This window comes from Myotis daubentonii, chromosome 1, assembly GCF_963259705.1.
Source record: "Myotis daubentonii chromosome 1, mMyoDau2.1, whole genome shotgun sequence".
Classification (NCBI taxonomy): domain Eukaryota; kingdom Metazoa; phylum Chordata; class Mammalia; order Chiroptera; family Vespertilionidae; genus Myotis; species Myotis daubentonii.
In genome coordinates this window covers 16,710,348-16,766,404 of record NC_081840.1, presented here as the reverse complement: position 1 = coordinate 16,766,404, position 56,057 = coordinate 16,710,348, and the positions used below count along the sequence as shown (strand labels likewise).

General features: G+C 39.8%; 1 protein-coding gene, 1 long non-coding RNA gene and 1 other non-coding gene across 3 annotated transcripts; 1 reads left to right on the top strand and 2 right to left on the bottom strand.

Annotated features, from left to right (window-relative positions):
* Window positions 1-3,512: 3,512 nt before the first annotated feature.
* GTF2A1 (general transcription factor IIA subunit 1) lies at window positions 3,513-52,808 on the bottom strand. Its single transcript, XM_059688941.1, has 9 exons — window positions 52,393-52,808; window positions 49,051-49,152; window positions 31,639-31,843; window positions 29,585-29,649; window positions 24,658-24,733; window positions 21,221-21,354; window positions 17,797-18,117; window positions 13,994-14,083; window positions 3,513-7,795 (listed from the first exon to the last, which is right to left on the bottom strand). The coding sequence occupies exons 1-9, from the start codon at window positions 52,420-52,422 to the stop codon at window positions 7,688-7,690; spliced, it is 1,131 nt and encodes a 376-aa protein (XP_059544924.1). The 5' UTR covers window positions 52,423-52,808; the 3' UTR covers window positions 3,513-7,687.
* On the bottom strand, window positions 30,218-30,361 carry LOC132225149 (small nucleolar RNA SNORA79). The gene has a single exon (XR_009450800.1). It is a non-coding gene; the product is annotated as a small nucleolar RNA SNORA79 (small nucleolar RNA).
* A 145-nt stretch (window positions 52,809-52,953) lies between the features above and the next one.
* On the top strand, window positions 52,954-55,791 carry LOC132230855 (uncharacterized). The gene is made up of 2 exons (XR_009451947.1): window positions 52,954-54,703; window positions 54,948-55,791. It is a non-coding gene; the product is annotated as an uncharacterized LOC132230855 (long non-coding RNA).
* Window positions 55,792-56,057: the final 266 nt, after the last annotated feature.

The following is a 56,057-nucleotide window of genomic DNA, read 5'->3' as shown; positions in this document are numbered from 1 at the left end:
ATTCAAATCTGAGAAAGATCTTTTGTCTGAGCATTTCAAGCAAGAGTCCTGAATTCACCGAGTAAGACTTCTTAGGTCACACTCTCTTGAATCAGTGACTATAGCTAGGGAAGTGGCTTAAGCCAACCAGGACCTGATCCTTGTTATAGTCCTCTTTGCCCTGGCTGGTTCCTCAGTGGTTAGAGCATCAGCCCACAGACTGAAGGGTTGTGGATTTGATTCCATCAAGGTCACATACCTGGGTTGCAGGCTCAATCCCTGGCTGGTTGGGATGCATGCAGGAGGCAACCAATTGATGTGTCTCTCTCACATCATGTTTTTTCTCCTTGTCTCTCCCCTCCCTTCTCTAAAAAACAAAAAAATTGACATATACTCACTGGCCTTGCTTCTCATTCTCCCTTACTGAGTCCCAAGAGCAGCTTCAAGGGTGTATGACAAGTGCATTCACACAGGGCTCTACTGTTTAATGCCCTGCTGTCACCATCTTGAAATTTTTAAGCATTGAACACTGGGCCCCACATTTTTCATTTTGCATTAGGGTCTACAAATTATGTAGCCAGTCCTGTTAGAGTGGGTCCTGGATGCTCTTCTTTCTCTCTTATCTGTGTTCTTGCTTAGGTGAGTCACTTCTATGGCTTTAAATGCTTTCCCGATGATAATAAACTCTGAAGATACTTTTCAGCTCAGACATTTCCCACAGAGCTCCAACCACTCATACTCTTCATGTCATCTTAATACCTCAACTTGGATATCTAATGGGCACCACAAACTTAATATATCAAATATGGGTCTTTTTAACACATTGCGTACCGCATAGAAATCTCTAAGGCATACGCCAGGGACCGCACGTTTTTGGGCAAACTGCACGTTATTTAAATCATCATAATGCACTTTAGGTGTTGTTTTTCAATAATTATAACATTTTTATTTACAAAAACAATTAAACAATTAAAGTTCCTAGTACTTTTTTAACATATGGTACTGCGTAAAACCTTTTCCTCTATGAAGAGGGACCAAACAAAATTTACATAAGTATCTAGATTCGCTCCTTTTTCCATGGGTGTGAAAAACGAGAACACTCGTGAGCGGTCCTTAACAGATGGCGCGCGAAACACGAGAAAACTCCTGAGCGGTACGAAATGTGTTAATTTTTCCCCCAAAATACCTGTCCTCTTCCATGCTCAGTACACTCAAGCCTCTTGGGTAAACTTTGGTACCTTGTACACTTCATCCACCTTTCCTAACCTATGCATTTTATCTTATCTTCACAACCCTATGAGGAAGTCACATTTGGTAACATGCAACCTAGGTATGCACCCTGACCGGGAATTGAACCCACCACCTTTTTTTTTTTTTTTTAAAATATATTTTATTGATTTTTTACAGAGAGGAAGGGAGAGAAATAGAGAGTTAGAAACATCCATGAGAGAGAAACATCAATCAGCTGCCTCCTGCACACTCCCCACTGGGGATGTGCCCGCAAACAAGGTACATGCCCTTGACTGGAATCGAACCTGGAACCCTTGAGTCCACAGGCCGATGTTCTATCCACTGAGCAAAACCGGTTAAGGTGAACCCACAACCTCTTGGTGCAAGGTATGATGCTCCAACCAGCTGAGCCACCCAGCCAGGGCCTAACTACCTTTTAAAGGTGGCAACTGTCTTATTCATCTCTGGATCCTCCAGTGATACTGATCATAATTCCTGGCCCATGGAAGATCACTAGAGTAAGTTGAATTAGTTAATATATACTCTATGCTCAATTTCCTATTTGTTGTAGTAAAATATAGAAATGCTTAACACTATTTAACTAGAAAAACTGTATTTCAAAACAGAAACAAAGGTATGCAACTACTTATATATATTTGCCTTTCCTCCTTGGCTAGTGAGTGGGAGAGTTGACACAAAGGCCATTTGCTTCCAGAAATAGGATTTAAGCAATCAACTAGGAAAGGGATTCAGGTCAGTGTCGGTGAGGTAACCAGAGCTTCAGTATCTTTGAACAACACATATTTCAGTATTTTTGCTTTTCTCCATAAACAAACTAGGCAAAATCCATTGATATTTGGGAAAATCAATTAATTAGCAAAATGTTCTAGTTCTACTACAATTTGAACTTTGGGAAAATTCAACCTATTTTAGACAAAATGCATGAAATGTTTACTTTGGGGAGGAAAAAGCTTAGAGCAGCGGTTCTCAACCTGTGGGTCGCGACCCCTTTGGGGGTAGAACGACCCTTTCACAGGGGTCGCCTAAGACCATTGGAAAACACATATATAATTACATATTGTTTTTGTGATTAATCACTATGTTTTAATTATGTTCAATTTGTAACAATGAAAATACATCCTGCATATCGGATATTTACATTACGATTCGTAACAGTAGCAAAATTACACTTATGAAGTAGCAACGAAAATAATTTTATGGTTGGGGTCACAACATGAGGAACTGTATTAAAGGGTCGCGGCACTAGGAAGGTTGAGAACCACTGGCCTACAGCCTTCTCACTGTTTCATGACCCCTCTCCTGTACTGCTGCAGCCAGATGAGCTGCTTTGCTAACTTAACTCAATCTCCCAGGCTTAGTTGGGTTGTAACCAAATCTTTCACTGCCCCTTCTTAATCAGACCACATTCTCTTTTGCTATTTTTGACCACCTAAATGTTTTTTAACTCTACTAGTCATTTTAAATTATGCAAATATAATTATGAAATTAAGTAAATAACTGAATTGTGACATCTGAATACTTATTATGTCGAAATCCATTCTAAGAGCTATACATGTATTACCTCTCTTAATCCTCAAAACCATATACATTATAGACAGAAAAACTGAGGCCAAAAAGGTTAAGATCATCAACGTAGGAGCCTGTATTAAACTGCAAAATTACAAGATTTTCTGGCAATAAAGTACCTTTATTATGATTGCTTTTAATGGTCAAAATTTGCATGTTTCCTAGATAAAGTAGTCCATAACAGGATAAAAAATTACAAAAAGACAAGCTTCTTAATGTTTCAGTTGAATTAACTATAGAATTAAAATGCCTGCTGATTTAATAGCTTCAAATATAACACAAAATATATTCAATATATAATATAGACCTTAGAAATCTGATTCTATTATGCAATTATTTACAAACTGAATTAAGAGTAAAAGATTTAGCTAGACAGATGAATTAAAAAACAAGTATATTCTGAAATAATTGTATCCTAAGTATCTATTCTTTGGAGTAGAAATACTCATTTAATACAATATGTTAATTACATCAATTTTAATAACAATTTGTTGGTATGGATTTAGCCCAATTTAAATTCCTGTGTGCTGGGAAATACAACTATCTTTTTCAAAGCTATAAGAATTTGTAGTTCAGTTTAATAATTCAGAATGATATCCCATCCTACTTAATTTTAAAGGTATAGAACATAATGATACCCTCTTTAGATAAATGGAATTTAACTTTCATTAACAATGTAAAGCGTTTTCCTTTCTAAACTGTATAATTTTTATTCAGTTATCTATATAATGTTATGCACTAGTAAGCAAAGCAAGCAACATTACTTTAAATAACATCTTTAATTAAAGTTTTGCAAAGGTAAAATATTAAACTTAAAATAGGTCTTAGTACATCAAAATACTAAGTTCTCTAGTTGTATTCCAAGATGTTCTTTAAAACATAATATCCCGTATATCACAGAAGAGCAACCTTGATCTGCAATTGTACAGATGAATTATACAAACATAATAAATATATTTACGCCCTTACACATAACAGTATGTACAACAGCAGTTGACAACAGTAGCTCAGAACAGCAAAAAGGATTAGTCCCTCCCCCAAATTGTAGCCCTGACGCATACTGGACTGATTTAAGGAACCTTGACAGAAATAGTTATTAACTAGGTAAATAGTAACTTACTAATAGTTAGTAGTTACTTAATAACACAATGAGCTCTTCCTTTAAAAAAGGAAAAAAGTTTTCTTTTGTTCCTCAAAATAAACAAAAATATTAAGTTTGTGTGTTCTTCCTTAAACTATAAAAAATGACAAAAAATAGACTAAGGCAGGCTTAACAGGGGAATATAAACTTCAGAATAATTTCCATAGCATAATAGATTAAAATGCAAAACTATTTAACATAAACTCATGAGGACCTATATAAAAGCAACTATTTTTTAAGCAATGAATTCAAAATCTGAATAGCTGATTCAGACAGGTGGAAGACAGACAAATGAAATAAAATGAAAATGTACAAAGATGGATCAATAAAATATTACATTGCACAAAATCTCAAAAAAGTTCAAGATGAAATAATCTGAAAAAAATAGGAATTTTCTAAGTGGAAGAAAATATTAAGTTGTAAGGGGAGCTCCCGAGAGGAAATTATTTGTTTTCCTACACAAGGCATATTTACCTTCTGAAAAGAATGGTGACATTATTGCTATAAGATAATCAAAAATTAGTCTTAGAGGAGACAACCCTTTTCATTCCTCCATAAAAAGCAGAAAAAATAAGAAAACCAAATCCTTGATTTTCACTATAGCAAAAGAAAATCTTTATACAAAAGCTATTATATTTTTATGTTCTTGATGTCTAAAACCAGAATCTATTAGAATATGCTCTTTAAAAACACATTTTAATTACTATACACACTTCTCAAATCTTGATGTATTCCTAGAATAACATCAAGGTGGCTTTGATTTTAAGAGAGGCAATATAAATGTGGTATTATGATGGCATTTAATTAACATAAATGTGAACATTTAAAAAAATATAAAAGCCCAATATAAAGATCCCCCTCATATAACAGACATTTTACTCTAGAAACTAATTGCACATTAAAGAGTTGTTTTAGCAAAATGTGGCTCTCCACAGAAATTAACTGTACTATCAGGCATGCATGTGGTCTGATTATCCCAGTGACCACCAAAAAAAGAGTACTTATATTGAAAGGCACACATTTCCACACTTTATCAAGTAATTTTGTGTAAATTTTCCTTCCCAATGTTGATTAATGTTAATCTTGTTTTAATAAAAGGTGCCATCACCTTCGGTGCAAATCTAAACAATTCCTCTTCTGAAAGCTTTATCTGTTTTCGTAAAACCAAGTCTGAACAATTTTCCCTCTTTGAATAAACATTTTCATTTTAAAATTCTGAAGTGGGAATCCTTGCCTTTTCAAAGGAATGACATTTTTATAGAACTTAATGAAATGATTTGTTAAATACAATGTTAAAAGCATGATTAAGAATTCAAGTACAATAAAAGATAAGCAAGTGGCATTCTTATAGCAAGCCACTATAATAAAACTAAAACATGCTATTTGATTAAAAAGAAACACAATGCAGTAATACATAAGAGCACAATTTGGTATGCAGTGTTGTTGGACTGGCTTTCAGGATTTTCACAGGTAAAAAAAAAAGCATTTGCCAAGTGTGCCATAATTAATATGCAATACACAGGTGCAACTACAAATAGTTAATTCCTGCTTCAAAATAACCCGAGTGAATCACTCTGAAAGCAGTGGTTTTTCATGTTTGAAAATAACATTATAAAAACAGGCCAGTATCCAATTCTACTATGAATATCGAATGCTTGCCTACAAAGAGGGCCTAAAACATGAGCTGAATATCATGTAATAATACAAGGTTCAGTAGCATAATAACTACTAGATAGCCAAAAGGTTTCGATCAACACTGCAGCACTGCTAAACTTTCATAGGTAGTTCAGGTAATTGACTCTTCATTGGGTAAATATCAACCTACTATCAACTATACTGAAAGACAACTGAACAACAGGACTTCTGTGATTCCACCTCCTCCCTTCTCTTCTCTCAATCTCAATAAAACAAACAAACCTATGTGTGCTTTGAGAGTAATGGGGTAAACAAATCTCCCCTCCAAAAAACTAAATTAACATAGCAAAAATAAAAACCGTATTACCAGTTATGGCATCTAATAAACCTAACTACTAGCATGCCAGAAACCACCCTTTATATATCAAAGTTCAGAACATAAGTTAAAGGGACCAAGCTGGTATGTGGGGTGGGAAGTAGGCAGAAAAAATAAAGAAAAGATTAGCCTTTTTGAGAATTTTAAAGATTTGTGTTAAAAAAAAGAAAAAGCAATATATAATAAGCTCACAGTTTTTCTTTGCAATGTACTTTAAAGTGTTTCTATTTTACTTCTGGAAACACAAAGGCAAATAAAAGATAAAAATGGAAGACTTTTAAAAAATCAATATACAAAAGTAACTTACACACATTTGAATTCTGTCCAGATAAACCATGAAAAGAATTAGCTGTAAGAACCAAGGTGAAGACAAGTGTTCTTACAGTTCTCCCAGGCAACTAGTGCACACTGAACACAGCACTGCCATATTGTATTTTAGAGCCCCTTACAGAATTAGAGCTATGCATTCTTAATATACATATTAAGTTTCTATTATTTTCAATATAAGTCAAATTTATATGCTTTCTTCCCGGTGTGCAAACTAAAGCCCATGTATTTTAATATTATCAATGGCCTAGAAGGGCCACCAAATCAAAGAGGTAAATATGTACTTAGTGGCCCACCCCCTTTTACCCCAAAACTGCCCCTCAAATTACAAAGTTAAATTTTAAAAAATCTGTTCAATTAAAATAATAGTTTTATAATTCTTTACTAGTAAAGACAAGAAACTTTTATAATTATTAAATTGTTTAATAAAAAGCCAGGTCCTCACCACCTGCCCAACACTTCAGTCAATGCACTGAATGTTATCTGAATGTATGTTTAGCTTAAAGACTGAACACCCACATAAGCATGCACTTCAGCCCAACTGGAAAAAAATCTGTATTCTTGTGTATATAATTTCAGCTAAATGGTACCTTTGTGGAATAAAACCTTATTTCTAAGGAACCACTTTAGGGTTTCTTTTTAAGGTATGAGGCTAAAAGAAACAAACATTTTTGTAAGGAAATTGAAGTTGGCATTTTAATTCTGCTTAGACAAGACTCTAGTTTAATGAGTGTGAAAACCTAATTAAAATAAGTAGCCATTCCTGGGTCAAATTTTGTCTCCAAACTGTGGTCATTGATTACTTCCTTTAACTCTTAAACAGATGTTTCATAAAGCAGGGAAGGAAGAGGTATGTATCACTGAGGGAGAAGAGCAAGTAAAAATATTTAAGACCTGTTATGGGAGTTCTAAATTGTTTCCTTACACAAGTCAATTAAAATTCAACACCATAATTCTTGCCCTCTTGTAAAAAGCGCACACACAATTTTTACCAAATATAACCACATACAATAAGCAGTTTCATTTCAATCTATCAAAAGGGAAGTTTCTTCAGTTCATTCTCACAAGTATTTTCTGAACCCAAGGTGGAGGAAGGAATATAGACAAAGCTTTACATGCTAATTATCAGTGGCAGGTACCTGTATTTAAAATTGACAATTAGGGTTTTCCTACACAAAACCCCAATGCCCCCTTCCCCAACAACCCCTGGTGCTACAGTTCCATGGCTTGCCAGTTAGAAGTAGTGTCTATGTTGTCAAGGTCTCTTTGTTCCAGTAGCTTTGCTCCTACTGCACTTTGTCTGACATGCAGAAGTTAAGTTTTGGTTGGAGTATGTCCCAAGTTTCAAACTGTCACTTTAAATTTTTGTAAAGTTTCTTTCATTTTATTTATAAAAGAAAAGAACCAATTCTTCACCATTCTGCATCTCCAATGGCTTTGGAAAATATATAATCTCTTCCATTAAGATTCATAATGCCATCCTTGAGATGAAATTTCCATTTGTTTTTACTTCTGTGTATCTAAATAAACAAATAAAAAAGAATGTAAGAGATACAATCAACAGAGAAAACAAAAACAAAGCCCATTCACACACCAAAAAACCTTTGTCTTGTACATTACTGCATTTTCAAATTGTTTTTTTAAACAGATATAATTGACATGTACCATTCTATTTATTTCAGGTGTACAACAAACATAATGATCCAATATTTTTAGAGAGAGAAATAATCACCACATTATGTCTTATTTAACATTCATCACCCACAGTTACAACTTTTTTTTCTTGTGATGATAATTTTTAAAATATACTCTCTTAGCAACTTTCAAATATACATTACAGTAATATTAGCCATAAGCACTGTGCTGTATATTATATCCCTTGACTTACTTATTTTATAACTGGGAGTTTGTACCTTTTGACCACCTTCACCCAATCCCCCACCCCTCACTTCTGGCAATCATCATTCTGTCCTCTGTAACTATGAGTTCAGTTTGTTTTAAAAGATTGCACATATAAATGAGATTAACTGATATTTGTCCTTCTCTGTTTGACTGACTTCATTTAGCATGATGCCCCAAGGTCCATTCATGTTGTCACAAATGGCAAGATTTCATTCTTTTATTTTTTTTTGAGGATATTTTTTCCATTGATTTTTAGAGACAGTGGAAGGGAGGGGGAGAGACAGAAAGAAATACTGATGTGTGAGAGAGACATCGATTGGTTGCCGCCCACACGCACCCATAGTGGGCTGGGGATTTAATCTGAAACAGAGGTATGTGCCCTTGACCAGCATCGAACCCATGACCCTTTGGTCTGCAGGTGAGTGCTCTAACCACTGAATGAACTGGCAAGGGCAAGATTTCATTCTTTTTTATGGCTGAATATTATTCCACTAGAGGCCCAGTGCATGAAATTCATGCACAGGAAGGGTCCCACAGCCCGGCCTGTACCCTCTCCAATCCGGGACCCCTCTCGCAATCTGGGACCGCTGGCTCCTAACCGCTCATCTGCCTGCCTGCCTGCCTGATCGCCCCTAACAACTCTGCCTGCCTGCCTGATCACCCCTAAGCACCTCTGTCTGCCGGCCTTACCTCCCCTAACTGCTACTCTGCCAGCTGGATCACCCCTAACTGCTTCCCTGCCTGCCTGATCACCCTTAATTGCCTCTGCCTGCCAGCCTGATCGCCCCTAACTGCTCCCCTGCCTGCCTGATCACCCCTAACTGTGTCTGCCTGCCAGCGTGATTGCCCCTAACTGCCCTCCACTGCCAGCCTGGTCGCCCCTAACTGCCCTACTCTGCCAGCCTGGTCGCCCCTAATGGCCTCTGCCTCAGCCCCTGCCACCGTGACTTTGTCCAGAAGGATGTCCAGTCTAATTAGCATATTACCCCTTTTATTAGTATAGATAACACATATGCCCCTAAGAAGTTATATTATTTTACACGCTTTAAATTATACAGTACATATTCAACCTCTTTTACCGTGTTTTTTGTTTTTTTTCTACATGTATCTTATTGATTCTTTTCATGGAGACAAAGGGAAAGGGAGAGTTGGAAACATCGATGAGAGAGAAACATCAATCAGCTGCCTCCTGCACACCCTCAACTGGGGTATGCCTGCAACCAAGGTACATGCCCTTGACCAGAATCGAACCTGTGAGCCTTCAATCTGCAGGCCGATGCTCTATCCACTGAGCCAAACCGATTAGGGCCCCCCACTTTTTTTTTTTAGATTATCCATGTGTGTAGATATGGCATTAGTTCATTTTTCCATTGATTTTTAGAGAGTGGGAGGGAGAGGGATACAGAGAAACATCAATGTAAGGAACATCCCTTCAGCTGCCTTCCTTAGGAGCCCCAACCAGGGATCCAACTTGAAACCCAGGTATGTGCCAGGTATGTGCCCTGCCCTGGAATCGAACCTGCAACCTTTCCATGCACAGGACCACACTCATGCTCAACCAACCTATCCACTTCACCCCGGCTGTTATACAATTTCTGAAATTTTATTTCAATTAATTTTCGCAAAGTCTGTGGGTTAGGTAATATTCACATTTTGCTGATGAGGAAAAAAAAAAACCAACCTCTTCGTTTTGAGACATTCTTCACTCATTACTGCGTTTTCCTGCCAGTCCCAGAAAGGCTCTTGACGGTGGTTTCACTGGGTATCCAGAGTCAGAAGCATTCTCCTCACCACCCTCACCACCACCTCCTCTGCACTGGCACTGAGGCTGCCCTGGAGGGCGCCAAGGCTAGGTAACGCGAGACAATGACAGGATTTGGACCACTGGAGCCACTGTACCCGCCTCTCCTCTCTCAGCCTCTCTCTGCCACACTGGAGAAGGCAGGGCCAGCGACTTCCGGCAGCACCGACTTCTGGATAGGCCAAGGTTTGCGGCGCTAACACTTCGGACGCTGAAGTGCTGCAGTCTCTCCCTCTCCAGAGCCGCTGCCGCCGCCGAGGTTATAGGGCTGCCCCGGAAGTCCTCCGTGCGCCTCCCATTAGCAGCAAACATGGCGGTGGACTCGGCGATGGAACTGCTATTTTTAGATGCTTTTAAACACCCCAGCACTGAGGTAAGACTTTGCTTCTTGATTCTGACTCTGCTTCTTAACTGTGGGACACGTACAAAAAATCCTTAGGCATGCCTTGACTTTCCCTCCTGCCGGTGGCCTTAAATTCCACACATACACACCCCCTCCCCCCAGCTGGGTGTGGGCACCACATCTGCCGGAGAGCATCAGTGGCCAGGACATTTCTATGCATTAACTTAAGCTCCTGCGTCTTTGATTGAGTTGGCTGTTCTGCTTGCATTGGTCCCTTGCCCTTATCCTCGTCAACTTTGAGCCTTGAAAATATCTTGGTTCTCAGGTTTAGCTCAGGTGATGTTTGGGAGGGTCTCAGACTGCCTGTGTTTGAAAGCAGTTCCAGAGACCAAGCAGGTCACGATGGCTTCATGATTCCTAAATCCCTCCTCCCAGGTCCTTTTTCTAACGAGAGTTAGGTTGCCCAGGTGTGCCACTCATTCAGTTTAGGATTCACCCATTAGGACATGACATATTTGCATGGAAAGCTTTTGCATGGAGGATACCTGCGAGGAGGGGAATCAGCGGTGAAAGGAACCAACGGCGGATTTGGAACCCCCAGACAAGGAACCTCGCTCATGAAGAAAGCCAAGCCTCCCACCCGCTCCGTGGCTCTGGCTGGTGCCGCCATCTTTGTGGCTATGGGCTCAGCCATCTGTCGTGGAGTGATGGTTAATTTGCATATTACCCTTGTGTTAGTATAGATTATATATTATTGTCTTATATCAGTGGTCGGCAAACCGCGGCTCACGAGCCACATGCAGCTCTTTGGCACCTTGAGAGTGGCTCTTCCACAAAATACCACGTGTGGGCATGCACGTACAGTGCAATTGAAACTTCGTGGCCCATGAGCAGAAGTCGGTTTTCAGAAAGGAAATAGACGAAACAAGTATACAAAACGAGTATGGATGGAGAGTTGGAAGGGGTAGACCTCATTGAACGAACCTCAATCAGACTGAGGACGTTTTTAGCAAAGGCCAGGTTAGGAGTACCCTAATTAAGTTAATAACAATGTACCTACCTATATAGTTTAAGTTTAAAAAATTTGGCTCTCAAAAGAAATTTCAATCGTTCTACTGTTGATATTTGGCTCTGTTGACTAATGAGTTTGCCGATCACTGTCCTATATAAAAGCCTAATATGCTAAGTGTCTGGTCTTCCTGTCGGCCATTCAACCAATCAAAGTGTAATATACTAATGATATGCTAAGGCCGCTCAACTGCTCACTATGATGTGCACTGACCATCAGGGGGCAGACAGTTGACCGGTCGACCAGTCGCTATGACGTGCACCAACCACCAGGGAGCAGACACTCCAACTGGTAGGTTAGCTTACTATTGGGGTCCAGCTGAGACAGGGCCAGACATGCCCTGGAGCCCTCCCGCATTCCTCCCTGGGCCCCAATTGTGCACCAAGGGAGTCCCTCAGCCTGGCCTGCACCCTCTCACAATCTGGGATCCCTTGGGGGATGTTGGAGAGCCAGTGATCCCGCAAGCCAGGCCAAGGAACCCCACTGGTGCACAAATTCATGCACTGGGACTCGTGCGTGCGTGCGTGTGTGTGTATCTCATTATTTCTTTATCCATTCATTTACTGATGGACACTTATGTTGTTTCCATGGCTTGGATAAAATGTTGCAATGAGCCCAACCCCACATGACTCAGTGGTTGAGCACTGACCTATGAACCAGGAGATCATGGTTTGATTCCCATCAGGGCACATGCCCCAGTTGCAGCTTGATCCCCAGTGTGGGAGTGGGCAGGAGGCAGCTGATCAATGATTATCTCTCATCATTGATGTTTCTCTCTCTCTCTCTCCCTTCTTCTCTAAAATCAATTAAAAAATTGTATTTAAAAAAAAAAATGTTGCAATGAGCATGGGTGTCATACATCTTTTCCAGTTAATGCTTTTGTTTCCTTTGAAAAAATACTCAGAAGTGGAATTGTAGGATTATATGGTAGTTCTATTTTTAATTTTTTGAAGAACATGCATACTGTTTACTATAGCGGCTGTACCAACTTACATTTCCACCAACAGTGCACAAAGGTTCCCTTTTCTCCACATCATTGCCAACATTTGTTACTTCCAACAGCCATTCTAATAGGTAATGTTAATAGCTCACTGTGGTTTTGACTTGTATTTCCCTGATGATTAGTCATGTTGAGGACCTATTCAGTTAAGGATTGGCCATTTGTATACCTTCTTTGGAAAACTATCTATTCAGATCTCCCCATTTTTAAACCAGACTGTATTTTTGCTATTGAGTTGTATGAGTCCTTTATGCATTTTGGATATTAATTCCTTATCAGATATGTGATTTGCAAATATTTTCTCCCTTTCAGTAGGCTGTCTTTTCATTTTATTGATTGTTTCCTCTGCTGTGCAGCAGCTTTTTAGTTTGATGTAGTCCCACTTGATTAGTTTTGCTTTTATTGTCAAATAAAAAACCAAACTGATGTTAAGGAGCTTACCATCTAGGAATTTTTAGCAGTTTCAGGTCTTAACCAAGTCTTTCATTCATTTTAAGTTGATTTTTGTATATGGTGTGATAGTGGTAGGTTTTCCCAATACCATTTATTAAAGAGATTGGCGTTTACCCATTTTATATTCTTGGGTATTTTGTCCTAACAAATATGCATGGGTTTATTTCTGGTCTCTCTTTTCTGTTCCATTTATCTATGTGTCTGTTTTTATGCCAATACCATACTGTTTTGATTACTATAGCTGTGTAATACAGTTTGAATTCAGGGAGCATGATGACTGAAGCTTTGCTGTTCTTTCTCAAATTTACTTTGGTTGAAGGGTCTTTTGTGGTTCATACCAATTTTAGGTTTGTCTGTTCTGTATCTGGGAAAATGTCATTGGATCTATAGATTGGTAGTATGGATATTTTAATAATTAAGTTATAAATGCAATATAATTTATAGACTTATTATAAATTTAATTACTGTAGTCAGAAAACAAGTTTTATTCCAAATTAAGTGTTTAATAAATAACAAAAATCTCAACAATAATGCCAATAACTATAACAGAAATACTTGGAAAGTAGCACCCTTTCTAAGAATTAAATAAATAAGGATCAAGCGCCAATTCTCATAGAACCTAATTTAAAAATTCCTTAATGATACCAAAATTCATAAGCAGAGTTAAATAACTTTCAAAGTAATTTTCAGTAAGAAGGTATATGTTTATTAGTTATTAGTCTTATTACCCTAGTTCCTTCCTTAGTAATAAAAAAAGTTGCAGAGATTTAATTAAAACCTTTTAGTTTTGAGGTAATTTAGACTAAATAAAAAAATAAAATTATCCCACTGAGCTATTGTTCATGTTAAAGGACAATTCAAAAGTAGTTCTGTTTACTTTGTTAACAAGTTGGAATTTAACAACTCTCTCCAAGATTTCATTCCTAACTTATTTTTAAAATATAAAGCTACACAAATTAATTTCTCAGTGTATTAATTTCTCAGTCTATTTTCTACTAAACTATAACAATGCTTTCATTCATTCACATTGTTTATACTGAACATAAAAGGCATCAATCAGCGCCCAAATATTTGAACAAGGCAGAAAGGATGGTTTAGCGAAGTAATCACAACAGAAAAAATGTCAGAAATCTGATGATAAAATCCTTACCTTATCATATTGGCATACAACCACATTTTCGGTATCAAAGAGTTCCTGTCCTTCTTCATCACTCACATCATCTTCACTATTAAGGGGCTCCTACAAATAAAAAGTTTATTTTTTCATACTTCATGCATTATTAGCAAAGGGCCCTTTATTGTCAATGAAAATAAACACAATAACCATGATGTGCTTTGAGAACTCTAATATTCAATGAAAATAAACACTATGACCTTGATGTTCTTTGAGCATTAAGGGCCTGACAGACACGTATGTATACCACTAACATATTGTTAATTGGCTGCGTTGACTTAACCAATGCTACTAAAATTCCATCAAGAAATTAAATACAATAATTAAAATAGTTAAGCTATAACTTACTAGTATAATCTAAAATGATTTATTTTCTTTATTCTTTCAAGATAATTCAAGAAGATAATTCGCTGTAATAGCTGTTTAATATGTCTAGACATGGCCTGGATGCATTGGTTCAGTGGCTGAGCATCAACCTATGAACCAGGAGGTCACGGTTCAATTCCCCAGTCAGGGCACATGCCCAGTTTTCAGGCTCAATCCCCAGTGTGGGGCGTGCAGAAGGCAACCAATCAATGATTCTCTCTCATCATTGATGTATCCATCTCTCTCTCCCTCTCCCTTCTTCACAGAAATAAAAATATTTAAAAAAAAAATATGTCTAGACATGGATCTTCTTTCTTAGGTTTAAAAAGAGAAAAAAATGGTGAAATTGCAGGGGGAAAGTACTATAAAATAGGCTAGCAGTCTGGTTTGTCTTAACATTAGGGACTAGGATTCTAAACACAAATAAGCATATCTACCATTGTGACCTCGAAGGCTTAGAGTATAATTAATTAAACCATTAGATTTAAAGTGAGTGTGTGTGTGTGTGGGGGGGGGGGGGGGGGGAGACTAGACTCAAACAAAAAGAATTAAAGACCAAGAAGATCATAAATACAATGACTAACTATGTTAAACTTGACCTCAGTTGTGGCAGAAGATAAAAGATACAACTCAGATTTCTAATTAATGGAGAAAGAAAACAGTAACAAAAGTATGAGAACAGAAAATTACAGATTGTGTCATTCATGATTATACTTGCAAAAGTCCTGAACAAAGGGAATTTAGCAATTCATAAAAAGGCTCATATGTAATGATCAAGTTGTATTATCCCAGGAACACAAAATAGAAAAACAATTAATGAATGCAATTCATCAAAAATAACAGATTATGAATAAGAAGTCATATGACTACCTAGTGTTTAATGAAATTCATCAATCATTATAGTTTAGAAAACAAAGCAAAGCTCTTAGTTAATCTGAACAGAAGGGAACTTCCTTAACCTAATAAAGGATATCCACAAAAAGCCTATCTAGAATAAAAAAAGCATAACACGCTAATTAGACCAGACAGCCGAACGACCTTCTAGGTGTCATTCCGGACATCCTTCCAGACGAAGCTGTGGCAGCTGGGGCCAAGGCAGAGATGGTTAGGGGCAATCAGGCAGGCAGACAGGCAAGTAGTTAGGAGCCAGCAGTCCTGGGTTGCGAGAGGGATGTCTGACTGAAGTGGCAGTCGGACATCTCCTGAGGGGTCCTGGATTGCAAGAGGGTGCAGGCCAGGCTCAGGGACACTCCCCTCCCTGCATGAATTTTGTGCACCGGGCCTCTAGTAGTAAATATAATTAATAGTGAACTATAAAAAGGATTCCTTTTAAGATTAAGATAAGGGTGCCTGCCATCACCAATTGTAGTAAGTATCATTCTGGAGGGTTCAGCCAACAAGGCAAGAAAAAATATATCATTTTTCATATTTGATTTGACTGTATACAAAGAACACATAAAAGAATTGAAAAGGCTACACCTCATCAGAAATCAAGATAATGCAAATTAAAACCAAAATGAAACAGCATTTTCTACCTACCAGACTAGCAAAAGGAGTCTGACAATACTAAGTATGGTGAAGATGTGTAGACATATGCACCATCATACAACAAATGGCAGGAGTATTCTTAGTACAACAGCTTGCATTTTATTGTAAAGTTGAAGATGTGCATGTCTTAGGATTCAGCAATTCAGAAAAACTCTTGCATATGTGTCTCCAGATGACACATACTAAAATATTTTACAACAGTAAACAAGTAGATACAAGTCATCACATTAAAAATAAAAGAGCCCTAGCCGGTTTGGCTCAGTGGATAGAGCATCTGCCTGCGAACTGTAAGGTCCCAGGTTCAATTCCGGTCAAGGGCACATGCCTGGGTTATGGGCTCGATCCCCAGTGGGGGACTTGCAGGAGGCAGCCAATCCATGATTCTCTCTCATCATGGATGTTTCTATCTCTCTCTCTCTCCCTCTTCCTTCCTCTCTGAAATCAATAAAAATGTTTTAAAAAATTAAAATTAAAAAAAGTATGGTATCTTCAACAGTGAAAATAATTACAGGTATAAATGAGTATGCAAAATTAAACAATATGCTCTTTAGGAATATAAATGCATATGGTAAAATATAAGGAAAGTTAATGATAAACACAAAATTCATGAGCATGGTTACTCGGATGGCAAAAAGAAGAGGATTAGGGATTTTAAGTACAGTGGGGCCTTGACTTACGAGTTTAATTCGTTCCGTGACGGAGCTTGTAACTCAAATTACTCATATGTCAAATCTTTTTTTTTTTAAATATATTTTATTGATTTTTTACAGAGAAGAAGGGAGAGGGATAGAGAGTTAGAAACATCAATGAGAGAAATCGATCAGCTGCCTCCTGCACGCCCCCCACGGGGGATGTGCCCGCAACGAACGAGTGAGACACATGATGCTGGGCTGATGTTGTGGAATTCACTGTGACATTCGCTGCGCCAACTAGCGGTGGGGTATCTGAAGCTGGCTCGTAACCCGAATTTTAGCTCGCAGCTCAAAGCAAAAAATCGGCCGAGAGACGGCTCGTATCTTGAGAAAGTCGTTAGTCGGGACACTCGTAAGTCAAGGCCCCACTGTAATGGGATTTTTTTTAACTGAATGTGGACACTGATATTTATATTTTAAAATATTTTTAAATCATTTGTATATATTCAATACTCAATAAAAATAGTATTTAAAAGAATATTAGTTAGTTTAGAAGAACGCTGTACTGAGATAAGCAAGACAATTACATCTGAGGCTGCAGAGGGAAATTAACAATTAAAATTGTGGTAAGACAAACACCTTGAACAAAACTAAGCTACAACACAGAAAAACAAGGATTTATATGCTTCTAATGTATAAGTAAAAGATAAATAAGAAAGGATGTTCAACTGAGGATAGACACTAAGAATAGAAGAGGTTACCGAAGGAAATGTTATGGGATGTGGATGAAAAGGAGGTTCTGAAAAATATCTGCCACATTTAGCTTTATTCTCAAGTTTCCTTTTTCCCCCATAATTTGCTGTCTCTTTAATTACTGAAATAAGAGATTAACCACACCTATCTGTTCTACCAATGTCTTTATATGTAAGCCTAATCATGAATGCATAAACCAAAAAATTAGAATTACTTGCAGTCTCCATCACCTTTATAAATAAAACTTACTTTGGTATACATTCATTTTTATTAACAACTATATGAACAATATTTTATAAAGATAAATGCAACCAGAATATAAAAATCTTAAGTTATAACAATCTAACTATATTTAAAATCCTATGTTGTAATGCAGTCTAACAGCCTCTGAAAAAATAGGGTATAACTCAAGTTTGGCACCACGTAAAAGAAGAAATGGTTGCATAGCTTCTAATTTCAAGTCTTTTACTAGAAACTTACCTCTTCTACCTGCCCATCTTCAGCTCCATCTTTCTCTTTGTCTTCCTCCTCATCGTCATCATAGTCTTCTTCCTCATCTTCATCTTCATCAGATGATGTATCCCCAGTTCCATCAACTTGCAATACCAATGGAGCTTGTTGTTGAGCAGGTTGGGCCTGTGGTTGCTGTTGGCCAGTTGCAGTAATCTGTGCTTGTGCTGGTGTAGGTGCCGCCACTGTTGTAGGTATAACTTGAGTCTTATTTCCTGTAAATAAGATTTGCTGAGGCTGGATGATGACACCTGTCTGTGGTGAAATCCCTCCAGGAAGAGGGGCCAAAACCTAAGGAAAAGAAAACCAAATGTTAGGAACTAATTAAAAGGATCAAGGAGCTCAGTTTCATTACTTGGTATACAAATGCTTAAGAAACACCAAAAATGGCCATATCTCATAAATAGTTAAAACTAGAAAGCACAAAGAAATATTTCACTAGTGTGCTGATCCACTAATTTTCCATTTTACAATTCAAATTTCTTAGGAAAAAAGATTTTCTGCAGATAACTACTTCACTTGTCACGCATTTTTATGCCAGATTCCAGGCCAAGAGTTACACAAGTTAGTTTATTTGCTTGATGTAGGGAGAGGTTTAGTAACTTTCTAAGCCTGTAGTCACCAAAAGGCAAAAAGTGAACCTAGGTTTCTACTTCTCTCAATTTATTATGATGCTACACTGCCTCTCTATGAAGAACCCTGCACTGAAAATATGAACTTCTGAGTTCAAGTTTTATATAAGATCACAGATATAGATGCAGCAGAGGCAAGCTGTTTAACTTCTCTTGGCTTTACAGTAGGTCCTCGGGTTATGTTGGAGATCCATTCCTACTGCGCGACGTAAAGTCTTAAGTCAGAACCCACTACATAAGCACCTACGTCTCTCACATGGAGCACATACACAGCAGTAATTAGTGAAACAGTAAAAAAAATTTAAAAGAAAGATAACAATTCCTGACCTTTACTTGTGGTAAATAAATAATAAAAAACATAAAGTACATATGTACATACGTCAAAATGACGAAACTTCTTTTTTTTAATAAATACTGTAAATGGGAGATGGCGATATAACCAAGAAACAATGTACATCGAGTCCGAAGTAACCCAAGGACTACCTGTAGTCACCTTACTATTAGACTAGGATTAGTATAACACCGGCTATAAATTATAAAGACCTGGTAGCTTAAAAAATACTGATATGCAGGCTCCATGCCTAATATTTAACTAGAGGCCTGATGCACGATATTCGTGCACTGGGGTGGGGGGGTGGGGGGGAACCCTCAGCCCAGCCTGCGCCCTCTCACAGGTCTGGGAACCCTTGGGGGATGTCCGGGGGGAGTGGGCCTAAGCCAGCAGGCAGACATCCCCCAAGGAGTCCTTAGTGCTGCCACAGTGGTGGGAGAGGCTCCCACCACCGCCGCTGCACCCACCAGCCGTGAGCCCAACTTCTGGCTGAGCGGCGCTCCCCCATAACAACCCGATCCTCCATTCAGTCAATTTGCAGATTAGGGTTTTATTATGTAATTTAGGAGATAAAATCTTTTCATCTTAAAGTTATTAATCATGTATCAACAGCTGATAACTACCAGATCAGACGATTTCTAAAGTTCCTTTCAACTTCTGCATCCTAAGATTCTAAAATAAACCACAACTTTAAAAGAACATATTAATAGCCCTAGCTGGTTTGGATCAGTGGATAGAGCATTGGCCTGCAGGCTGAAGGGTCCCAGATTTGATTCTGGTCAAGGGCACATGCCCGGGTTGCAGGTTCGGTCCCCAGTGTGGGGCACGCAGGAGGCAGCCGGTCCACGATTCTCTCTCATCATTGATATATCTCTCTCTAACCCCCTCTCCCTCTCCCTTCCTCTCTGAAATCAATAAAAATTTTTTTAAAATAGAACACATTAACAAATATTAATTATATGTTACAATGAACACATTTATAACTAGAGTTAATAAATAGTAAGTAGATAATGTCTAGTGATAAATTAAAAGCACTGAATGGCAACTACTTGCCATTAGGTTCAAGGAATGCAAAAATAATGAGATAGTATTTCCCTTACAAAGTTTACAGATTAGTTGTGCAACAGACAAAGAAATAACTCAAAAAGATAGAGGATGTAACAGAAGGATGACATGTTACGAGAACACCAGGCAGATTACTAAATTTGGCCTTGCAGTTGATGTTGATGGTTGACCTGGATCAACCCATGATTTTGTGCATTTGGGATTCTCAAAATAAATCCACTTTTCATCGTCCCTCACAATTCAATGCAAAAAAGACTTTCGTGCCGTTGAAGCAACATTTTACTGATGACTTTTCATTTTCAATTTGTCTTTTGTTCAGTTGATGCGGCACCCATTTTCCTCCCTTTAAAATCTTTCCCATTGCTTATAAATGATTAAAAATTGTTTGCTGAGCAACGTTTAATCTTTCGGCAAGTTGTTTTTGAGTTTGACACGCATCTTCATCCAATAATGCTTGTAATTGTTGGTCTTCAAACTTTTTCGATTGACCTGGACATTCTTTGTCTTTCACGTTGAAATCATCACTTTTAAAGTGTTTAAACCAGCGTTCACAAGTATCTTGAGATGGAGCATGTTCACCATAAGCTTCCCAAAGTATACAAAAACTTTCAGCAGCACTTTTCTTCAAAATACTAGTAAAGATATGAATTAAAACTTCCCGCAAATGCTCTTTTTTTGGCACAAAATTCGACATTTTTAAGCGTAAAAATATCTGTGATGTTAACACCTTCAGAAAATTTGCCATATGAAGTTTTGAAGCTTGCTGTCAATACAACAAAATGGCATACATATCAAATCGCATATACATCAACACATGTGACTACTCCATCTATTGAAAAAAATTTGCATCATTAACCCGATACAGTGTTTTAAAAGTGAGAAAGTATGAAAGCCTGAACTAAGGAAACAACAAGAGTCTGAGAAAGCTAGTTTTAAACATATTAAGAAACTGTACATATGTTAAAACTGCAGTCTAAAAAGAAAGAACTTTTATAAATTGGTAGGATTTTGTGATACTTTGGATATCATGAATCAGGTTCATGCCTGCCTTGTTCATTCCTAAATCTCCAGTCCCTTGCAGAAATCCTATTTTATAGCTACACAGTATATGCTTGTTGAATGATGATGAATAACTAGCTTAGGAGGCTAGATAGAGAGTGGTGAATAGGGATAACATCAATTTAGTCTTAAACATACTGAATAAAACTAAGCTGTGAGTTATATAAGAATTTAGAATGACAGGGTGTATAATACTGCAGAAGAGTCTAAGAATTTGTGTAGATAAAGCTATGAAAAAAGGGAAGGGAACCACCTACAGAATTCATACAGAAGAAGAAAAAAGAACCCATGCTGATCATTCTTTTACCTGTTGTATAACAGGAGCCTGTACTCCACCAGGCTGCATTTGTGGTATAACCTGTTGTTGTAGAACCACGGACTGCTGAGGCTGAAAAATATACTGAGCACCATTGGCTGCTCTGACCACTTGAAGAAGCTGGCCTAAAGCAAAAAGTATGTATTCCAAGTTATTGTCTCAAATAAATGAATTCATAGTGAATGTCTAACCACCAAAGGCTCTTGAAATTATCAAGTCAAACGACTAAGTTTTAAAGGCTGTCATCCAAACACAGTAAACTATAATCCTTAACTACTGACTTCCATCCATGTTCAAATACATTGCTTAAAATGTTTTATTTTCCTTACTTACCACTCTTACAAAGCTGTCTTCCAACAAAACTCTAACAGCAGATTATGAGTTGATTAAAAGCTTACATTATCTTTGCTAACATGTTAGGAATCATGAGAGCAATATGTCATATCAGACATTTCAAGGCTGTTCATTTTTAAAGCTTTAATGAAATAAAAGTATAATAATTCATTAATATTTTGAACCAAAGCCCCATAGTATTTAGCTTCAAAAATGTTTAAAAATAATTAAAGTTTGCTGAACCAATTATCATTGTCACAAAACATTAATAGCATGACTGGCTTATACATACAAAACTGAATCTTTCTTACATGATGTTTTAAATGACCCAGAATCCTGAATTAATTAAAAAGTGAACAATTGAAAAAAAAAAAAGTGAACAATTGTATTTTATTAAAATACTAGAGGCTCGGTGCACAAAAATTTGTGCACTGGGGGTGGGGGGGCGGGGGGGGGTCCCTCAGCCCGGCCTGTGCCCTCTCGCAGTCTGGGACCCCTTGGGAGATAACGACCTGCTGGCTTAGGCCTGCTCCCGGGTGGCAGAGGGCAGGCCCAATCCCTAGGTGCAGCCCCTGGTTGGGCTCAGAGCAGGGCCGAATGGGGAGTTGGGGCGCCGCCCCCTGTCATGCACAGAGCAGGGCGGATTGGGAGGTTGCGATGCCACCCTCAGTCATGCTCAGGGTAGGGCCGATTGAGGGGTTGGGGCACTGCCCCCTGTCACACTCAAGGCAGAGTCGATGGGGAGGTTGTGGCGCCACCCCCCGTCACGCACAGAGCAGGGCCCATCTGGGGGTTGGGGAGCTCCCCCCTGTCACGCACAGAGTAGGGCCCATCAGGGGGTTGGGGAGCTCCCCCCTGTCACTCACAGAGTAGGGCCGATAGGGGAGTTGGCACACCGCCGCCTGTCACACACAGAACAGGGCGGATCAGGGGGTTGGGGCACTGCCCTCTATCACCCACAGAGCAGGGCCGATCAGGGGGTTGGGACGCCTTCACCTGTCACGAACAGAGCAGGGCCGATAGGGAGGTTGTGGCCCTGCCCCCTGTCACACACAGAGCCGCAGGGCAATCAGGAGGTTTGGGCGCTGCCGCCTGTCACACTGATCCCGGTGCCGGGAGGCCTCTCGGTTCCGCTGATCCCAGTGCTGGGAGGCATATTACCCTTTTACTATATAGAATAGAGGCCTGGTGCACGGGTGGGGGCCGGCTGGTTTGCCCTGAAGGGTGTCCTGGTTCAGGGTGGGGGTCCCCGCTGGGGTGCCTGGCCAGCCTGGATGAGGGGATAATGGCTGTTTGCAGCTGGTCACACACCCTTCAGGGTGGGGGTCCCCACTGGGGTGCCTGGCCAGTCTGGGTGAGGGGCTGAGGGCTGTTTTCAGGCTGGGACTGAAGCTCCCAACTGCTCCTTTTTTTCTTTTCTTTTTTTTTTTTTAATTCTGAGCCAGCTTTAGCTCTGAGGCTCCAGCTCTTAGGCCTCCGCTCCTGAAAGCAGGTATCTGGTTTGTTTCGGTTCTCGAAACTCTGTATCAACCCCAGCTCTGAGATCCCAGCCGGCTGAAAGCTGGTTTCTGGGGTTTTGTTTAGCATCTATATTTGTTAAAATGTTTGAAACTGCAGGCTCAGAGGCCTGCAGCGGCCTGCGGGGAACGTTGGAGTCCTCCGTCACTGAAGCAAGCATGCCTCATGTTAGTTTCAAGCTGCCTGGCTGCCGGCCGCCATCTTGGCTGACAGTTAATTTGCATATTGCCCTGATTAGCCAATGGGAAGGGTAGCGGTCGTACGCCAATTACCATGTTTCTCTTTTATTAGTGTAGACTAGAGGCCCAGTGCACGAATTCATGCACTAGTGAGGTCCCTCAGCCTGGTCAACAATCGGAGCAATAGAGGAGGAACCACGAGAGGTTGGCCAGTTGTGGGAAGATGGCCAGTTGTGGGAGGATGGCTGTAGGAGTGCACTGACCATCAGGGAACAGCTCCTGCATTGAGTATCTGCCCCCTGGTGGTCAGTGCGCATCATTGCTACAGGTCAACTGATTATTTGGTCGTAACGGTTACTTAGGATTTTATAAATATAGATATAGCAAGATAAGCCCCTAGTTCAGTGATTGCGAACCTTTTGAGCTCGGAGTGTCAGCATTTTGAAAAACCCTAACTTAACTCTGGTGTCATGTCACATATAGAAATTTTTTGATATTTGCAACCATAGTAAAACAAAGATTTATATTTTTGAGATTTATTTTATATATTTAAATGCCATTTAACACATTGTATGCAGGAAACGTAGTTATACGTTTTACGTTGACTGGGGGTAGTAGAGCGCGGGACACGTACTAATACGTTTTTTATAGATAGCGGTAGAATGCAGGTGACGTATAAATACGTAAACTAAAGTTATCGTAATTTTACTGAACGTTGCCATTTGCGCAAAAAATTAGCAAAAATGGCCTGCGCCACCTGTTAGCGCACAATAAAAAATACCTGCAAACAATGTGTTAACAAAGAAAAATCAACCAAAAAAATGAGTTTGCATGTCACCTCTGACAAGCATGTCATAGGTTCGCCATCACTGCCCTAGTTTGTTCTTCACAAATTTAGAAATTAACAAAATAACGAGAAATTACATAATTAAGATTATAGAGAAAATACTTAAAGTCCATGTAAGTTCTTCAAACATTAATATTCCAAAAATCCCAGTAAATTTTGTCAGTCTACACAGAGATACTATGTAAAATAGAATGCAATAAACTTGCTCTTAAGATACCATAAGAATTAAGTATTTAGTTTGATATCATAAATTAGTTCTAATGATTCAAATTTAACTTATTTGGCAAGTTAAATGAGTTCATCAAAAAACTAAATTAATAAGCATTTCTATACAATCATACTTCATTCAATAATAGAATTCTCATTCAAGGATCAAAAACTCAAGTACAGTTCTCATCTTCTGTACTGCCCTCTCAGCAATAATACGGTATATGTGCTATAGCCCTCAAATAATCTTATTTTAATAAGCTAAACCAAATGGTAAAAGAAATATTAAGATTTTCTGTCTTACAAAGTTATACATATATAATGGTTCCACTATTTCTAATTACCTGAATTTGTTAATATCTGTTGAACAGGAGTCACACCTGCAGGGAGTGCTAAGGTAGCAGCTGTAGCAGCAGCACTCTGAAAAAAAAATCAAGAAAAAAAAAAATCAAAACCACCTATATGCATAACAGGAACTCAGTTTATTTCTGGCATATTTTAACAGTATTTAAAGTTTATCGTTTAATATTTACTAAAATGAAAAGTTCTAACAATGGTACAATAAAGACCACCTAGCCTAAACGCCCTACCTAATTATTTCAAGCTTAAATTAAGTAGAATAATGTAATTGGTTTTTCCCTTGACAATGTGCTCTAAATAAATCTCACCCACACTAATAATGCTGTACACAACATATGAAATATCCATTCCAGGATCTCCTTTCCTACTCTGATTCCTTATTCCCAAAACCTTATTGCAAATTAACATACTTGAGCCCTGGCTGGTGTGCACAGTGGGTATAGCATCAGCCTGCACATCAAAGAGTTACAGGTTTGATTCTCTGGTCAAGTGCAGGTTTGATGCCTGACCTGGTTGGGGCATGTGTGAGAGACAACCAACCTATGTCTCTCTCTCACATCAATGTTTCTCTCTCTTCCTTCCTCTCTGAAAAATAACCAAAAAAACATAAAACTCAATAAAAACATATTCTTGGGTGAGGATTAAAAATTATATATGGAATTATACTCTGAATTTCTTTAAATTCAGGATAAATTCTTGATTTACGGCTCCTAGAGACTTTTCCCCTTCCTCCAAAAGAATCACACAATAGTCTGCTTTTCAATTCTGTATTCAAAGCATTTCCATGTACCTCACTGTAATTATATATAGGTAGATTTTCCCCTCCCCCTTCAATTTTTTAAAGGTACCAAGCCTTCATATAACCCAATCTAATCTATACATTTTTTAGAAACATCTCTATTTGAATAAGCTTTAAGAAATAAATATAACTGTGGCTAGGAGATGCTAATGCAGAAGCCAATAAAACTTGGAAAATTATTCTCAAGTAGGTTAATGATACAACTACTATCTAGTCTAGACTCTAGGTATAGCTCTCCAAGAAAATATGCTTGTTGTCGTCACTTGATAGGCCTACGTAATTTTGATATCTTAGGTCTGAAATTCCCACTAGTTCCTAGAATCCAGCTATAGCCCTCCAAGTTCTCTTTATCAAATGCAGGATATCCAATTACCCAATTTCAAATAAATCTAGCCTGTATAAGCAAATGAAAGGTAATTTACGTTTTAGGAACATATTAACAACCACTTGTTATTGAGAAATATTAATTGCCTATAATTCATATAAGATTAATATATCTCCCTTCACAGGCAAACTGACAGTAGTTTCCATGCAGCATATGACAGAATTGCCACCTGCACACATCTCTGCATTCAAGTTGCTATTAATAAATATCTGTTGAGTGATGTACCACATAGAAACCATCTTTTATCAATGTCTACCAAAAATTTCTTCCTGTATTTTATGAAGTATCCCTACCATAAATAATGCATTAGAGCAATCATTTCATAAAAAATAACTTGCAAAACTGGTTTGATATAGTTTTCTAAGTTCCCTGAAATAGTGTTCTACCTAATAGCACTATCCCATATATTTACAAAATTACATGATTATTATTTATGTTCATTTCCAAAGCATACAGAGTCATTTAAAAAATCAAAACTGGGCCTAGCCGGCGTCACTCAGTGGTCATGGTTTGATTCCCGGTCAGGGCACACGCATGAATTGTGGGCTCGATCACCAATGTGGAGCGTGCAGGAGGCAGCCAATCAATGATTCTCTCTCATCATTGATGTTTCTCTCTCTCTCTTCCTCTCCCTTCCTCCCTAAAATCAATAATAAAAAATATATTTAAAAAATCAAAACTGTTTTAATGGATATCTTTAAATCAGAAATAATAATGAAGCCCTGACCGGTTTGGCTCAGTGGATATAGCATCAGCCTGTGGTCTCAAGGTCCCAGGTTTGATTCCTGTCAAGGGCATGTACCTTGGTTGCAGGCACATCCCCAGTGGGGAGTGTGCAGGAGGCAGCTGATCGATGTTTCTCTCTCATCGATGTTTCTAACTCTCTATCCCTCTCCCTTCCTCTCTGTAAAAAAATCAATAAAATATATTTTTAAAAAAAGAAATAATGAAAACAAAAACTCTTACAAAATACTTTTATCTGTAAAAAGCTTATACTGATTATACTTCAGAACATGCCAAATACATGGAGCAAATACTGAAAACATCAAGTAAAATGCTAAAATACACAACATAAATGCTAATACATTTTATTGACTGAAGTTTCTGAACTCTGATCTAAAAATAGGCATGCTCTTCAGAATCAAGAAGGCATAACAAAATCAGTAAGAGATAGGCCACTGACTTTGCCCAGGTCTCTTTAAACACATTCTCTCCCACAGTATTTAAAAATCTTCAAAATTAGCCCTAGCTGGTTTGGCTCAGTGAACAGAGCGTTGGCCTGCAGACCAAAGGGTCCCGGGTTTGATTCTGGTCAGGGGCACATACGTTGGTTGCAAGCTCCTCCCAAGCCTGGGCCCTGGTCAGGGCTCGTGCCGGAGGCAACTAATAGATGTGTTTCTCTCACATCGATATTTCTCTCTGTCTTTCCCTTTCTCTTCTACTCTCCCTAAAAATATCCTCGGGTGAGGAGTAACAAAAAAAAAAACAAAAAAAATCTTCAAAATTAGATGAGCCTACTACTACGAGTGATTTTACCAAACTTGTTTTAAAATGACATAAATTATTCTCTAGGAAACAATCCCAATAGTACTACCTGCAATATGAATCCCTCAGTGAGACTTTTATTTTTAAGGGCGAAGGTTAACTTGGGGCCTTGGATTCAAAATAAGTATTTTTCGAATAATAAAAATTCCTGTGAGAAATACTAGGCATGGGATTGTATGATTTTCATACAAAAAATCTGATGCCAACTTGAACTGAAAACACAAATAGGAATCCCTGATTTTTCGAGAATTTTAAAATCACAATCTCTACTTCCATGTACAATTTGCAATTCTGCCAAGTTATGAATTTATAAGGCTGGTATACATAAAGAAGTCATTTGTCTAATAGGTAAATCCTGCTTCCTATCTGGCCTATAAATCACAACTGAGTTTTGAGGCTCACTACTCATCACTCACCAAATCTACATCATTTTTTAAAATATTGCTTTTTCTTTAAAAAATAAAAAAAAAAACTGGATCTGAAAAAAAACGTATCATTGCTAGCACTAGGTTAATAGATATTTTTTTAAAAATAATGATTCTAACCTTTAAATTAAAGATTTGGCTAAGTTGAAGAATAAAATGCCAGAGCTGAGATACCACTTACAGTCTATATATTTTAATATTTGTTTTAAATATTTTATTGATTTTTTTTACAGAGAGGAAGGGAGAGGAATAGAGAGTTAGAAACATCCATAAGAGAGAAACATGGATCAGCTGACTCCTGCACACCCCTGACTGGGGATGTGCCTGCAACCAAGGTACATGGCCTTGACCAGAATCGAACCTGGGACTCTTCAGTCTACAGGCCGACGCTCTAGCCACTAAGCCAAACTGGTCAGGGCCAATCTATATATTTTAAATAGAACAAAGAAAAGCTATTTATGAGAAAGTGCTAGAACTACTCTACTGTTTTATTTTTTTTTAATCTTTAAGGATATAAATAAAGACTTTTCAAGGATCTGAAGGGAGGGGTCTTTCAATTTTACTACTATACTACATTTGATGGAAAATATTATCTGTCCTAAGTAAAATTTGAATACTTGACAACCTTTGAAGTTCTGTGGATATCCATTAGAAGTATCTAAAGTCTAATCCTAATAATCCTATATAATAAAAGGGTAATATGCAAATAGACCAAATGGCAGAACAACCGAATCAATCAAAGTGTAATATGCTAATGATATGCTAAGGTTGCTCAACCGCTTACTATGACGTGCACTGACCACCAAAGGGCAGATCCTCTGGTAGGTTAGTTTGCTGCTGGGGTCTGGCCAATCGGGACAGAGCGAGATGGGGTGGATACACCCTGGAGCCCTCCCCGGCTTGATCGTGCACAGGTGGGGTCCCTCAGCCTGGCCTGTGCCCTCTCACAATCCAGGATCCTTCAGGGGATGTCAGAGAGCTGGTTTCAGCCCAATCCCGCAGACCACTCCCCTTGGGAGGGCACCAGATGCAGGGCTCATGGCTGGCGAGCGCTGCTGTGGTAGAGTGAGCCTCTCCCAATCGATCTCAGCAGGCACAGTGGGGCCGGAATGAGCAGGAGGGGCAGGTATGAGCTGCAGGCAGCGTTGGACTGCGGGTTTTGGCCAGATCCCTGCAGGCCACCCAGAGGGACCCCACCCGTGCACGAATTTGTGCACCAGGCCTCTAGTGTATAATAACTGCAACTGGTTAAAATGCATTTTAAAGTAGTAATTTATATATTGTAATAAAACTTATTAGGCTATGCTATCATTAAATCTTGACATTTTTAAATGCTTGATCTTAAAAATAGTGTTTTGAAGCACTTAAACATTTTTTTAAGTTTTTAATTCGTAGCATTCCTGACATCTTGCGATTAATAGATCTTAACAATGGATCTTTTGCAAATGAACTATAATTAGCATAATATGTTTGGTAGGTCCCCTAAACCTCTTTTCCAAAAATAGCAGGGACTGAAATAGTTCCCACAAAGCATCACTCTTTTGGTATTCCCCTCTCATGATTTTATGATACTCAAGTTCCAAGTAGCAAGCTAAACTTTAGATTTACTTCTAAATCCAATATTTAGGAAACCAAATAAAACAGCCATTTTGCTCAAGCCTTGAATAAACTTTGCCAATATACAATCTACTTAGGCATAATCACAATTTCAGTTAGAATAAGTTGAGCCAAACATAGTGCTACGTTCTGACTCTTACCATATTTGATGCATTCATATGCTGTATCAGCTTAGAATCAGGAACAATAACTTGTGGTGCTGCAGCTATTAAAAACACAATTATACATGTGAACAAGGAACCATGAGGCTATTTCATAATCATAAGAACACTAAACAATGCTGAAAACTTTTTTAATGCTTTCCACATGGTCTTCAATCAACTGCACTCAACCATCTGATATCTCAGAATGTCATAAATTTCTATGGTAAAAAACAACTGTGTTACTACTCACCTTCTACTGGAAAACAGCAATGAAAAAAAAAAAAGATTTAAGTAACTATACCAAAAGACTCAAGGAAACCTGGGAACAAGTAGTGAGATACCATCACCTAAACATATAGATTTCTTGCATTCTTAAACTTAAACTTGTTAAACTTGTCTTGCTAACTTAGCATTAAACCATTTTATTGACATAATGTAACTGTTGAAATGAGTTATTAACCGTTTAAGAGTGAGTTCAAAAAGTTAAAGAATTAGGTGTGTATTTTTTTTTAAATTTACATAGCCCTTTTCTCTCAATTTGACAGGGGCAAGAATCTTAGTTTTTTCCATCAACTTCTGAAAAATACAAATCAAAAATAATGGCAACATTACTTAAGTGTAAAAGGAATTAAGTGTTTGATTCCGCAAATTTCAGAGAATAAACAGATAATCCCATCATCCTAATATTCTCTGAGTGAAGAAAATCAGATTTTAATATATGATGACCTAAAATCCTAGTGCCAGGGCTGAAGGCAATAGGAGGAACAGTCATCAAAACAGATTGAAAGGATAAAAGTATTTGAAGCAAGGTACAGAATAAAACCAAGTATTAGAAGTCTTACTTGATATAATCAGTGAAATAACCCTAATAGACATTTCTGCTATACATCACCATCTATATATTCTCAAATGAGGTAAATAGGTAACTAAACAGTTACATCAAAATAATATTTTCATTTACCTTCATTCCCCTCTCCAATAACAAGATTTACAACACTGGAATGCCCAGGTGGTTTTATAACTGAATACAGTAGTCCACCCTCATCTGAGGGGGATATGATCTGATAACTGAGAGAGCTATTACATATGCAACATATACAGCATGGATCACTGGACAGAGGAATAATTCACATCCCAGACAGTGCGAAGCAGGACAGCTCGAGATTTCATCATGCTATTCAGAGCAGCACACAATTGAAGACTTGTGAATTATTTATTTCTGGAATTTTCCATTTAATGTTTTCAAACCACAGTTGACCACAGGTAACTGAAACTGCAAAAAGCAACACTGCTATAAAGGAGGACTACTCTACAATTTTTCATGACAAAAATACTTATTATATGTAACAATCAAGCTTGTTAGCTTTTCCAAGGCTCAGATATTCCTCAACTTTGAAATGTTGTAAGAGCTACTTCACAAAGCCTTTATAAGGCTTCAATGAAACAAAATCTATAAAATGACTTGCAGAGTACAAAGCAGTATGGACACAATCTGTAAATACTTTTTTCTTACATTAAAATGTTATATATCCACTCTTCACTGAAAAGAAATATAATTCTATTTAGACTTACATAAATTACTAAGAAATTGAAATTTCATATTGCCAAAGTATAGTTATAAAAATCCTCTACTGTTTAATTAAGTCCTTCTAATATTTGCTTTTATTTACAAAGATGAAACTCAAATATGTCTTTGAAGGAACAAATCAGTTTCATAAAGAAAGCTGACCATGATTTTAACTACATAAAACAATGAAACAGTAAATAAACCTTTATAGATCTGACTTATTTTAGGAAATCCACCATTATGTAGCCCTTTCAGAAGAAAGTATCAATAGACTTATCTGAATATGTTAGGCTTTCAATTAGTGAATTACTTACTTATCATTATTATATAAACAGGATCCACATTTCATACAAATTTATGTTAATACAAACATAGATACCCTCCTCAGCCAATAGAAATGAGAAACCCAGAGTATTTCTCTTCTTTGAAAATGACAAATGTCATCTCCAAGTTGTAAGCAGGAAAACATATCTAGTCTCCTCACCCTGTTGCGATGCAGGAATAAGGACCTGCTGAGTCTGCGCTTGCTGAGGTGCCGCAGGCGGTGGCTGAGCTTGCTGGTGGTGGTGGTGATGGTGGTGCTGCTGTTGCTGGGTTTGATGCTGCTGTTGAACTTGCAATAAAAGCTGCTGCTCTTCTGAATGAAATCCATCTACTGCCCTAGACTGCATTAGTTTATTCTCCCATAGCTAAGACAAAGAACATTAAAGATTTATAAGTAAAAGTCAGGGAAGATAACTCTGGACATATGGTCATAACGTATTTTGTTTATTTATTAGTCTGTTTATAAAATCCTTCCATTTTCAAAACTGATACAACTACAAAAATCAACCAAATCTTTTTTACCCAAGTGTATGCATCAATAAAAACTAACCTTTTAGGTATCTAACCTCATTTTTGCTACCTCAGAGTACAAAATAATTTTTTGTTTCTTTTTATATTTCAACGAACTTTCTATGGTAATTCATTAGTTATTAGACATATTTCATATAAGCAAATTTTTAGTAATCAAAGAAAATCCTTTTCTATACTAAATCTATTATTAACTATTTCTATGGAAATCTTTCCTTAATACAATGTTTTCTAACTCTTAAATAGCATACAAAACATAAATACATCCTATCTGATCTTAACAATGAGAAACATTAACAAAGCAATCCTCAAGTTAGAGAAGCCCAACTTTCCATCTCTCTAATTCTACATAATGAGAAGGGGGGAAAAAAATGCCTAATGCTTTTAGAGGTATTCTTAACCCTCCACAATTCTTCAACTTCCCCTCCTCTCTTCCATTATGACAAGGATTGACAGTCTTTTTCTGCTTAGCCATATCTATTTTTCTCACTGCTCCCTAAGAGAATTTCTGTGACCAAAACAAAGAAGGAAAAGAAAATATTTACAACTATTCCATCCTTCTCCCTAACACATTTCTTCTCTATCAGGTAGTGTTCAATCTAGAGAGCCTCAACCCTTATAAGAAATTGGCAAATAAAGTTACAAACTAGCCCTGGCCAGGTAGCTCGCTCGGTTGGTTAGAGCATCATCCTGATATGCCAAGGTTGTGGGTTAGAACTCTGGTCAGGGCACATACAAAAATCAACCAATGAATGCATAAAAAAGTGGAACAATAAATCAATGTGGGGTTTTTTTTCTCTCAAATCAACTTAAAAAAATTTTAAAAGTCACAAACTGTCCTTAAACATATAATGAAATTTAATTCATTTTGTACATATACATATACATATACATATACATACACTTTGTTTTCTTCCCCAAAATCTAATCTTGCAATATTGCTTAAATCACCTGAGAGGCTTCTATCAGATCCTTCAAGAAGCTCCCTTTGCCATACTTATAGGGATTTTTATAATCTCCTTACACCTCCACCTGTTCTAGATTTGTATCTATATGTTACTAGCAATTCCAGCACACCTCTAATGACGTAATAAAAAAGTAAACTAAAGGTCAATTTCCCAGATCAACCATTCCCCTATCAGGTTTAGTATTTAGGCTTGCCTGAAGACTGTTCTTAAAGAGACAATAACAGTATCTATCTCATTGTGGGTTGTTGTGAGGCCTAAATAAGATATCTATGTAAAACAATTCTCACAGTCAAGCATAATCAGTGCTCAATAAATGTTAATTATTAAAATTATAATTATGGTAATACTAGAGGCCCGGTGCACAAAAATTTGTGCACTGGCAGGGGCGGGGGGGGGGGGGGTCCCTCAGCCCAACCCGTGCCCTCTCACAGTCTGGGACCCCTCGGGAGATAACCATCTGCTGGCTTAGGCCCACTCCCCTGGTGGCAGATGGTATGTCCAATCCCATGGTGCCTGCCCCGTATCCCCTGGTTGCAGATGGCAGGCCCGGATCCAGCGCTAGGTCAGGTGGCCGCTCAGATAGCGCTGCCGCCAGCCCTGCCCACCCCATCCCACACAGGGCAGGTGAGGATCTCACCCTGGGGCGGCCAGTGGCTGGGGGTCACGCTGCCGCCAGCCCCACGCAGGGCGGCACAGCGGGATCTGCCTGCAGTATGCAAATTAGCCGCCATCTTCCAAGTCAATGACCTATGAGTCAGAATCCACCCCAAATCACCATCATTACTGTCAATTTCCTTTCCAAAAGCACTGTTCCAATCTACCTCTGCTATTATGGCCCTGGTTCAAGTCCTTTACTCCCCACCAGCACTACTGCAAAGCAATTACTGAGCTCACTGAGTTCTCCACATCAAGTCATACATCCTAAATATAATTATGCTAGACACTGTTCGTGGCATTGAGAACAGAGAGTGAACAAGTCTAACAAAAATCCCTTGACCTCACAGAGTACATTCCAGTGGAAATTTGTCCTTCCGGCCGATCTTCTATAAATCAGTGGTCCCCAAAATGCAATCCTGGGGCCAACAGCATCAACATCACTTAAAAACTTGTTAGACGTTCTAATTCTCAGGTGCCACCCCTGACCTACTGAATCAGTAACTCTGGGGGTGGAGCCACAAATCTCTTAATAACCTGTCCAGGTTATTCTGATGCATGCTAAAGTGAGAATTGCTGCTTTAAAGTCTAAATAAATGCTTTCCAAATTGAAGATCACAGCCCTTAATGGATTATCAAAATTCAATTTCTATTTTTTTTTTTTTTTGCAATTGCGATCAAATAAAAAAATATCAGACTGTACCCTTATCAAGTCAGACTCTCTGGAAAAGTAGTCTAAAAACCTGCATATTAACTAGCACCCCAGATAACCCCTCTCACTCTAAAGACCCAGCTTCACATGGTATATATCACCTCTCCAACTGCTACTCTAACTTACACTCTATTTCCTAATGGTGCCAAACTACTTGCAGTTCCCTGACTATAGTATACATTATCTCCTGTCTGAGCCTCATGATGGGCAGTCTTCCCTCATAATTCCCAAAACAATGCAAATGTCAAAGCTACATAGCCTCAAAGAAATCTCTCACTGTCTCTATACCTTAAGAGATATTTCTTATTTTCAAAAATATTTATACTTTTCAAGCCCTGACTGGATTGTTCAATTGGTTAGAGCACTGTCCCAATACTCCAAGGTTGTAGGTTCGATCCCTGGTCAGAAATATAAAAATCAAATAGCTCTAGCTGGTATGGCCTTGTTGGTTGGGCATCGTCCTGGGCACCAATGGTTGCCTGTTTGATTCCCAATCAGGGGGCATGTAGGAGGCAGCCCATCACTGTTTCACTGTCACATAGATGTTTCTCTCTCTCTCCCTCCCTCATTCTCTCTCTCAAATCAATAAAAAATTTTCAAATAAAATAAAAATATTGTTATACTTTTCACACATCACTTAAGAACTTGTTAGACATACTAATTCAAAAATTAGAGAAGTCTACCATCTCTACTAAAGAACTCCTTCAGGGCAGAGATTATTCAGCGGCTAACAAAATGACCAAGAATTTACCAGATGTCTAATATTTGAATTCAAAGTAGAGAAGAGAAAACAAACGATTATCTTATAGAACAGTGTTTCTCTGCAAGATGCTACTGACACCTGGGGCAGGGCAATTCTTTTTTCTTTTTTTTATTAAGGTATTACATGTGTCCTTTTCCCCTCCCCACTCCTGCCCTCACCCCACTGGTGTCTGTGTCCATTGGTTAGGCTTATATGCATGCATACAAGTCCTTTGGTTGATCTCTCCGCCTTACCCCACCCCTCCCCTACCTTCCCTCTGAAGTTTGACTGTCTGATCGATGATTCTCTGTCTCTGGATCTGTTTTTGTTCATCAGTTTATGTTGTTCATTATATTCCACAAATGAGTGAGATCATGGGATATTTATCTTTCTCTGACTGGCTTATTTCATTTAGCATAATGCTCTCAGTTCCATCCATGCTGTTGCAAATGGTAAGAATTCCTTCTTTTCGAGAACCAAGATGGCGGCATAGGTTAACGCCGGAGTTTGCTGCTTTGAACAACTACTTCAAAAGTGAAACTAAAACACGGAACGGACATCACCCAGAACCACAGGAACGCTGGCTGAGTGGAAGTCCTACAACTAGGAGGAAAGAGAAACGCATACGGACACTCAGAGGAGGCGCAGTGCTGAAGTCAAATTCTGAGGTGCAGAGTGAGCGGAGCGGGCTGGCGGCGGAGGGCGCGGTTGTTGTTTTCAATCGGGAGGGAGTCGCAGACTCTGAGCTCCAGATACAGGCGAGTCTTTAGGGACCCAGGCTCAAACGGGAGAAGCGGACTGTCTGGCTTCGGTCAGAGCGAGTGCAGCTTTCTCTCAGAGCTTTGCAGCGGGTGCTGGGACTCAGAGAGGCAGAGCCCCTGGGGACAGGACTGAGAGCCACCATAACTGCTCTCTCCGGCCCACCCTGTTGATCCTGTGCGACCCGCCCCGCCCAAGCCCTGCACAGAGGCATTTGCCGGATAGCCTCAGGCAAAGGCTAGATTAGCACCTCCCTAGAGGACAGAAGTTCTCTCACTGCTGACACAGCTGATTCTCATAGCCACTTGGCCTGGAGGTCAAACCCTCCCTGGAATTAGCTACAACAATCAAGATTTATCTATAAGACTGCGAACAAAGACCACTAGGGGGTGCACCAAAGAAGCATAACAAAATGCGGAGACAAAGAAACAGGACAAAATTGTCAATGGAAGATATAGAGTTCAGAACCACACTTTTAAGGTCTCTCAAGAACTGTTTAGAAGCTGCCGATAAACTTAATGAGATCTACACGAAAACTAATAAGACCCTCGATCTTATATTGGGGAACCAACTAGAAATTAAGCACACACGGTCTGAAATAACGAATATTAAACAGACGCCCGACAGCAGACCAGAGGAGCGCAAGAATCAAGTCAATGATTTGAAATGCGAGGAAGCAAAAAACATCCAACCGGAAAAGCAAAATGAAAAAAGAATCCAAAAATGCGAGGATAGTGTAAGGAGCCTCTGGGACAGCTTCAAGCGTACCAACATCAGAATTATAGGGGTGCCAGAAGATGAGAGAGAGCAAGATATTGAAAACCTATTTGAAGAAATAATGACAGAAAACTTCCCCCACCTGGTGAAAGAAATGGACTTACAGGTCCAAGAAGCGCGGAGAACCCCAAGCAAAAGGAATCCAAAGAGGACCACACCAAGACACATCATAATTAAAATGCCAAGAGCAAAAGATAAAGAGAGAATCTTAAAAACAGCAAGAGAAAGAAACTCAGTTACCTACAAGGGAATACCCATACGACTGTCAGCTGATTTCTCAACAGAAACTTTGCAGGCCAGAAGGGAGTGGCAAGAAATATTCAAAGTGATGAATACCAAGAACCTACAACCAAGATTACTTTATCCAGCAAAGCTATCATTCAGAATTGAAGGTCAGATAAAGAGCTTCACAGATAAGGAAAAGCTAAAGGAGTTCATCACCACCAAACCAGGATTATATGAAATGCTGAAAGGTATCCTTTAAGAAGAGGAAGAGGAAGACAAAGGTAAAGATACAAATTATGAACAACAAATATGCATCTATCAACAAGTGAATCTAAGAATCAAGTGAATAAATAATCTGATGAACAGAATGAACTGTTGATTATAATAGAATCAGGGACATAGAAAGGGAATGGACTGACTATTCTTGGGAGGGAAAGGGGTGTGGGAGATGTGGGAAGAGACTGGACAAAAATCGTGCACCTATGGATGAGGACAGTGGGTGGGGAGTGAGGGCGGAGGGTGGGGCGGGAACTGGGAGGAGGGGAGTTATGGGGGGGGAAAAAAAGGAACAAATGTAATAATCTGAACAATAAAGATTTAATTAAAAAAAAAACTTACAAGAACCAAAAATAAATAAATAAATAAAATAAAATAAAATAAAATAAAATAAAATAAAAAGAATTCCTTCTTTTCTACCACAGCGTAGTATTCCATTCTGTAGATGTACCAGTTTTTAATCCACTCATCTGCTGATGGGCACTTAGGCTGTTTCCAAATCTTAGCTATTGTAAATTGTGCTGCTATGAACATAGGGGTGCATATATCCTTTCTGATTGGTGTTTCTAGTTTCTTGGGATATATTCCTAGAAGCAGGATCACTGGACCAAATGGAAATTCCATTTTCAATTTTTTTGAGGAAACTCCATACTGTTCTCCACAGTGGCTGCACCAGTCTGCATTCCCACCAGCAGTGCACGAGGGTTCCTTTTTCTCTGCATCCTCACCAGCACCTGTGATTTGTTGATTTGTTGATGATAGCCATTCTGACAGGTGTGAGATGCTATCTCATTGTTTTGATTTGCATCTCTTGGATTAGTGACTTTGAGCATCCTATCTAATAAAAGAGTAATATGCAAATTCCCCATCACTCCAACACACAAGATGGCCACCCCCATGTGGACACAAGATGGCCAGCAGGGAAGGGTAGTTGTGGGCAATCAGGCCAGCAGGGGAGGGCAGTTGGGGAGGACCCAGGCCTGCAGGAAGGTAGTTGAGGGGACCAGCCCTTCAGAGGAGGGCAGTTGGGGGAACCAGGCCTGCAGGGGAGGGCAGTTGGGGGGGACCCAGGAATGTAGGTGAGGGCAGTTGGGGGGGACCAGGCCGGCAGGAAGTATTGCTTCCTCTTGAATTTTTTGGAATAGTCTGAGGAGGATAGGTTTTAGTTCTTCTTTGATGTTTGGTAAAAACTCCCGTGTGAAGCCATCTGGACCTGGGCTTTTGTTTGCTGGAAGCTTTTTGATGACCACTTCAATTTCTTCCATGGTTATTGGCCTATTGAGATCTTTAGATTCTTCTTGAGAGCTTGTTTGGAGGTTCTAGCAGGGGAGCGCAGCTACTCGTATAGCCTTGACCGAAGACCGGTCCTCTCCTTGGGGTGGGGGGGAGGTCGTCCTCTTCGACCAAGCGCGCAGCTTCGGGAGGGAAGCACATGGATTGGTGAGGGAGAAGGGGGACACCCGCCTAGCCAGCCAGATCAGCCGAATCAACCCTGGCGATCAATGGTGTGACAGATGTCACAGCCAGATAGCCCTCACATCCTTTAGATTCTTCTTGAGTTTTGGAAAGTTGTATTTTTCTAGGAATATGTCCATTTCCTCCGGATTGTGTAGTTTGTTGGAGTAGAGCTGTTCATAGTATTTTTTAACAATCCTTTGTATTTCTGTGGGGTCTGTTGTTATTTCACCTTTCTGATTTTGTTTATTTGGGTCCTCTCTCTTTGCTTCTTGGTGAGCCTGGCTAGAGTTTCATCAATCTTGTTTATTCTTTCAAAAAACCAGCTATTGGTTTCTTTTATCTTTTGTATTGTGTTTTATTTATTTCTGCTCTGATCTTTATCTCCTTCCTTCTGTTCTCTGGGCTTCTATTGTTGCTCTCTAATTCTTTAAGTTCTAGAGTTGGATGATTTACTACCATTTTTTCTTGTTTTTTGAGGTAGGCCTGTAGAGCTATAAACTTCCCTCTCATGATTACTTTCACTGTGTCCCACAGATTTTGTCCCACAGTTTTCACTTCCAGGATGGTTTTAATTTCTTCTTTGATCTCTTTGGTAACACAATCTTTGTTTAAAAGCATGATATTCAGCTTCCAAGTGTTTGAATTTTTTGATTGTTTTTATTATAGTTTATTTCTAATATGCCATTGTGTTCTGAGAAGATGCTTCATATGATTTCAATCTTCTTGAATTTGGAGAGACCCTGCCTGTTACCCAATATGTGGTCTCCCTTTGAAAATGTCCCATATGTTGCCCTAACCAGTTTGGCTCAGTGGACAGAACGTCAGCCTGCGGACTGAAGGGTCCCAGGTTCAATTCCGGTCAAGGGCATGTACCTTGGTTGCAGGCACATCCCCAGTAGGTGTGCAGGAGCCAGCTGATCGATGTTCTCTCTGTCTCTCTCCTGTCCTCTCTGTAAAAAAATCAATAAAATATATTTTTTAAAAAATGTCCCATATGCAATTGAGAAGAACGTATACTCCATGGCTTTGGGGTGAAATGTTCTGAAGATGTCAACTAAGTTCATATGACCCTGTGAGTCATTTAGGATTGCTGTTTCTTCGCTGACTTTTTGTCTAGAGGATTTATCCAGTGATGTCAGTGGGGTATTAAAGTCCCCTACTATGACTGTACTATTGTCAATTTTTCCCTTGAAGTGTTTTTATGTATTTGGGTGCTCCTGCACTGGGTGCACATATGTTTACCAGGATTATATCATACTAGAGGCCCAGTGCACAAATTCGTGCACCAGTGGGGTCCCTTGGCCTGGCCTGCAGGATGGGGCCAAAACCAGCTCTCTGACATCTGCCAAGGGGTCCTGGATTGTGAGAGGGCGCAGGCCAGGCCAAGGGACCCTACCGATGCACGACTGGGGCCAGGGAGAGACATGGGAAGTTGGCCAGGTGGGAAGGGACCGCAGGAGGGCTCCAGGGCATATCCGGCCCATCTAGCTCAGTCCCGATCAGCCGGACCCCAGCAGCAAGCTAACCTACTGGTTGGAGCATCTGCCCCCTGGTGGTCAGTGTACGTCATAGCAAGGGGTTGAGCTGCCTTAGCATATCATTAGCATATTGTGCTTTGATTGGTTGAATGGACGATCAGACACTTAGCATATTAGGCTTTTATTATATAGGATTGTTGTATCAATCCCTTTAATATTATGAAGTGGCCTTCCTTATCTCTTCTTATGGCTTTCACTTTGAGGTCTATTTTGTCAAATATAAGTATTGCTACCCCAGCTTTTTTTTCATTTCCATTTGCCTAAAAGATATTTTTCCATCCCCTCACTTTCATTCTGTGTGAGTCCCTTGTTCTACAGTTCTCTTGCAGACAGCATATATATGGGTCATGTTTTTTTATCCATTCAGTCAATGTCTTTAGATTGGAACATTTAGTCCGTTTACGTTTAAAGTTATTATTGATAGGTACTTGTTTGTAGCCATTTTTATTTTTTGTGCCTGTGTTCCATCTTCCCTTTTTATTTCTTCTTTTTACACCAGTCCCTTTAGCATTTCTTGCATTGCTGGGTTGGTAGTGATAAAATCCCTTAGCCTCTTTTTGTCTATGAAGCTCATTTCCCCTTCAATTTTGAATGATAGCCTCTTAGATTCACTCCCTTGCTTTGCATCACTTTGTAAATTTCCTTCCATTTCTTTCTGGCCTGATGTGTTTCTGTTGAGAAATCATTTGATAATCTAATGGGAGATCCCTTGTGCGTAACTTTCTGTTTCTCTCTTGCAGCCTGTAAGATTCTCTCTTTGTCCTGAACGTTTGCCATCGTAATTACAACCTTTCTTGGTGTGGGTTTTTTCGGGTTCATCTTGTTTGCTACTCTCTGTGCTTGTGTGACTTTTTTCTCCCCCACATCAGGGAAGTTTTCTGACATTATTTCTTCATATAGGTTTTCTAACCCTTGTTCCTCTTCCTGTCATTCTGGCACCCCTATTATTTGTATGTTGATTCGTTTCATGTTGTCCCAAAGCTCCCTTAGGCTCTCCTCCTATCTTAATTTTTTTCTCCAATTACAGTTCAGTTTGGGTGTGTTTTGCTTCCCTGCTTCTAACTAGCTAATTCGGTCCCCCACTTCTCCTAGTCTACTGTTGAAACTTTCCATGGTGTTTTTTATTGCAGCTATACCACTCTTTATTTCTTCTTGATTCTTACATTAAGTTGATTTTTTTCATCCATCCGGTTGATGAAGTTTATGACCCTTAGTCTGAATTCTTTTTATGACATATTGCATGCCTCTGTTTCACTTGGCTGCTTTTCTGGCAATTCCTCCTTTTCTTTCCTTTGGAGGTTTCTTTGTCTCTCCATTTTTGCTCTCACCAAAGGATCTAGGTGTCCAGTCATGCGGCAGCAGCTCCTCGGGCAGTCACAGCAGCTGCTGCTCCTCAATTGGCAGCAGCTCCTCTGGTGAGTGCTGCTCGCGCAGCTGCTGCTCCTTGGATGGGTGTATGCAGTTTGCACAGATGCTGCTCCTCTGGCATGGGGCAGGACAATTCTTTATCGTACAAGGTAGAAAATAGGAAGTGTACAGAAAATGCAACATTCCTGGCTCTAATCTACTAAATGCCAACGCTGTCCACTAGTCACTATGACAAGCAAACATGACCCAAGACATTTTCAACTGCTTTGGGAAAGGGGTGTTGGAGCAGTGTATTGAGAATCGATATTTACTAAGTACCAAATACTTTTATAAGTAATGTAAAAAATACAAAAGTGGTACCACATAAATATTTAGCATTAAGATTGTAATATCAAATAATGTAAAGTTCTAATTAGTTGAACGTTCAATTTCATTTTTTATGTAATTTTATTTATCGAAACATTCTACTTTTAAATATTAGTAGTTTGAAAATAAACAATGTAATACTGTTTGGGCAACTGTAATTATACTAAAAGTACTGAAGACCACCAACAATGCTGAATTATTATTTATTTACTAGAGACCCGATGCACAAAATTTGTGCAAGTGTAGGCCTTCCTTCCTCTGGCTGCTGGCGCCAGCTTCCCTCTAGTACCCGAGACCCAGGCTTCCCTCGCAGCCATGGCTTCATCCAGAAGGTCGTCTGGTCTAATTAGCACATCATGCTTTTATTATTACAGATTTTGCTTAGTCAATAGGAAAAAACCCTTTTCCTCATTTTTACTGTACTCTTTTCCGCAACACAGTTACTATTGTTTTGAGCAGCCCTACTTCAGCAATCTTTGCCAGTTCTCTGAAATCAGACATGGAGAAAATTCATTTTCTGTTCCCAAATGATTCAGATATGCATCTGTATACTACAGTAAGTAGACTAATACCAAAGTCTTACTTTGTAAATACTTTTATGTACAGACTCATTTTTCACACAAAAAAAAAATCCCATAAGATAGGCATTATTCTTATCTTTTTACAGAAAAAAACTCAAGAAATACTAAGTTATGTAACTTATCCAACATCACCAACTAATAGCACGCAAAACTAGGATACAATCCAGGCAGTCTGACTCTACTGTTCAACAGTCAGGGATGGACCCTGAGAGTGAAGAATGAAGATCCTTTAAATACTGTGTCCTAGGCATCTCACTGGCCTCCGCATAATCCCAACTCTGGTCCAAGTCTATGATCTCTAAACTGTACTGTTGCTATCAGAACAGGTCAAGTCACAACTCTGGTATCTTCCTTTTTACTGATAAGTATTATATATGTCATCTGGTGACAAAGGCCTACATTCAAGTCTCTATTACTTGCTAAATGACCTTGTAAAAACATATTCCCTCTCAAAGTCTATTTTGTGACCTATTAAAATGTGATTAGATCTACTGCTTCCTGGCTGTATTTTGGGATAGAAATTCTGAAGGATTCTCCTAATTCACAAAACATCTAGCTCTTGGATAAAACATAAGAAATTATGTTTGAGCCCTGACCGGTTTGGCTCAGTGGATAGAGCGTCAGCCTGCAGACTCAAGGGTCCCAGGTTCAATTCCGGTCAAGGGCATGTACCTTGGCTGCGGGCACATCCCCAGTGGGGGGCGTGCAGGAGGCAGCTGATTGATGTTTCTCTCTCATCAATGTTTCTAGCTCTCTATTCCTCTCCCTTCCTCTCTGTAAAAAATCAGTAAAATATATTTTTAAAAAAATAAAAAATGATGTTTGAGAACAGAGCTTTCCCTTAAGACAAATGAAGTGGAATAATTATTCAACCTATGATCCAAGTATTTATATATAAACTACAGTATATTTAGAATAGTGGTTCTCAATCAGGGGTGGTTTTGCCCCCCCCCCCCCCCCCCCCCCGAGTCACTGGGCAATGTCTGGAGACATTTTTGGTTGTAAGAACTGAGGGGTACTACTGGCATCTAGTGGGCAGAGGCCAGTTATGCTGCTAATATCCTACGGTAATAGGATAGCCCTCTCTAACAAAGAATTAACAGGTTCAAAATGTCAGTAGTGCCAAGGCTGAAAAACCTAATCCAGAGGAAAATAAACTGAGTTTCAGATTTGTCTCCAAATTCAGGAAAGTCTTCTCTGTTTTACTGAGAAGAAAGGCTGTATTTTCTATCTCCCATAGTGCTTGCTGTTTGGATATGGGTAGTTCTCAATCTAGAAATCAAGATGACTTTATCATTCACTTTAAAAAGAGAATTTCTAGACTATCATTCCCACCCATAGTCACTCACCATTCCAAAACACAGTTTACACTCATATATAGATTTACTGAAATTTAAGACTATGTTTTATGACTTTCCTATCTTTCATAGATAACACACTAAAGTAGGCTCACAGTGTTTTAAGAGATAACCTCAACAATGAGGTTGAAATTTTTTAAACATCTCCCCTTCTTACATTATCTAGATAAATTTCAAATTACATGCACTCTCATTATTCATTTTAATTCATAATCTAATTAATCGCTGATCCTTTAAAGCCATATGGAAGCTTTTAATGAAAATTTGTGAAATGGGCAAAAAGGAGGAAGGGTCTAGGGCTAATGACAAAGTCCCTTATAAACCATAAAATACAAAATTAATTTTAGTTTTTATTAGCAAGAATGTTTAAAACTACGGGATTCAGAACAGTAGCCAATAACCACACATGGCAATTTAAATGAAAATTAATTATAATTAAATAAAAATTCATTTCAATTCCACTAGCCACATTTCAGGTACTTACATAGTCACATGTGGCTAATAGCTGCCATAATGCACAGCACAAATATAGAACATTTCCATATCCACAGAAAGTTCTATTAGACACTGCAGCTGTCAAACTGTTAAAACTATGACACATTCTAGAAATTCTAATGAGATGCTGAAGACATTAGTGCAGAGAATAAAAATAACAAACTCATTTTAATCTAAGTTTTATTTTTAACCCACTTACAACCCAGAATAGAAAAGTATGCTCCATTAAAAAAAAATTAAACTACTTTATTCAGTTAGGTACTGGAGTCACAGTTGTTATTAACCAGTTAAATTAAATATTTACTGAATGCCAATCACCTATGCCAGGTATTGTGGTAAAAGCTAGGGATTCAAAGTTGAAGATGTTACAATCTGTGATATTAAAAACCAACCATTAGCCCGGCTAGCATGGCTCAGTGGCTGAGTGTTGACCTATGAACCAGTTCACAGTTCAGTTCCTGGTCAGGGCACATGCCCCTGTTGTGGGCTCGAGCACTAGTGGGGGGGCATCCAGGAGGCAGCCAATCAATGATTCTCTCATCATTGATGTTTCTATCTCTCTCTCCCTATCCCTTCTTCTCTGAAATCAATTTAAAAAAAATAAAAACACTAACCATTAAACAAAAAATCAATGCATAACCTATAAAAACATATATAATTGTATTATTTATATATTCTATACAATATACTGTACATACATGTGTATGTATATGTGTGTATGTGTGCATATGTATACATTCACACAAACATGCATATATATTTTTAAAATCCAAATGTGATAAAAATGCAGGTCGAGCTATTTGGTCTCAAAGATAGCTCATTCTCTTTGTAAAGAATGCCTGGATTATACTGGGACCAGTAGGTAAAATCAATTCTCCAGACTCTGAAAAGCAAGAAGAGATAACACACAATCTGCATTGACCACTAGAGGTTGGCTTAGGGTAAATTAAAGTCTTTGGGATTGATTTTCTACACCTAAAAGTGTCATATCTTCTACCTAAGGTCACAGGAAAAGGACAATTGAAAAAATTGTAAGTTGCCGAGACTGGTTTGGCTCAGTGGATAGAGCGTCGGCCTGCAGACCGAAAGGTCCCAGGTTCGATTCTGGTCAAGGGCATGTACCTGGGTTGCGGGCACATCTCCAATGGGAGATGTGCAGGAGGCAGCTGATCGATGTTTCTCTCTCATCGATGTTTCTAACTCTCTATCTCTCTCCCTTCCTCTCTGTAAAAAATCAATAAAATATATTTAAAAAAAAAAAAAAAGAAAGAAAAAATTGTAAGTGTAACATAAATTATAAAATATTCACTCCATGTATGAAATTATTTTTCTTTCCTTTGTTTTTAAGCTTTTCTCTTCTTATTCATTTTCCCAAGATACTTTAAGCAGTTTGAGCAGTTTATACTGCTCTTCTTCCAACTCATGTCTCAAAGTTGGCATTCTTTCACTTATATTTTTAGATCCCTACTCTTCAGTTTTAGTAACCATTACATTTCTCTCAAGATAAATATCTCATCTCACTCAAACCTATTTTTCCTTCCCGACATGGGCAGGTTCTTATTGAAAACTCTACATGCCCAGAATAAATTGTCTAAACACTCTAAGATATATTTCATCGCCATAATAAAGGTGAGATTTACTTATAAGTTTCTAAATTATAGCCTCTACACTTCCACTGAATAGATAAATAAGACCACAACAAATGTTCCTTACCATTCATTAACTTATTTGTACATAGCTCTAAATGAGCTCAACGCCCAATTTCTAAGTCAGCAGTTTTAAAATGTTTTGGTCTCAGGATCCATTACCTGCCGGGAGCCGGTCCATCCTTGCTGTTTCAAGGGACCTGGCATATACGGCATACGGTTCTTAATATGTTTGCTCACCTTCTTGGCGCTGTGTTTTAACCAAGGTCACCTCTCCGAGAAAGGTTGTTTCCCCAGGTAGGAATTTTTCCCTGAAGTCAGGGAGGGGATGCCTCTCCTAGAAAGGTTGTTTCCCCAGGTAGGAATTTTTCCCTGAAGTCAGGGAGGGGATGAAACTCCTTAACTAAGTGCCAGGCGGGTAGTTAATCACTACAAACAATCATGCTTAAGCTACATAATCTTTACTCCCTGGAATGGAGATAAGAAACGCCCTAACCTTTGTAATAGAGATTGATAGGACTGAATCAACTGGTATAAATACAGATGTAACCAGACAGAGAGACAGAACTCAGAATCTAGAGACAGAGACAGAGACAGAAATCAGAACACACACAACTTAGGAGTCAGAATTCAGAAGACAGAACCTACACGGAGCCTGGAGACAGAAGAACTTCGCTGGAGAGAACATGGCAATAGATCCTGGACTGAACCTGACTATAGAACATGGCAAGAGAACGTGACTAGAACCTGGTGACTGAACCTGGCTGGAGATCTGAAGCAGAACCTCTCTGGAGATCCAGACCAGAACTTGGCTAGAGATCCTGGCTAGGCTGCTGATCAACTGAACACTGTCTCCGTGTCCTTCCTTCTTCGCCTACTCCGTCTACACCTTTGGGAACCCCTGGACCTGCTGGGGTTGGACCCTGGCAATTACCACTTTCAAAAATTACTGAGGAACTCAAAGAACTTTTATGAAATTATAACTAAGATTTTTTAAAAATGTTTACTAGCCCTGGCCAGGTAATTCTATTGGTTGGAGTATAACCTGTGTACACCAAAAAGATTGCAGGTTTGATTTCCCGTCAGAGAAGATATGTAGGCTGCGGGTTCCATCTCACGTCAGGGCCTGTACAGAAGGTAATGATCAATTTTTCTAACATCAATGTTTCACTCTCCTCCCCCCTCCTCTCTCTCTATAAATCAATAAACATATCCTCAGGTGAGCATTTTAAAATATTATTTTTAATGTTTACTAACTCATTTAAAAGTAATGTAGCCATTACCCATTAACATAAATTACATATTTTTAATGAAAATAATTCTGTGCAAATAAAGTTTAGTGAGAAATGGCTTAAAGAAAAAATAGCTGGAGTCTCATATCTGCTTCTGCATTCACTTTGTCATTTTGGTTTGAGTAAATGAAGAAAATCTGCCTTCCCACAGTTGGGTATTTGGAAAAGGAAAAAGTATTTTAAGTGATGATTTATTTAAAATTAGCTGCAACATAGAATCTGAAACCATATACCAATGAACCTGACATACTCTTTGATTAAGATTCATTACTTTATCCTTCACTTTTTTGTTGTTTATTGTTAATCCTCATCCAAGGATATTTTTCCATTGATTTTTTTTTTCTTTTTTATGGAGAGTAGAAGAGGGAAAGACAGTGAGAAATATCAACATGAGAGAATCACACCAATTGGTTGCCTCCTGCAAGAACCCTGACAAGGGCCCAGGCCAGGGAGGAGCCTGCAACCAAGGTATGTGCCCCTGATGGGAATCAAACCTAGGACCCTTTGGTCACCAGGCCAATGCTCTATCCACTGAGCCAAACCATCTAGGGCTATCTTTCATTTTGAACCAGTTCTGCAACATCATGCATTGGTCATTTGGGAAAATGAGTTCAGTGAATTAAGCAGATACTCCAAATATTAACACATTTCATTATAGAATATCAAATACTTGCATTTCTTAATATCGACACTGATCTCATCTTGACCTTAAGCAAACACTTTCTTAAAAAGTATTTTTTTATTGATTTTTTTTAGAGATAGGAAGGGAGAGGGATAGAAAGAGAAACATTGATGAGAGAGATTGTCAATCAACTGCCTCCTGCACGCCTCCTACTGGGGATGGAGCCAGCAACCAAGATACCTGTCCTTAACTGGAATCAAACCCGGGACCCTTCAGTCCACAGGCCAACGCTCTATCCACTGAGCCAAACTGGTTAAGGCCAAACACCTTTTTAATTTCAGTGCATCATATGGGGAGTATGCATAAATAGCTTTTGCTGCATATAGAATTGTTATCTCGAGGAAAAGCACGTGTGCATTTGAATTGAGAGTGGAACTGATCACTTTTCACAGAACACAACTTTTACTGAAAATGTGACAAACGATTATTTGGACTTGGGCATTTGGTCAACCTCACAGACTCCTGAAAGAGCCTGTGGGAAAACCAAAGGAGTCCACACACCATACTTTAAGAACCACTCTCCTGAGCAATAAGGCAAAATATTCCACAATTTCATGAGTCATACACCACCAAGAAAACACAAATGCTAAATAAAAATATCTAAATATTTCTGCTTAAATTCAAGGAAATCCAAAAGACAGAAAACCAACTCCCAAAGTAAAATATGTACCATAAGCCCCATATTTGGCCAATATAAAGAATCAAACTCAAGAACATGAAATTCTTTTTCAAGCACTTATTCAATCTCCATAACATAAACACATTTTAGAATACAGTACACTAAGGCCATAAAAAAACTTGTAGATATGCCAAATAATTAGACCGTAAGTGCAGATTATTAACTGTCCATTAATAATAGCTAATGCTATTGCTAGGCACTGTGCTAAGCTTTATATGGGTACTACATTTAATCCTCAAAACAAAACTGTACAGTAAGTACTATCTCCCATCTCACACATAAGGACACTAAAATATAAGTAGATTGCCTAAGGTGACAGGAAGAATGATAGCAGAGTTGGGATTTAAAACAGCACCCTTCACTTATTCTCCTCTGAAAACAAAGTCAAATGTCCATCCTATGGAAAAATTATGGATTAGTCTCTGGTTAAAGAGAATATTTTTTAAAGAGGGAGAAGTACAAACTCACAGTTTTTAGTTCCATCAGAACTTGTTCATCGACTCCATCATCCAAAAAGATGTCTCTCACATCATTAATAACATCTTCGATCACGGATCTGTATAATTTAGGCTTTAAATTAAAAAAAAATTTTTTTAAATAAAACTATCAACTTTTCACATATAAAAATGTATAACACGTTCTCACAAATTCAAGGTAATACAAAGGTAATTTTTTCAACTATCTACAACTTATTTTAGAAGATACAATGTTAAAAGACATGGCCATCCTAGAAAACGTCATTTACCTTAAATGGAATTATTTGATGAATGCATATTTTAATAAAAGTTTTAAGAGTATTTACTGCAATTCCTATACAGAAAAGGTCCTTACACATACAAGGTCATACAATTACCAATGTTGTGGTCAAAACAACTATTGTGATCCAAAGTTTTATGGGTTGCAATGTCTGGTCCCTATTATTCCTTACTTGGATGATCCCTATTATATCTCATAAACTTGTCACTAAGTCTTAGACTTTAGAGAAACTTATGTACTATAGTTATTTCCTGGATATAATCGGAACCTAATGACTACTCAAATTTTAAAATCACCTTTTTTTTTTTTAACCTAGTCTGTACTTTTAAGATTATCCCATTAAACTGTTTGTATACCAGTGATAATAGGCCTCTTTATTTGTGTTCTGTATCTTGCTTAAGGGAAAAGTTACTGGCTATTCAATAAAACCAATGGTTTGTTCTCATAAACAAACGTGAAACAGAAATGTTTCATTAGCATCACTATGAACAATACCCTTATCTCAGGGAATCCTCTAAGAATATGTGCCCCTGCCTAGCAAAAATACAAATAATGAGTTCCCCCATACAACTTGCCTCAACCATTAAGAACTACTTTTTCCTTTTCATTACAACCAGAAAAACAATTCATTTTTCTGAGTTCTTGTCTTTGCTATTCCACTCACTAACTTGTTTTATTTTGCTAAATCTGCCTCTGTGAACTTTAAATTATTCATGTATAAACTGTGCCTCTGCAGTGCCTCCTTAATTTAACATTCTGATTCTATATATATAAGGAAAGCATACCTGCCTATGGGTAGCACCTTAATTATAACAATTTAACTACTAAATTACAAAAATACATTTATAAAGTAGTTACTCAAGAGATTACCCATAAGTAGGCTACCCACAACTTAACATAATGGATTCATTAGTACTATAGTTCAAGGAAGGGGAATGTATAGTCTTCATAAAGCATATGCATTAAGAATAATTCAGCAGAACTGCCCTCAAAATACTTACATTTGTAAAAGTATGTGGGTACATAGGCACTATTTGAAATAAGTAATTTTCAAATTATTATTCAAAATGCTAAATTTTACTTGAGCCAAAGTTTCTGCATTTTATCAAATCCAAAGTAATTTAGGATGTTTGTCCTGTTTTTCAATACACAGATATTCCAAGCTTAAAGGGCCATAGAGCATTACCTAATGATTAATTAGAAGGTTCCTTTCAAAAGTTAGTCCAGTAGTGTAATATTAGAAAATAAACTGGGTTAATTTCTGTATTGCATATATCAATATCCAATGCAATAAAATACCATCTACTTAGAATTTTAATTTTTTTAAAATCCAGTTTGCACAAAGCCGCCTCACTCTCATTCCTCACAATTTCCTCATACAAAAATGTATTGTTGACATAAGATCCTACCTTTAAACACTTAATTCTATTTCTTTGAAAAGCTTCATGTCTTCTATATTACAGAAAAACATAATGCAATACTACGAGTTCTATTTCTAACATATTTCCTGAATACCTGATGAACAAAATACTACAAAGGCAAGTCCTCTGCAGCTAAGAGATAACGTAAGAAAGCAATTTTAAAAATTCCCGACAACATGCATATATATATATTCTAATAAAATAAAAACGATTGGACATCTGAGCTAAAATTCTTAAACAATAAAATATAAAGAAGGAACAGCAATTTTATTTTCTCCTAACAAAGACGGCAAACCCCAGGTGCTGCCTTTAAAACAAAAACTTGGAGCTGCGAGAGCAGCCTCCGCCGGGTGCGAAATGACAGTGCAAGGAGAAGAGCTAGAAATGAGCCGAGCTCCGCACGCGCCTGCCACTCGCCCAGGGAGCGCGCACCTCCCAGCCCCGCGCTCAGCCGCGCTCACTATTTAAAGCCGGATCTGGTGTTTAAATGGAGAGGCGGTGACGTAGGCCTGAAAAGCACCTTCCCATCCTGGCAGAGTCTATATTAGAGAGCGGCAATGGCTCTATATAAACAGGGCAGCCAAAGGGAGGAGGACCACAAGGCTCAGGGACCGAAAAGCAGGGGAAGCGGCCGCAGCCATGATGGATCGGCCCGAGCCGCCAACGGTACGGGGTCGGGCGGCCGCGGGCTGGCCTGCGGCGTTCGGGACCGGGCGACAAGGTGTTTTTTTATTGTCACAATAAAAATCAGAGTGGGGTGGACTCGTGATCACACTGCGTTGGTGACTGAAAAGGTTATTGATGTGACTGCTTTTTGCAAACCTACGTGATCGCCAAGTAACCAAAAAGGGACAAACGGGGAGACGGAGGCAAATTTCAAGGCGAAATAAACGGGGGGCACTTGGACCACTGTAGGCTGGGGTTTTTTGTTTTTGTTTTTGTTTGCTTTTTGGTGCTTTTGCTAGTCGGAGATACCGTGGGGGTTTTGCTTCCCCTTCGCCATTTTACCGATTCGGAAGGAACCGAGATAAGTGCTTTTCAACCTTCGTCCTTTTTAAAAAAAAAAAAACAACAAAAACATAAAATGGCCCCAGTGAAGGCTCCCTAAGCACCACCGCCAGAAACACCCCAAGTAACGCCCCACGTAGCCAGGAGCCTCCACGGTTTTAAAGTGGGTCGCGGCGGGCTGGGGAACTCGCCCAACTCCCCGGGCGCGGCTCTAGTTTGGGGGCTGCGCGGGGAGCCCTTCCCGCGCCAGCGCGGCCGGCCGACTTCGGGGGCGAAGCGGCGGCTGCCCTCGCGCCCCCCCTCCCGGCGGCCGGGGTCTGGGGTCCGGGGCCGCGCGTCCGCCCCTGCCCAACGGCCTCCGGCCGGGACCGCCCCGCGGCGGCCCCAGGCCCCGCCGGCGTCCCCCGCCCTCCCGCCGCCGCGAGCCCTCGGCGCCCCCCCGCGCCCGCCGCCCGGCGCCCCGGCCCGCTCTGCCCGAGGCAGGAGGCGGGAAGCGGCGGCGGCGGCCGCGCGGGCGGCCGGGGAGAGTCGAGGCCGGCAGTCGCCGCCGTCCCCACCCCCGCCCGGTCCGGCCGTTGCTGCCGCCTGAACGAAACCCCCGCCGGCCACCGAACCACGTCCTTACCACGGTGTTTGTATTTGCCGAGTTCGCCATTTCCACACACAACACAAACAAGAGGGGGGCAACCCCGAGAAAACCAGCTAAAAAACAAAACCAAAGGGGAAAAAAAAAAAAAAAGAAACCAAAACACCGGAGGGTGACCCAAGCAAGCCACCGCAAGACGGGGGGCTTAGGGGGGAAAACGGTAAAACAAAATCGGATCCTGAAGTAGAGGGGAGCGGGGAGAGGAGGGAGGGGGCAGTCCTCCCGAAGCTCAAAATCTCGAGAATCGCCCTTAAAAAAAAAAAAAAAAAAAAGCCAAGACCCTCGAGGGGCCCGGGGGGCGTTGCCCGCCCCGCGCCCAGGAGGGAAACCACCACGGGTCGCCGCTCCCCACAACGCCGCTGCCGCCACCGGCTGCAGCTCCAGCCGTCCGGTCCGCCCGCGTCTTCCCTTTATATAGTGAGCCAACGAGCTGCGCGAGCCGCCGCCGCCGCCGCTGCCGCCGAGAGACAGGGCGGAGGGGAGGGAGGGGCGGAAAGGGCGGGGGCTGCAGGGGGCGGGGCCGAGCGCGAGACACCGCGAGAGCCGCGTCGTCACGCGCGTGGAGGGCGCTGGGAGGGCGGAGTCGGGGACTGGAGGAGGGAAGCCGGCCCGTCGCATCGCAAGGCTCGTCGTCACGTGGTAGGCGCCCAGGCGGAAGTCTCCGGCAGCTCTTTTTACTGTGAGGCGCTTGCAGACAAACCACTCCTGGAAAAAGCGTGAATACTGGTGACACTCGAGCTCAGCGCCGCTGGGACCACCTCCTGTGGGGCGTTTCTGCTCCTCCCCGCCGCGGAGGAACGGGTTGATGTGGAAGGGGCGGTGGCGGCTGCCCGGGTGGGAATGGCCGCGCAGGGCGGGTCACGTGGCCCCGCTTCCGGGCCCGGGCGCGGGCGCGCTGGGACTGCGGGCAGAGTTTTAAATGCGGAGTCATCTCCGAGCCTGTGAGCTGGCTCGGACTCCGCGCTACGGCGTTGGCGCATCTCGCACAGCGTGGGCCTTGCGCTTGCAACATTGTGTACGTGTTCCTACTAAATACGATGGGAGCTGATGTGGCCCCGCCGCGCGCACGTCCCAGAATTGAACTGAAATCGGCGGAGTTTTGTGTCGCCACCGGGACAGCTTAAAAAGTCTCTGGGTTTAAGTTTCCCCAAGGAAGCAAACCAAGCACCCACTACGAGATTATGACAGAAGGGTAATTCTCTGTATTTTTTTTTAAATACGTTGCCGAAATTCTGTGACTGCACATGGCCTGCATGTACTAATGTCTGAAATACTTGCCCCAACGCACCGACTCACGTGGCCTGTCGCTGCGAGAGAGCTGGCAGAAAGTGTCCAAATTAGAGTGCTGACCTAGTGTGCCTAAGCTAAATCCCACCTTTCTGTCCACAGTTTACACAGATCAGAGAATGCTATGTGGAGAAGGTACAATTCACAGGACCTAATTTTCTTGCCCTTAGGGATTTCGAGAGACATGGAATGTAGTCTGGACGAGTGAGGGAGTTGATCCTCAGGGCAGAGCAAAAGAAAATGTCAAAGTTTTATGCCGCTGATTCCAGATTTGAAGGATACCAGACATCCTACTAGACTAGAGAGAGAAACAGATGCAACCTGCCAGGACATGAAGGAAGAGATTAGAGAAAGCAAGATTAGAGAAAGCAAAGGCCAGTAATGCTCAGAAAATGGGAAGCTGTGGATAGGTCTGTGAATAGGTATAAAGAATATCTGTTAACCTTGGGATTCCTTTTAAGGCCATAGGATCCTCCATTCAACTCTTAACATTCAGTTGCTTCTCAGTTCCCTGCATGGCCGCCTGCTTGGGGGCACTGGGAGCACTTGTTAAAAATGCACAGGAGCCTTTCCTCCTTAAGGACCTCTGATGAGCATGCCTCTGGCTAGGGATCTCCTTCAGCCCTCTCCAAAGAGAAGAGGAAATAAAAAGCAGACCTGGTGCAGAGCCCCAATTCCCACTTCGTGGATATGAAATGTCCAGGATGTTATAAAATTACCACAGTCTTTGGCCGTGTACAAACAGTAGTTTTATGTGTTAGTTGCTCCATTGTCCTGTCAGCCAACAGGAGGAAAAGCAAGGCTTGCAGCGCTAAAAGCACCTGGAATCAAGATGAGTGGGGAACCATCCCCACAAGTACATTTTGGATTTTTAAAAATGCACAGCAAATCATAGTGTTCTTGATATATAAAATTATGAGTCTGTCAACATTTGTAATTTGGTTAATATCAGCTGCCTATATCAGCCTGGAAAGTTATACCATCCCTAGTCAATTTCACTGCAGTATTTTTATTTATTTTATTTTTTTAATATATTTTATTGATTTTTTACAGAGAGGAAGGAGAGAGATAGAGAGTTAGAAACATCGATGAGAGAGAAACATTGATCAGCCGCCTCCTGCACATCTCCTACTGGGGATGTGCCCGCAACCCAGGTACATGCCCTTGACCGGAATCGAACCTGGGACCTTTCAGTCCGCAGGCTGATGCTCTATCCACTGAGCCAAACCGGTTTCGGCACACTGCAGTATTTTTAAAAGGGCTTCTTATTACTTCCTTATATATAGGATATCCCCAAAAATGTATATACACACTTTGAATAATTATAAAGACAGTATTTATTAAAATACATTTCATTTTTAAAATTGAGCTATCAGCTGTTAAAGTGGTATGTATGTTTTTTGGGACACCCTGTACATACTACCATTTGCACATGGAATCCCTCACCTTCCACTTTTTTTCCCCCTACTGATTCCAATGTAATTAGCCAGTTATTAATAAAGGAACAAAGAGGGAAGGCCAGACATAGGAATGTCATCTGGCCAGTTTCACCAGGAACTTTGTACTCCCCAGGGAGCCACCAGCCTTTTCCCTGTTAATCTCTAGGGGAAGGGATCCAACAAAGGGAAATAGACACATGCCCAGTAAAGTTGAGGTAACATAGGGAAGGTATTTGCTTGTCAAATCACACCTAGGGACAGAGATAGTTGGCCAGAATGGGCATGGCCACTGCAAGCCTGCCAAAATTTGGGAATACATAATCCTCTAAAGAAAGGAATTCTCTTTCTTGTTGTGCTTATGCACTTGGCTGGTGACTTCTGGATTCCTGGCTCCTTAAGTTCTGTATGGCCGGGGGCCGTGTGGACCCCACGTGCAATGGACTAATGGACTACAGGAGGAAACAAAAGCTAAGCTAGCCTGATGCAGGATTGGACCCGGCTCCAACATGGAAAGGAACTCTGGACACTGGCTTTGATTTTAGCTCTCCTGGAACCCCAGCTACACTTCTTCTATGACTGACGCAAGGAAAATGGGACTTTTGGAAACCCAGGGATGTAATTCCACAGAAATAAAGCTTTCTACCATATCTTACCCTCCTGTGTGAGTCTCAGAAAATTCCTTTTCTCAGGATATTGCAAGAAGCCCGTTACCACTAGCAACTGAAGGAGACAAAGCCCTCTTCCCTCCGTTAACTGTACCACTTGGTATTCTTAACTAAATTATCAAGTGTTTTACCATCAGTTAAGAGTAAGACTGCTGCAGACAGGATAAGGGAAGAATCTATGAGATTTACGCTCCACAAAATTACTCCTGTAGGGATTGATGACACGGGTATGCTCTGATGGGTCTGACCTAAT

What these genes read in the sequence shown, in the direction of transcription:
- GTF2A1 (XM_059688941.1), bottom strand. Translation starts at nt 52,422, where the DNA reads ATGGCGAACTCGGCAAATACAAACACCGTG. An exon ending in CGGCAAATACAAACACCGTG is followed by an intron (nt 49,153 to 52,392) that starts GTAAGGACGTGG and finishes TTTAATTTAAAG; the next exon opens with CCTAAATTATACAGATCCGT. An exon ending in TATTCCTGCATCGCAACAGG is followed by an intron (nt 29,650 to 31,638) that starts GTGAGGAGACTA and finishes TGTTTTTAATAG; the next exon opens with CTGCAGCACCACAAGTTATT.